The sequence below is a fragment of the Lolium perenne genome, chromosome 5, assembly GCF_019359855.2.
Source record: "Lolium perenne isolate Kyuss_39 chromosome 5, Kyuss_2.0, whole genome shotgun sequence".
In the NCBI taxonomy this organism is placed as follows: domain Eukaryota; kingdom Viridiplantae; phylum Streptophyta; class Magnoliopsida; order Poales; family Poaceae; genus Lolium; species Lolium perenne.
The window spans coordinates 84,991,779-85,063,867 of NC_067248.2; the positions used below are offsets into that span (position 1 = coordinate 84,991,779).

General features: G+C 42.0%; 1 protein-coding gene and 1 long non-coding RNA gene across 2 annotated transcripts; one reads left to right on the top strand and one right to left on the bottom strand.

The window, feature by feature from the left end:
- Window positions 1–13,913: 13,913 nt before the first annotated feature.
- On the top strand, window positions 13,914–33,506 carry LOC127300721 (uncharacterized). Its single transcript, XM_051330879.2, has 20 exons — window positions 13,914–14,137; window positions 14,343–15,004; window positions 15,382–15,607; window positions 15,728–15,785; window positions 15,904–16,052; window positions 17,679–17,851; window positions 17,933–18,081; window positions 18,187–18,474; window positions 21,661–21,801; window positions 22,336–22,587; window positions 22,754–22,894; window positions 22,967–23,287; window positions 23,408–23,581; window positions 27,044–28,022; window positions 28,102–28,190; window positions 28,481–28,585; window positions 28,687–29,811; window positions 30,480–31,202; window positions 31,302–31,497; window positions 32,392–33,506. Exons 2-20 carry the CDS (start codon window positions 14,380–14,382, stop codon window positions 33,204–33,206), a joined length of 6,729 nt encoding a protein of 2,242 aa, XP_051186839.1. The 5' UTR covers window positions 13,914–14,137; window positions 14,343–14,379; the 3' UTR covers window positions 33,207–33,506.
- On the bottom strand, window positions 23,468–24,215 carry LOC127300722 (uncharacterized). The gene is made up of 3 exons (XR_007851522.2): window positions 24,031–24,215; window positions 23,728–23,944; window positions 23,468–23,604 (listed from the first exon to the last, which is right to left on the bottom strand). It is a non-coding gene; the product is annotated as an uncharacterized lncRNA (long non-coding RNA).
- Window positions 33,507–72,089: the final 38,583 nt, after the last annotated feature.

A 72,089-nucleotide genomic window follows, 5' to 3' on the forward strand; every position in this document is an offset into this window, starting at 1 on the left:
TCTTCTCTTTTGTTTACACATGTACTTTAGTTTTATTTATTAGATGACACTCCCCCCAACCTTTTGCTTACACAAGCCATGGCTAACCGAATCCTCGGGTGCCTTCCAACATTCACATACCATGGAGGAGTGTCTATTTGCAAATTTAAGTTGCTTACTGATAGATCAGAGCAAAACATGTGAAGAGAATTATTAATGCAAGTTAATTAATTGGGGCTGGGAACCCCATTGCCAGCTCTTTTTGCAAAATTATTGGATAAGCGAATGAGCCACTAGTCCATTGTGAAAGTCTGTCAAAAGTAAATGACAAGATCGAAAGATAAAACACCACATACTTCCTCATGAGCTATAAAACATTGACACAAATAAGAGATAATAGCTTTTGAATTGTTTAAAGCTAGCACATGAAGTATTTACTTGGAATGGCAGGAAATACCACATAGTAGGTAGATATGGTGGACACAAATGGCATAGGTTTTGGCTCAAGGTTTTGGATGCACGAGAAGCATTTCCTCTCAGTACAAGGCTTTGGCTAGCAAGGTTATTTGAAGCAAACACAAGTATGAACCGGTACAGCAAAACTTACATAAGAACATATTGCAAGCATTATAAGACTCTACACTGTCTTCCTTGTTGCTCAAACACTTTTACCAGAAAATATCTAGACCTTAGAGAGACCAATCATGCAAACCAAATTTCAACAAGCTCTACAGTAGTTCTCCACTACTAAATTTAAACTACATGATGCAAGAGCTTAAACATGATTTATGAGAGCTCAAAACAATTGCCAAGTATCAAGTTATTCAAAACCATATGAAGCATTTTCTGATTCCAACAAAATAACAACAAGTGAAGCGATCAACTTTCGCCCTTGAACATTAAAAGTAAAGCTAAGAACACATGTGTTCATACGCAACAGCGGAGCGTGTCTCTCTCCCACACAAGCATGAATTTATTCAGAAAACTAAGATAACAAAACAAAAATAAAAGCACACAGACGCTCCAAGTAAAGTACATAAGATGTGACGGAATAAAAATATAGTTTCACTAGAAGTGACCTGATAAGTTGTCGATAAAGAAGGGGATGCCTTGGGCATCCCCAAGCTTAGATGCTTGAGTCTTCTTAAAATATGCAGGGCTGAACCACCGGGGCATCCCCAAGCTTAGGCTTTTCACTCTTCTTGATCATATATCATCCTCCTCTCTTGACCCTTGAAAACTTCCTCCACACCAAACTTCAAGCAAACTCATTAGAGGGTTAGTGCATAATAAAAAAATTCACATGTTCAGAGGTGAAACAATCATTCTTAACACTTTTGGACATTGCACAAAACTTCTGAAAGTTAATGGAACAAATAAACCCATTCAACATAGCAAAAGCGGCAATGCGAAATAAAAGGCAGAATCTGTCAAAAACAGAACAGTCCGTAAAGACGAATTTTGCAGGAGCACTTAACTTGCTTAAATGGAAAAACTCATAACTAATGAAAGTTGCGCACATATCTGAGGATCACACACGTAAATTTGCAGATTTTTCTGAGTTACCTACAGAGACTTCTACGCGAATTCGTGACAGACAGCAAATCTGTTTCTGCGCAGTAATCCAAATCTAGCATCAACTTTACCATAGAGACTTTACTTGGCACAAAAACATGATAAGGAGAGGTTGCTACAGTAGTAAACAACTTCCAAGACTCAAATATAAAACAAAAGTGCTGTAGTAAAATAAACACATGGGTTATCTCCCAAGAAGTTCTTTCTTTATAGCCATTAAGATGAGCTCAGCAGTTTTAATGATGCTCTCATGAAAATAGACAATGAAGCAAAATAGAACATCAAGAAGCAAATTCAAAACACATTTAAGCCTAACCCACTTCCTATGAAAAGGAATCTTGTACACAAATAGATTCATGAAGAACAAAGTGGTAAGCATAGAAAAGGAACACAAGCGCAATTTCAAGATTCTCAACATAAAGAGGGGAAACTTAATATTATTAAGATGCATATAACCATGTTTCCCTCTGTCATAATAACTTTCAGTAGCATCATGAACAAATTCAACAATATACCTATCACATAAAACATTCTTGTCATGAGCCACATGCATAAAATTATTACTCTCCACATAAGCATAATCAATTTTATTAGTTGTAGTGGGAGCAAATTCAACAAAGTAGCTATCATTATTATTCTCATCAAGTGTAGGAGACATAGTATAATCATAATAAAATTTACTCTCCATAGTAGGCGGCACCAAAAGACCACTATAATTATAATCATCATAAATAGGAGGCAAAGTATCATCAAAGAAAATTTTCTCCTCAATGCTTGGGGGACTAAAAATATCATGCTCATCAAAACCAGCTTCCCCAAGCTTAGAATTTTCCATATCATTAACAACAATGGTGTTCAAAGCGTTCATACTAATATCATTGCTACTAGCATGCAAATAAGATTCCATAGGTTTTTTAATTTTCGCAGCAAACAATCCATGTCTTAACTCAGGAAATAGAATAAGAAGCTCATTGTTACTTTCCATTATGCCTAACTAGTGAAAATAAAAACAAGAAACAAAAAGATGCAATTGCAGGATCTAAAGGAAATAGCTTCGAGCACTTACAACGGCAACAGAAAATAACTTAGTTACCTGGGACCGGAGTATGAGTGCCTTTTACCTTTCCTCCCCGGCAACGGCGCCAGAAAATAGCTTGATGTCTACGGGTGCTTTTATTCTTGTAGACAGTGTTGGGCCTCCAAGAGCAGATGTTTGTAGAACAGCAGCAAGTTTTCCCTTAAGTGGATCACCCAAGTTTTATCGAACTCAGGGAGGAAGAGGTCAAAGATATCCCTCTCAAGCAACCCTGCAATCACGATACAAGAAGTCTCTTGTGTCCCCAACACACCTAATACACTTGTCAGATGTATAGGTGCACTAGTTCGGCGAAGAGATAGTGAAATACAAGTAGTATGGATGTATATGAGTGGTAATAGTAATCTGAATAAAATATGACAGCGAGTAAACATGCAACAGACAATAAATAAACGAAGATTCGATGCTTAGAAACAAGGCCTAGGGATCATACTTTCACTAGTGGACACTCTCAACATTGATCGCACAATAAATAATAACTTCTCTCATTTGTGCTACATACACTCTTTGTTGGATGACAAACACCATTCGTTGTGTAGGGCTACAAGAGCTCCCTCAAGCCGGAGTTAACAAGCGCCACAACATTCAGCATTCATATTTAAGTAACCTTAGAGCATAATAGATCTTTGCAAAATAAATCGAGTACTAACATAGCATACACACTGTCACCATTACACTATGAAAGGGGGAATAGATCACATCAATACTATCATAGCGATAATCAACTCCATAACCTACAAGAGATTATGATCATAATCTACGACAAGAACCACACGATGCACACACTGTCACCATTACACCATGCAGGAGGAATAGACTACTTTAATAACATCACATGAGTAGCACATAGACTAGTAGCGATACAAAGCTCATCATATGGATCTCAATCATGCAAAGCAATTCATGAGATCATTGTATTGGAGTACAGAGAGAGAGATTAACCACATAGCTACGGTAGAGCCCTTAGCCTCGATGGAGAACTACTCCCTCCTCATGGGAGACAGCAGCGGTGATGAAGATGGCGGTGATGTCGATGGAGGAGCCTTCCGGGGGCACTTCCCCGTCCCGGCGGCGTGCCGGAACAGAGACTCCTGTCCCCCAGATCTTGGCTTCGCGATGGCGGCGGCTCTGGAACTTTTCTCGTACCGTGGCTTATGTTTTTAGGGTTTTCGACGCAGGGGCTTTATATAGGCGAAAGGGCAGCCTCGGAGGGGACCTGGGGCCACCAGACCATAGGGGGGCGCGCCCCAGCCCTAGGCCGCGCCGCCTTGTGGTGTGGCCCCCCTGGCTCGTCTCCGACTCTTCTTTGATGTTCTGGAAGCTCCCGGGAAAAATAAGATCTTGGGCATTGATTTCGTCCGATTCCGAGAATATTTCCTTACTAGGATTTCTGAAACCAAAAACTGCAGAAAACAGGAACTAGCACTTCGGCATCTTTTCAATAGGTTAGTTCCGGAAAATGCATCAAAACGATATAAAGTGTGAACAACACATGTAGGTATTGTCATAAAACAAGCATGGAACATCAGAAATTATAGATACGTTGGAGACGTATCAATGCCCTGCCTTGATTGTTACATGAATTCTCTCATCCATGCAACACCCGTTCATCCATCCCTGTGCGTACAGTATTTTAATCCTGCTGTTTACTAAAATCACTACTGCTGCATTTGTTACACTGTTGCTGTTATTTCACTACTCCTACTGCTATAAAACTGTTGCTACTGATAAACTCTTGCGAGCAAGTCTGTTTCCAGGTGCAGCTGAATTGACAACTCCGCTGTTAAGGCTTACAAATGTTCTTTGGCTCCCCTTGTGTCGAATCAATAAATTGGGTTTCACTTCCCTCGAAGACTGTTGCGATCCCCTATACTTGTGGGTTATCACATTGCTGCAACTCTCGTGTACTTCTTTTGAGGCCAACGCCCAGAACAAGACCGACTATTCGGAATCCCACCTTTTCAATAAAGCTTTCATCTATATCTGCAATAATTCTGAGTGCATCTTTAGTTCTTACTTGTTTTCGATTTCAGGTAGGAGTTAAGACCCTCGCTGGTCAGGCTGATCGTGCATCCGCAAGATCAGTAACTCCTGGAGATTGTCTAGCGATTGCATTGGCGCACGAGCTTTGCACGTGTAGTCGGATCATCAAGCACGAACTCCACCAACAAATCGATGTTATCACACTCTCATCGAAAGATCAGACACCTTTGCCCTATCAGGGGTGATTAGGTGCTAACCAATTTTTAATTCTTTTTCAATTTAGGCTTGACACAAAGGTAAATTCTCTAGATATGCAACTATGTGAATTTACCTATATGACAAGATATACAACTAAGCAAGATATAGCTAGACAAGATATAGTAGAGATAATAAGGATAGAGCTAACCGAGAGTGGAGCACGCGGAGACACATAGATGATTCCCATAGTTCCTTCCTTTTGAGGGGAAGTCGTCTACGTTTGGAGGAGTGTGGTCGCCACGAAGGCCAGACCAGCGCCACAAGGCCTCACTCAGGTCGCCTGTGAGCAACGCCACAAAGGCCTAGCCCACTTCCACTAAGGGAATTCCTCAAGGGGAAAAACGGGCATTTACAAGGTTCTTGGGGCACACATCCACAACCAAATTGGAGGTTCCCAATATCTGTAACAACACAACAACAACAAGAACAAATCAACCACAAACAACTAGGGTTTCCAAAGAGGAACACTAGCAAAGGCCCCTCAATATTATGAGGGGAAAATGCAAATCGATTCGGTGAAGATGTAGATCGGGGTCTTCTCCTTCGGTTCTCCAAAGATCAAGAGCTTTGGATGGTTGGAGGAGGAGATCTCGTGATTCTTGTGTTTCTTGAAGTGGCTCTAATGATGGATGAACTTGGGCAGGATTGAGCAGCTTGAGGTGGACGAAGAAGGGGGTATATATACCCCTTCCAAAATCGAGCCGTTGGAGGATTTTTGGGGGCGGATTATCCTGCCTAAGTAAGGGCCGGATTATCCGGCCTCCTGGAAATGTCCGGCCAAATATCCGGCCTGAATCCAGGGGCATATTGAGAGCTCCGCCAAAAAGTCCTTAGCCGTTTTTCAGGGCCCGGATATTTTACAAATATCCAGCCCCAGATTATCCGGCCTGTGAATTTTTCCTTGCTTCATTTTCTCTTGTTTCTCCACACAAATTCAACCACATATAAATTCTGCACTATCTCAACACACATTAGTGTATCACATATATTGTCATTAAACATTCAAAACTATAATCTGAGAGATGTTCTTTCAATCTCCCCCTTTTTGGTGTTTGATGACAATATACGGATTTGCAATAATACTACTAGAAAAAACTGTCATGTTGGCCAAGGATAGAGGCACTCCCCCTACATGTGTGCATATAAGTAATTTGCATTTGAATACAAATGCACTACACATAGGTACGAGGTGCCTCAACACAAAAGATATCCAACATGAACAAAACAAGAGACATAATCGCATATAGTTGAGATAAAGTGATAGAGGTCATACCAATATGGTGTTATAAAATACCGAATACCTTACATCACTCACCATATCATAAACTTTGGTCTCAACATATAGAATTCCCATAACGAATTCTGAAATCCTTAACAATATGTCTCGCAACCACACATAGAACATAGTTTTAACAACCAAATCAAGCCAAATAGTTCAACCAGATGATAAGAAAGAGGACACAAGCAATAAAGGAATGGTAAACGCATATGCTTGTGCCCTACCCATGCAAAGCCCGTAGAAGTACTAAATAGAACACTTCTCCCCCTTTGGCATTGAAACGCCAAAAAGGGGGAAAAGAGTGATGCTACTCGTCCCATGGAGATCACTCGGAGCCCATCTCCGACTCATACTCTTCAACACTGTCATCAGCTGGTGGAGAGTCGCGAGAGATGTTGCTCCTCTAAAGACCCTGCTCGATGTCAGACCACTGAACCTGAGAAGAGTGCCACCCACTGTAGGCGGGGTGAACAGGAGGCTGAGGAGGAGGCCCTTGCTCACCACTGAGCTTGTGTAGAATAACCGTCTGAGTATGATGTATATTTGCGCGCTGACGGCTAGCCTCAAAGTTCTCCTTGTGAAGCTTGATGTTCATGCACAAGACATTGCGTTGGAACTAGTTGAGTTTCTTCACTTCCCTATGAGAAACAGAGCGACCGGGTGCCTAGGCACTAGAATGATCATCTCCCATAAATGAACCGGCAACTGGGGCAGCAGACTTCCTCTTTGTAAGGGTATATTGCCCCTATGTGTGGTTTTGGTAATCAATGACAACCCCTATGGACTAATGTTTTCATTGAGTTTATATGAAGGAATATTCCATAGGTACTACTTGCTCTCCATGTGTTGGATTCAAGTATGGATGCCATGAAGATAAAGATATACCTTGTGTATTGGCATCAAGATCATCGGTATGAAGATATATATGTGATATGATCAAGAAGAAGAAATGAAGATGGAGTTCTTATGTGGAACTCAATATTAGCCATGCTCTATCTTAAGTGAGTATGAGAAGATACAAGGTTGAGTTGGGCAAGTTCAAGATGAGCATCTTGAGTGGATCACATGCTTGAAGCTTGCCGTCCATTTGGTGATAATGGACATGTGAAGATGTGCATCAATGAAGCTTTCCCATCATGGTGTATGGGGGAGCATTTGTGAGTATACACAAAGCGACAATGATCAAGTGATGCATTCCGGCTTGAGTGGAGCGTGAAGTGTTATCATCAAGATCAAGCGGGATGCGCAAGGCAAAGGTATGACCTTGATAGGTTTTCCTTTTACCGGTCTCAAGGTGGTTGTTGGGAGACCGGATTATAGGATAGATAGCCGCACTATTAAGAGGGGCTTTCGGTTGGGTAACTTGATCACATCGTCTTAGGGAGCTCAACCCTTTGCATACTTTGCATATCCTTATTGCTTCTTGGTGTTTCTCTGTGTGAGGTTCTTGAGCTTGTTGCTAGCTTTACAACAAGCCCAAGTTCATCGAAAACGGAATCCGCATGCATCTTCTATTGCGTTTTCGAGTTTGGACGTCTTCACCGTTTCTTGACGGTGGGAGACCTCCTCTCTAAAATCATCTAAAAATATCCTGTGAGGAGTCTCCATATTTCCAGTTTTTGTTGGGGTTCTATTCGTCGTTATCTTTCCAACAAAATTGGTTTCATGTCATTCGGGGTTCGGGAGCAAAAGTTATTAAAGAAAAAGATAAAAGGAAAAATGAGAAAAGAATAAAAAGAGAAAAAGAAAAAAAAGGGGGGAGGGGACCGGCCGGCCGACCGGCCCAGCAACCGGCCCACCCGGTCCGAAACCGGAGCCGGCACTGGTGCCATCCGGCCTGGTCCAGTGGCCTTTGGGCCCGTGGATCGCCGCAGCCCGGTGGCCAACCGCCCGCCGGCCACACCGGCCGGACGGACTCTGGCCGGATCGGGGCCACACCGCCCACGCGGCCCGCCCGCTCGCCCGCGGCTGTGTGACCGCCGCCCGTGCGCGCTCTGCTCCTTCCGGTCGGTGGCTTGGCTGGGCCGGATGGCTGACCGGCCTCCTCGGCCCGGCCTCCGTCAGTGCTGGGCCTGGGACGTTTTTCTAGCTTTTTTTTTGCCCGTTTTCTTGTCTTTTTCTCCCCCAACAGTTTTATTTGCTCCTAGCTATAAATAGACCCTTCTTCCACCTTGAGCAACAACTTCTTCCCCATTCTCTCACCTCCATTGTTGCATTTGAAGAAGTTGCTCTCTCTCTTGTTCCCCCCCATGATTCTTGCTCATATTTGAGGATTTGAGAGAGGAGATCTAGATCTACACTTCCACCAAACCAATTCTTCTCTAAGTGAGGGAATCTCTTGGGATCTAGATCTTGGAGTCGTTAGTTGACTTTCCCCCTTGTTCTTCCTCTCCAATCTCATCCTAGCATTCGTTGCTTTGGTGGGATTTGAGTGTGAAGGATTTGAACACCTCTAGTGTTCTTGCTTTGCATCATTGCATAGTGTTGAGCTCTCCACCACGATTAGTTCGAGTGAGAGACCGTGAGCTTGTTACTCTTGGAGGGAAACCTCCTAGTTGGCTTGGCGGTTGGTGCTCCGGTGATCTCTTCAAGAAGATTGTGAAGAGGCCCGGGCTTCTCCTTCGTGGAGCTTGTGAAGTGGTTGTGGAGCTTGCCATCTCCGGAGCGGAGGAAAAGCTAACCATAAGGAAAGGGCCATTATCCTTCGTGGGTGTGGTTCGGAGAATAGGGTGAGCCTTCGTGGCGCGGGGAATCCTTCGTGGGACCTCCACTCCTCCAAACGTGACGTACCTTGTTGCAAAGCAAGGGAACACGGGAATACATCCTCGTCTCCGCGTGCCTCGGTTATTTCTATACCCGAGCTCTCTTTCCTTGTGATAGCCATCGTGCTTGAAGTATATATATATATCTTGCTATCACTTGTGCTACATATATCTTGTGCCTATCTTGCTTAGCTCTAGTTGTTATTGTTATACCTAGTTGAGCTTAGCATATCTAGGGTTTGTGCTTGTAAACTAAACGATAGTTTAATTCCGCATTCTTACAAGACAAATCCGAAAGAGTTTGTAATTGCCTATTCACCCCCCCCCTCTAGGCGACATCTCGATCTTTCACTCTTGATGTAAGCCTTCTTGAACTTGTGATCCACAAAAGGAAACTGACTCATATCTTCCGCCACAGCAGTGCTATTGATAAGAAGTTGAATGTAAGGAGCATATGTCATAGAAGTCAGGGAAACCATGGCATCAAAGATCTCACGAATATGGTGGCACTTGCACTCGTTTTCTCTTCTCTCTTTTGCTTAAAAGCTTTTTACTCTTTTGTATATGGTGGCACTTGCACTCGTTTGCTCTTTTTGTGTTTTTCTGGCTTTTTCTCACACTATGATGGTGTTAGCCTCACTTTTGCTATGTTTCCGCACGAGTGTCTTGCTTATAAGCTTTACTCCAAACTACACACACAACCTCACAATCGGGGCCACGTGCAATGTCTCGCAACACTTGATACGCAATGCTCGATAGGATAGGTCGCAAAAGGAAGAGGGGCTACAAGGCAATGCAAGTTATACCTAGATGGTTTGTAGGCGGTGATGATCACTCAACTTGCGATGGTGGTGGTGGTGGTGGGTGTCAAAGTACGTTTGGAGATTCGGAGTACCGAGGTTGTCTTCGCTTTTGCTTCTTCTCTGCGGTGTTAGGGGATACAACTAACGCACTCAAAACCAGAAACCAAACAAAAGGTGAAATCGTGGTCGAATTTGAGCTGGAGGAGCAGTTCTTGGCTCCTAGCAGCAGTGCCGGCCTGGCAGGGGCGGCGGTGCCGGTCCCTGATGAATAACACGAATTCGTTCTTCACGAAACAGAGCCAAATCCGACCAAAACAATGAAAGCGATGGAATTGAAGGCTAGAAACGCAAGGGAAAGGTAGATCAACCCTAGGGACACGAAATCAATGGACCAAAACCACTCAAAACTCAACAAAATCGCATATCCGACCAAAGGCAATTTAGGGCTATTTTTGGGGAATTGTTTTGGAAATTTTTTAGAGGTGAAATTGGGTGGATGGAGGGTCAAATCCGTGGTAACCAAGAGCTGCTGATAGCATATGATGAGGCCTAAGGGCTAGGATGTGCCCAGATCTCACGAATTGACCCGAAATCAAAAGGGGGAAAGAGGGAGATGAAGAACAAGATGAACACGAAGAACAACATACGCACACAAACCCGATACAAATGAATTTCACTCCCGTGGCTCGATAAACCATGCCGATAGAATCACACGGGGAGAGACCGCGAAGTAGAATCCCGGTGTGAGAGATTGGTGAGGGAGATGAACAAAGGTATCGGAGAGAGAGTGGATCACACTAGAATCTCCAATAACATCATCCAAATCTCACAAGAGGTAGCCTTGAGGAACATAGGAGATCATCCCAGAGGTTTTGTGAGCAAAGATCTAAAGATAATCCAATCTATGCCTAACCCTAATTCGTGGCTGGAGGAGCCCTATATATAGTCCAGATCCAAAATAGGGGTAACTTAGTCATTTGCAAAATAAACACATCCATTAGATGCAAATCAACGATTCAGATGAAGTCAACGCGGGTGGGGCCGGCAGTGCCGGGGTGCTCCCAGCGGCACTGCCGGCCAAGGGTTGCTGCTGCGGTTTCAGGTGACTTTGGCGGCAGTGCCGGCGTGTAGAGGCCGGTAGTGCCGGGGTGCGTCGGCCGGCAGCGCCGGCGTGTCGAGGCCGGTAGTGCCGGGGTGCGTCGACCGATAGTGCTGGGGTGCTTCCACCGGCAGTGCCATGGTGTCTCCACCAGCAGTGCCGGCCTGTGGAGTGCGGCAGTGCCGACCCTAGGCTGTGGCCTCCGGCTGAAGTTCTTGTCCTCCTCATTCCTTGTCCGGTGTTGGTCCATCCTTGGCGTATTCTTCTCGAGGTTCATACCTGATCACACAAAGAGTTTCGGAATGAAGTAGCAAACCATTCAAGGGTGTGTCGAGGTTGAGTGTAGATATGATTGAGTTAACCTTGTCACGTAGAGCTTTCTCTCGGGCTCGAGTCATCGGTCCACTTGGGGGACTAGTTTGCCTTGGTGTACTGTCGTCCTTGGGCGGGGCTACATCATCTCCCCCCTTGGGAAAGAGTCGTCCTCGACTTTAGTTCTTCCTCATCTCCTTGATAGGGTGATAGGTCCGAGATATTGAATGTGTTGCTCACCAAATACTTGGATGCTGGTATGTAGATGACGTAGGCGTTGTTGTTGATGCGCTTGAGTACCTTGAAGGGACCATCTCCTCTTGGCTTGAGCTTGGAGTTGCATTCATGAGGGAACCTTTCCTTTCGTAGGTGTATCCAATGCCTATAAAATGGTTAGTTCTCCAAACAAATGATATGATAATTTCTACCAAGATGGAAATTATAGGAATCATTGAGAAACCATTTTATTCAATAAGCTAATATATATATAGAAAGGAAACACTCTTTTTTATTTTGTTTTAGTGTAGGAAGAGTTTTATTGATATAGACTTTGCAGTGGTTCCATTGGCACGAACAACAAATGCTCAAGGTCGACCCCAATTTCTTCATTGCTCATCCTTCTGATTTACACTTCCATAGTTTTTTTTATTAAAACTTATAAACTAATTAATATGTAATGAGAAATAAAGTTACTTAACAAGGACATAAAGGTGTGCTCAAATTTAAAGTTACTTGAAAGCATATGGAGCACACCACAAGCTTTGAAACCATTAACTTTTAAGTCTAACTCTCTTCCTATGCATTGGCATTTTGTATATGAATAAATAACAGAAAATTAATAGTAGCCAATGCATATAATAATCAGTAGCTTGCATTTTAAATAACATAGAAATATAAAGAGGTCTCTTGTTTCTTCCTCTCTTATAATATTTGCAAGCATCAAGAGTAAACTTAATAACATAATTGTGAATAGAATCACCACATAAAGACAAATCATCTAATGAGCTTGTGGTATCATCTATTTATTTTACATCATGATGATCCTCCCGTAAATTAGACAAACTTATATCACATAGGGGATCATCATTAATATTATAAGAGGGAGTGTTTTGTGTGTTACCATTGTTGAGAGTTAGAGATGGGTAGCTACTCCATTATTCCTCCTCTTGTTCTTCTTCATGCTCTCCTTGGGGTTGCATGGGCATCCCCAATCTTATGCTTTTATCATCCTCTTCCTCCTTCTTCTGTTCCTCTTTGTCTTCATCTTGGGGCTGTATGGACATCCCCAAGCTTATGCTTTCATCACCTTCTTCCTGCAAAATATTAGTGCTCTCTTAGGCAGCTTTGACTCCCTTATTATAGTCAACAACATAGATATTATCAATGTGGCTTTTCATACCATGATAAAATATACAAAAGATTAAATTTTCAAATTTAGAAACTACATGGCAAGCTTTACGTTTACAAACGAAGGTGTATAATTCAGAGGCCGCCATAGAAACAACAAATTGCTTGAATTATTCCATCCCTAAATGAGCATAATCACCCCTATGATAAGATGTAATAACATATTCTTCATGGGATATACATTGAAATTCAAAGTGTCTACAATGTTGTCTAGAGTTTTTACAATAATGATAGTCAAGCAATTCATTAGCAATAGAATTTAGAAGTCTCAAGAAATATTCTAATCTTTTCCCTTCTTCTGATTCTCTATGTTTGTTAGCAATCTCGGCAGCATTCAAGTACATGAACAAAGTGTCATTGATATTCATACTTGTGATCATAAAAGGAGTATTTTTTTTGGTATTTTCCATTTTCTAAAATAAAGATACTAAAAGTAAACTAGCAATGCAATCAAGAATAGAAGCCTAGCGCTACGCTCCCCGGCAACGATGCCAGAAAAGTATCTTGATGACCCCAAGTGAAGGGAATCGCCGCAGTACAATCCGATAAGTATTGAGTGTCGAACCCACGAGGAGATGAAGGTAAACTATCTATTCCCTAAAGCCCTATATCCCACTTATATGGCCTTCTATGCAAAGCTAGGCGATATGATGTGTGTGAAGAGGTTTTTACTATGAAACTACAAGTGCTGCAATTAAAATGCAATGAGTAAAATGCAAGACAAGTAAAGTGCAATAAAGTAAAGTAAGATGAAGGGAAGTGAAGTGGAGTAACTCAAAAGAGCAAGTGTTCAGAAAAATTTCTATTTCATTTGTGTTGTTGTCATAATTAGTGAAAAACTCATTATAGTCTTTTTAGTGTTTCTTTAAGAGAGGAGCCATAGATAGGTGTAGACATTTACATGTAAATACACCACTAGTGATTGATCCCAAGGCCAATTAAGCGCAAGCAAGGGGTAGCCAATCCCCGCTGAAAGTTTAAAGGTCCCCATAATTATACCCCGGTTGACCGGTCGCTGTTGGAAAGCGTCGTCGCGCATTTTGATCACGCGCATCGGACGGCCACGGAGCGAGTGCTCGTTTTGCCAAATTGCATTCGAGTACTTTTTAGCACATGAGTTTCAGCAATACAAGTTTTCATTAAAAAAGGACTAACTTTAACTAACGAAAACTTTGGTTCATTTTACTTTTCATTCAATATATTTATTATTTATTAAGGAATTTGCTAAGATTTCTTGTAGGGTTTCCAAAAATAAATAGAGTTGCTCCTGCCGGGCTGGAGTACATGTGAAACTTTAGGCAGGGACGATCAGATCCCCAACCCCAACCCCAACCCACCCTTCCTCTTCTTCTCCGCCCAACTCTCTCCGTGTACCACCCCTGTGCTGTGCCCTAGGGCTGCAGCGGTGCTTTTTAGCTTAGGGCATCACCGTTGGCGCCTCACCCGCCGGCCGCCGCACGTCGATCCCTCCGCTCCGCCTCTTGCGCCGCTACCGCCGTCCCGTTCTACCCCATCGTGGTCGTGGGGGTATCTCGTCCCTGCTGCTACCGCACCGTCCCCAATCTCGGACATAGGTTTTTTCAGGTATTATGAGGTTTTCTCCACCCAGTGATTAAACCCCACTATTCTTCACCTACCTTAGCAGCACGGCGCATCCTCAATGCGTGGTGTCGCCCCAAACCAAGTTACACTGCTTAAGCTTCGCGAAATTCAACTAATTCTCTGGTTTGGTACCATACCCACTGACCAATTTCTTACCTCCGTTTGCCCCCTGTTTGCGTTAATCCAGGTACCCTACCCTAATGCGTTGATTTCTACTGGAGCGGATGGCCCATACCCGGTCAGGAGGGGCGAACAACGATGGAGCAGGGGACACTGGTGCTGCTCCCAGCACAAGGAAAGCCGGTGCCGCTGACGCTGCCAAAGCAAAAGACTCCAATTCTGCCGCGACCTCTAGCTCATCTGCTGCCACTGCAAGGGAGTCCAGAAGCTCGTCTGCGCGCGAAACAAGTGATGCACAGCAGCCAAACCTCAGGAGGTCCAATCGAGAAACAAGGGGAAAGAATCCTAATTTACTAACCACACCCCAGAAATCTTCTACAAGGAGCAGGAGCAGCGGCAGCACACCTGAAACCCTAGAATCGTCACCAAAGAAGCTAAAAGGAGTAGCAGGGTCGACAGGGAAGGCTAGTACCACAAGAATGTCCGACAGAGTAAACAAGACAAGGGCTTCAGCTTCTACTGCTTCAAATGATTCAAATGGAATGTCTAGTCCAGTGGCTACCCCTCACAAGACCGCAAAAAGACAAACTGATGAACATAACTCAATGAACAATAAGCATGATGCTACCGAAAGCGGTACCAGGCCAGCGAAGAAGCAGAAAAGGCTAACCGCAAAGAGCTATACAAAGCTCTTCAGGCCATCTTCTGAAGAAAAGGAAAAATCCCCAGGTACCGGATTTCCCTGTGATTTTGAACTCATGTTTTGCTTGACAGTCGTTTCATTATAATACTTAGTCTGTCTGATGCAAACAGCCATCTCCGAGACTTTGCTGTTTGCCGTATGTGATGTAGGTTCATCTTAGATAGCTGATGCTGTAAAGCTTGACATGTTCTTGTGACATGCTTAGTTAAGATGAAGTGTTATTAGCCTTCTGCATGCTCTAAAAAATTTGCATCATGACATTTTAGTCAAAACACTCTTGTTCAAATAGTTACTTAACATTTCAACAGACTTATAGCTTGTTATCAGTTAAATTCTTTTGGTCCTAATGCATTCATCTGCTTATCTATCTTCGGCCATGTATTCCCTTCTACTACTCTCAAAGGCGATGAAGGAAATGCTTTTGAGGTGCACATGGAAGACAATGGTTCTCTTTTGGGGTATGAAGAAAGTGGCGGACATGAAAAAGATAACCAGGCAGGTTATACTTCTGGCCTGTGTGAAGCTTCCAATGTGATACTGGATACACATATGACTACTGATCTGTGCTCACAAAATAATGTGGCTGAAAGCAGTCCTGCAATGGAAGAGCCAACCGATGGTTATTCAAAGTAATTCTCTAAGCCTTGCAGAAATGATTATTTAACTTAGCTACATCAGTGCTACCTTTATGTCACTGGGCATGCATTTGGTAGCTCAAACTGATTCCGTGATCACCTCTTGCTTTGCAGCAAAAACTTTGTACCAGAACCACAAAGTAGTCCTAACTCTACTATCCATTCCAAAGAGGTAGACTTGTAATGTTATCACAGCAATTTTCTATGCCACTTGAGTGTCGGTTCATCTTTCTGTTTTGGGGGAATAGAATTAATAATTGGAACATAATGTTCGTGGCATCCTGCTCTAGGCCAAGAAGGCAATTGAAGAACATATTTCCATTGAGATTCAAGAGGCTTGTACTTCCAAGCAAGATGAAGTTACCCAATATGATGAAAGCGATTGCGACAAGCACATGTGTCATGTTTGCGGAAGTATGGAAACCCCAGAAATTCTTAAGTAAGTAAAGATACATTATAATATATATCTCACTCATCCTTTTTGTTTACCAGTTCCTTTTAGGCTGTGTTTGTTTGGGCTTCTACTTCTGCTTTTGGAGCTTTTGGGGCTGAAAAGCAGAAGCCCAAACAAACACCACAAAGTGGAAAAGCGCTGGCAAAAGGCTCTGTGGCAATGCACTGGATAATCCGTCGCGAGCAAAAGCAGCCTGGGAGGTGCTTCCCGAGCTTTCCCCCGCTTCCCGGGTTGAAAATGACCAAAATGACCTCTGCACTTCCTACAAATTACGGAAAAACTGCCATCCCAATCCCAGTCCCGGCCGACACCCCCTGCTCATTTCCCCCTCCTCGTTCTATTCCATGGCAGACAGTTAGGGTTAGCCACCGCCGCTGTCCCCCGCCCCCGCCGCCGTCCAAGGTCTCCTCCCCACGCTGTTTCCGCCTACGCCGCTTGCAAGCTCGTGGGAGCGTGCAGCGGCGGCGCTGCTGACCAGGAGGATGAGCACGCGGTGCAGGAGCGCCACGAGCGCACGGTGCAGGAGCTAGAGAGAGAGAGAGAGGAGCGTGACGCAGGGGAGCTGGAGGGAGGCAGGGTTGGCCGCCGGCAGGGCAGGCGGGTCTGGCCGGCGCGCTGGGTTCATGCGGCGAGAGCTGGCACAGCGTTTCTGGATGCAAGATTCCAGGCTTCCAGCTAGTCAACGAAGCAGAGCTTTTTTTTATTATTCCTTTTCTCTTTTACGCGTTAGCACGTGAGTATAACGGTACCATGATAGTATAATTAGCAGTATATTGTTTGGCTGTACCACAATAAATTCTAACCAAACACTTCAAATTTATTTTGATACAAAAACTGTGTTTCAAATTATTTTAGCGAAAATTGGTTAGTTGAGTCAATTTTGCTCTTAAACATTGTAATTATATTTAAAACAGTCAAAAATAGCTATTCTGTTTCAAATCAGCACTTAAACAACATCTTTAGCAATCAGGGTCATTGCAGACATTTCACACCTACATTCAACAGGAGCAGCTATAAAAAGCACTACTACCAAACATCAAATCTCTGATTCCAACAACTGCTTTTTCACAGCCCACCAGCTACAGCTGCTTCTCAAAAGCTGCAGCCCAAACAAACAGACCCTTAGTAGCGGAGATGGGACTCTAGCGTCAAATCAGAACATGATCATGCAACAATGTTTTAGCAGCTTTTGTGCTGATTCATTTCTCCAGGTTGCCAATTGATGGACCAATGCATCACTTTCATTTAGTTTAGGGGATCTTGTTCATTTAGACACCCTTGCTAAGGATTCTGCAATGATGTTCAGTTAAATTGTTTATTCTTCAGTGTAGAAAACATGTAGTGATTGTACTACTGTCGAAAGAGGAGGGAGGGGTCTTGAACAAGTATTAGGTGTAATAACATGATTTTTTTATATGTATACTCTATTTAATTGGCGCAGTTGGGAGCTGAATAGGGCTGTAGGGCATGAGAGGAGGGAGAGAGTGCACATGTGGCTGTTGGACTTGAGTAGAGAAGTGGCCCAGTGGGGCATCTTTCCCTTGGTTCCCCTTTTACTTAATTTGTAAGGTCTCAGTATCTAAGCCTGTTTTTATGCCAATTTTCTTACAGGTCTTGTGATAGAAATAGCTGTAAAAGAAAGTACCATGTTTCTTGTTTGGGTCTTCCCATGGAATGTGTCTCCCCAGGTATATGGTGGTGCAGTATATGCACTAAAGACAGACTTCTGTCTGGTGTATATTCAGTCAGTGAGGGAATTGAATCTTTGTGGGATGTCAAGGAGGGTATGCTTAACCTGAAACACCTACCATTCCATCTTGAATTATCTCCATTTTTCTGTTAACACCATTGTTTTTCCACTCTAGGAGTGCAGAACTGCAAACAATATTTTGTGAAGTACAAGAATTTAGCTCATGTACATAATCGGTGGATCCCAGAAAGTGATATAATTGATAGCACCGCAGGAGGTCATAATCTCGTCTCTAAATTTACTAAGAAAATTCAAAAAGAAAAGGTTGTTACTCTTGTGATATTTATGTTTGTAAGAGGGAGCTGCTAGCTCTGCATAAGTGCTAAAGTACGCCCGCTGATGTGTTCCTTTTTTAATGTGGTTTCTTAGACAATAATGTGGAGGCAGGAATGGGTGGAACCACACCGGTTGTTGAAGAAACGATCACTTATGCCTCAAAAAGAAGCTGAAGAATTTTTTCATTCAGTTGGTAATAAATTGGTATTTTGTAATGTCGAATGGCTAGTAAAATGGAAGGATCTTGGTTATGAGCATGTGACATGGGAACTCGAGACTTCATCATTTTTGTGTACGCCTGAGGCTGAGGAACTCAAAAGAAGCTATGAGATCCGCCGGGAGGCTGCAAGAAAAGCTTCTGACACTGCAAAAATAAACAAGGTATTCTTAAAGGGTAGTTATCCATATTAACTGACATACCATTACTTTATAGAACAAGGACTATGCTAGTAACCTGTACATTTTGACATTTTGGCTATATATGCACAACTAAATATAGCTCTGTCTTAATCTACTTGACATAACATTCATAAAATCTAACCCTGATAACATAAACAATATTTGTTGCATCTTCTATTCACTGGCTTTTACGTTACCAAGATGGCCATTCGTGACTAGTGACAATTCAAAAGTTAAAATTTTAACAATTTGTTTTTCTTTTGCGAAAATTCCACCGATCTATTAATAATGATCAACTGTAGTACAAATAGCCCAAAAAGTAATAAAAATTACAAATAGGTAGACACTAGCGTGAGCCAAAGGCGCGCCACTGTCCTCGACCCTCCATCACTGGAGCCGAGCAGAGCTTGTCGTGGTAGAGCTTGTTGTAATAGTTAGACAAGAAGTCGCCGTGCTAATGCCCCAAAAGACAAGTGCACCAGAGCAGCAGCCATCACCAATGATGACAACCATAGATCGAAAGAGACTGAGATGAAACCACGCCAACAAACACGAAAACCGACTGGATCCCAGGAGATTTGCCAGGCACACGACTCCACGCCCTCCGCCAGCACACTAGACGCACCACCAGAGCGAGGATACGGCGGGGAGGACCTTATTCTGACTTCAGGATGTAGCCTCCGCCTCACCATCCTGAAAAAGACACTAAAAAACAACCTAAAAAAGAACCGCTGGCGAGGGGCCGTGGTCCGCCACACCTCCAAGGTCCCAAGGCCACTGGAAACGGAGTTAACCGCCGGTGAGGAGAACGGAACCCTAGATGGCTAGAGCCTTACTTTCCTTCCGTTTTTCCAATCCTGATTCGAGGGTTGCTTTCCGGACCGCCTCTCCTGGCTGTGCTCATGTACCGGTTCGGTATTGTTTAACAATTTGTTTATTAACTGTTGAAATCCTTGGAATTTAATTTTCTATACAGTATCTGCATATTGACCTTATGTTTCTCCTTCTATGTTGCCACTTCTGTGCCTTCAATGTGTATAATCCATTCTTTCACTTTAAGCAACAAATGTAGTTCTGAATTGCGTTTTGTATTAGTTTACTCATAAGCCATACGTGTACGGCGACACAAATACAGAGATATAATATCTGACATAAACAAGAATGTATGGATATGTTTAGATGAAAATATTTAGAGAGCTTCTAGCCTTGTAGTTACCATGTCCTATACCTAAATATGAATAACCATATCAAATATAGCCACTGGACATGACATAATAAATCACTAGACTACAACTTATACTATGCACTAACCACAGAACATGTCACCAAGTTATGTGGATGAGGTAGATGCATTTGGAAGGGAAAGAGAGGAGATGTGGGAGAGCTGCACATGAATGAGGGACGAGGAGGCGACAACATTTGGAGGCAGATGAGTTCTAGGGTCAGTGGCATTGTATTTGCATTGGGCTCTTACCAGGTCTCACTTTTAGTTGCTTTGGGGCTTTGGGCTGTGCACTATTGGCGAAATATTGGGAATCAAGCTATTTTCTAGAATAACCCCCTCCCTCCGCCCCCGATGCTTCCAGATACCTGTATGGCCTGTGGGTGGAGTATTGGGTAACATAATTGCATTTAGTTTTTGAGTAAAATGCAACTGAAGGTCCTAAAACTATTTCCTGTGTGTCGAGCTAGCCCCAATAATATTGAAGTGCACACATGGGGGCTATAAGCGCAATGCACAATTAGTGAAGTCACTACAGGTCCTACCATATGCCAAAACAGGTCTGATGCATGCATGCTGGGCTGACCACTTACATGTAGGCTGAGCGTCCACGTTGGCTAACTGATGAGTGGGAAAACTAAGTAAAAAATGACCTTGAAAGTTCTGTCTCTCATTTCACGGTCCTTATTTAATTCCCAACCTGAGTTGTCTAGTGATTCGAAGGATCTCAGCTAATCGGTGATTCTAGGGCTAGAGTTCCTGTGAGCGGCGAGGGATGACATCAAGGGAGGGACATGACTGGACATGGTAGTACGGCTGCAGAAGAGCTTTGAGATTGAAACAATCGCAGACGTGAAGCAGTGGTGGATGTAACCCGGAAATTTGCCAATTCGGTGAATGTGAACAATGATGCCGACTGACATCATGCCCTAGAGAAGCAGCTCAGCTCATGCAGCTCCTTGGTGTTGTCAGGCGTGGCACTTCCAGACACCCGTGGCGACTGCGTTCGTCGAACTGGTCGGCGACGATGGTGGAGATGTTGGGCTTCATGCTGAGGGAGAATGAAGACCTAATGGGGTTGTTTCACAAATAATCCTGTCATCTGGTATTCTACGGGGGCTGCCATGCTGACTTGGTGGTTGGTCAAAGTGCCACAGGAGTGCCAGTCAGAGGCCAGTTGGGCTCAATAGAACCTCTTATGAATCGCTTATTGCACTTCTAGGATGTAGGTATGAAGTTTTTAAGTATTAGCACTAGCTGGAACCCTTCAAACTGAATTAGGACCTCCGATGCGGACATGGTGTTTGACTCCTGGGAGCGCATGCTCCCGGATGAACCATAAATTCGTAAGGATCAGAAAAAAATCAAAGAAATCTGATTTGTTGACGTTGTACACGATTTGTATCTTTCACATTTCTGCAGAGTTTCATGAAAAAAGACATTCGCTTTTGTCATAGAAAAACATTTTAAAAGCGGTGCTGCAAAAAAAGCATTTTTTGGAGCACCTATTTTTTTTTCACAGGTCGCAACAAATATTCCTTATTCCTGAAAATTTATGTGTGGGCATGGACATGGTGTACATGTTAAGTTTTTCAGAACTTTTTGACAATTGGAATACCCTTCTTATTTTGGTAGGAGCACGTTCTCCAGGAGATGTTCTGAATTACCACTCCGCTGCATTACTCTTAATTTTTATGCTTGTACCTTCTCTGTTATCATTCTGATTACTGGCATTGTGTGTTAATTTGGGTAGGATAAGGGTTCAAACTCCAAACTGTTAGGATAGGGCACTTGCCCTCATCTGGCTGCGGCAGGGCCCAAGCCTTGTCGTGGTGGTGAGGCTTTGAGAACTCACCTAAAAAATCTGAAATTCTGAACTAAAACCATGTGTTGCTTTAAATTCAAGAATTTCTAGTGAAATTAAACCATGTCTCTTGTCTTCACAGGTTAAGCAATGCCCATTTCAGAAACTTCTGAAGCTGCCAGATGGGTACCCTCCTGGTTCAGATAACCTTCATTTGAGTTCGCTTAATCAGCTCCGTGAGTTCTGGCACAATTGTCATGGCGCTATCTTAGTCGATGATAAGGTATATATCTATATTGTAATATATTAGAACCTGCCCCAAAAATATGTTTCTTGTGCATCTTCCACTTAAGTTCTCACTTACTACTAAAAAATAAGTAGAACTTAGGTCTTACTGAAAATGTGTTTTTTTTGCTTCAATTTATTTTTCCTACTTATTTCTTTTTGTTGAGGATGCTATTATATCCTTATTGTCTGACACTGGCATGACTGAATCTATCTTTTTTTTTGCGGTGGACTGAATTCTACCCCCTCCGGTCCACAATATAAGATGTTTTGGCAAGCTATAAAAATGCTTGCCAAAATGTCTTATATTGTGGGGCGGAGCCGCGGCGGGAGTTGTTAGTAGGGTAATTTGCCTTCACTTTCTGACCCTGAGTATATTGCGGAAGTAAATTTTTTATCCGTATACACAACAGTTTTAATTGCCAATTCTAACTATTTACTAGTCTACTTTTCAAGTGGTTTTAGAGTTAAGCCCAGTTCAAGATTGAAAAGTTTTCCCTCCCTTGAAGTTTAACAATCATCTATTATACAGGAGCGTGTAATTAAGACCATTCTTTTCGCTATGTCCATATTGCCTGATGTCTGCCGTCCACTTCTCATCGTGTCCACTTCCGCTTCTCTCGCATTGTGGGAGGCTAAGTTCAACCGTTTGGCACCATCCATCAATGTAGTTGTGTATAATGGGGAGAAAGGCGTGCGCAAAACAATTCAAGATTTGGAGTTCTATGAGAAGGATTCTGTGATGTTGCAAGTTCTCTTGTCCCACCCTGATGCTATCATAGAGGTAACAGTATTCTGTTACTCTCAGCTCATGTAGCTTACTGTAAAGGCACGATTAAGATAACTTTGTTTCTTACTTTCTTGAACATTATGTAGTCCTCAAATTTAGCTATCATCTTTCTGTATATATAAACCTTTTACTTTCCTGTATTTTTCCCGCTATAACACAGGACATCGAAACCATGAAATGCATTGGTTGGGAGGCGGTCATAGTTGATGATTGTCAAAGCTCAAGAGTTTTAAAATGCCTCGAACAACTTACCTGTCTTCACACTGATTTTAGGATGGTTCTCTTGAGTTCTCCACTTAAGGTGCTGTCAACATTTTCCCCTGTAAAATGTCTGTTCTATAAATAGCCTGTGTTAACTCTGGTTGTTTCGCAGGAAAATATTCTTGATTACATCAACCTACTATCTTTCCTCAACTCTGAAGGAAATGCTATTTCTAGCATTTCAAATGTTGATTTATCTATTGACACACCTGGTACCATAGAGATGCTGAAATCAAAACTCAAACTTCATGTTGCATTTGAGCGCAAAGCGGACTCGTCAAAATTTGTGGAGTATTGGGTTCCTGCTCGCCTTTCAAGGGTGCAGCTAGAAATTTACTGTCATATCTTACTATCAAACTCACCAGCGCTTCAATCACATTCAAGAACTGATAGTGTTGGCGCTCTTCGTGACATTCTTATATCCCTCCGAAAGGTTAGCTTTTGAGATTTCTGAGCATAGTACTTATTTATTTTCACAGTACGGCATCAGCTGAATCTGCAACGATACTCATTGTGCCATAGCGCTGTCTTACTAATCTTACCATGCAAACAGTGCTGTGACCACCCTTATCTAGTAGATGAAACGCTGCAAGTCTCACTTATCAAGGGCCATCCAGTAACTGATATCCTAGATATTGGAGTGCATGCAAGTGGGAAGCTACTGCTTCTTGACAAAATGATCCGAGAAATCAGGGAAAAAGGGCTGAGAGTTATTATTCTTTCCCAGGTGAGCTTTTTGTGGTGCCATGCCTGAAATAAGATGTTTTACTTTCAGCTTTTTTCTTGGCACAGTTTATGCATAATCTGTTATGGGTGAATCATTACTACTTTTATCCAAAGAGTTTGCAACCCTTAGTATTTTTAGTTTTTTACCTTTCTGAAGGTTCCATTGATTTATTTTTGGCAACTCAAGCATCCATTGATGATTTCCTTCACTTCCCAGTTTGTCACTGTTATGCACAATTATTATCAACTTGTCGTACGAGGAAAAGTTTCAAGCTGTCTGTGTTTTTTGCTGTGCACATCATGTCAAATCATGAAGCATATAACATTTGAGACATCTGACTTGCCTCAGTTGCAAAATCAATAGCTGCATAAAGAATTGAGCCATGGAGTTTTTAGACATTGTTTATATATAAACCATAGTTACGGAATTTGCTAGAATGAGCTTCAAACCTGATCCTCATAGATCGATCTAGATCAGCGTTCAAGATTGCTCAGATTGGTCAGAGTATGCACCCAGAGTCATCGATCTGCAAACAGAAAAATAAAACCATTCTCCCCAGGCGCTAGGACCAGGCACATGCGAACAACGACGGTGGCAATGGCCTGGTGGATGGCCCGTCTTTTTTTGCGCGGTAGCAGTTCCTCCTGCTCGCTGTGGATGCAAGCACAGAGGACAGGCTCCACTCTATCTACCGGGAGCATGAGCAGGAGGGCTTATACCTATTTCATACCGGAAATGGCGGGTTTGCGAACCCAATCTCCAGTTCGCGAACCGCAGATGTATACATATAGCGAACCCGATATGTAGGATGTAGCGAGTTGCAAACCGCGAGTTCAAATTGCAAATCGGGTGCCTATGGGATAAACACCAAGAAAACTCTCCAGTGGCAGCACAGTTGGCAGTTTGTGGTCTCCAATGTATACCCCATGTTCAAACCAGCGTCCATCTTTTCTTCTAGATGTCCCTTCAGTGTGAACTGTTGGAACTAATTTAGCATTCAGTTGGAGTCGGGCGATGGGTGTCAAAGACATGGTACTGCTGGTTTCTCAGGGTCTATATTCTTAGACATCTTCACCATGGCCTGCTGGCTTATCCTGAAACAATTGAACACACGAATTTTGACACTAGCCCCTATTGTTAGATCCTGGCTCATCCTGAAAGAAATCCATGTTCAATCCTTTAGATTCAAGGAGACGTCTCTGATCCTCTTTATCTGGCTCTTGCTACCGCCTAGGCTCTTGCCCGTTGTCTTTTCTTGCTTGAACTTATCCTGTCCCCTTACAGTTTTTCTCTAAAGAAGGCATCATTTTGCTTCCATTTCCTCCTTTTGACGTACAAGTCTATGAATGCATTGTTACCTGCAGAAAACTCACAACTTACTTCATTTTAGAAAATGCCCGTGCGTTGCAACAGGAGATACATTGTTAAAATTGTCATGACAGCAAAAGTGGGCAAGGAAGAAATCAGGAAAAGACTATGTGTCCTTTTACCCCCTTGCCACGTCCTAGTCAACGATGTGACGACGCATACGCCATTGCTAAGATCCACCGTTACCTCCATGCTCCATATGTTGATCCATCTCTATAATTAACTTTTTTTATATATTCTCCTCGGGTTGCTGTGGATTCTAAATTGCAAAATACATTCACTTTTATCATCGGAGAACTCATAGTTGAATCGACCACCAGTTAATCAGAAGAATTTCTTTTGTCTTAGCAAGTTGATTGATGAGCATCTATTGCATTTCTTGTCGTATACTATTATTCCATCGAGTATGTTAAGAAAGCAGGTCTGAAGATGAAGAAACATAACAGTACTATTTACCGAAAAGTTAGTAGCTTTTTTTTAGCAATGTGCATGTGCTACTTACAACAAAGACAGGAAAATGTCACGGTTAGCTTTTTAATGTGAATGTTAAACATTACTTATAAGATCACAAAATGATGATGTCACATATCTCTGTGAGCTCTAACAAATGATGATCCTGAAGTTGTTGATAGTTTGTGCCATCTGGTACACGGGATGTGTTGCCCACAATACTACAGTACTTGGAGAAAAATGTGCATTAGACTCGATGCTTCTCTGAATGGGCAACCTAGTAAATTTCGAGATTGCAACATGTACTTACTTGGGCGAAGACAGAAACAACCAATTGAAGACTTGGTTCGAAGGTCTCCGCGACAGCCTAGTAAGTTTCGAGATCAGAAGGCTTACGGCTATGAGTACAAGCTTGAGGCCGGGACCAGGATTAGATCGGCAGGCTGACCTGGACGCTAGCTCAGCTCCATCGCGGAGGCCATCTGCTTGTTTGCTGTGCGTGTTGGCCGTCTTCATCCTCAGTGATTCTTCACTGGTGGAGGAGCTGGCGGTGCTTCCTGATTCACAACATTGGTGGTTGCTTGCTGGCAAGCTTGACATCTCGTGAGTCAACTAATCCCCCTTTCAGTCAGTTTTGCGCCGGGATCTCGGGGCAGAGGCGATATCGGGGCGGAACCAAGAGGAGGCGCCAGGACGGGGATTGAAGGGGGCTGCGGGTGGGGACTCGGAATAGATTGAGGATGCTCCAGGGATTGCAAGCCAAGGGAACTGCGGGTCGCTGGCCTTGTCAGTGCACTGGCTTGATATCCTCTCTTCTGCGCCGGCATGGTCAGCATCACACTCTCAATCGCCGCCCTTCGCTCCCATGATCACATCTGACCAAACAATGGTGCTACTGCCTGTTGTTTCCTAGTTGGCTTGTCGATACCCGGTGAACTTGCCGTATATAAAGCGGCGAGATTCCATATAATGGAGCGAGGTGGGACTATTAAACCCAAATTGTACAAGCGTGGCCACATGCGGCGCGATGCAGCTAGCAAAGACGCGATGCTTAGCTCGGCTTTGATTTGATGCGTGCAGCCCATAAAATTCAGAGGGCCCAGTTCGGTAAGGCATTGGCTGGGCTGGGGGGCGTTATTTCTAGCGATTATTACATGGTTTGTCCCATGTCGGGTTGTTGATCGAGCAAACAACGTACGGGTGGAGCTAGCGATCGATCGATACCACGAAAATGCCTAGAAAAACAGATGAAAACATGAACTGAAGGACAAAGAGAGAAACCGTAGCTCCTTCATTATTAGGTATAGATATACAAACTGCACATACAAAAATTAATGTACAATGCACATATTTTATTGTACTAATATTGTACTGCAACATTATAATATTATTTCTTTTGTACAATGCACATATTTGATTTATGTTTTGGAACAAAGAGAACACATGTTCTAACATATTGTACATGTGATCCTTTTCAAGCATGCTTGTGTGAAACCATATTCCCTTTTTAATTGCTGACATGTGTATCCTTATTAAGCTCATTGTTAGGAGAATATTTGATGTATCATCATTAGAATTCAATATGATCTTCTGTGGTTTCCCAAGCTACCAGTCCAATATGATGTTACTTTCTTCATTGTGCAGTCTGGTGGTGGGGCTGGCAACCCAATGGGTGACATTTTGGATGATTTTTTCCGTCAAAGATTCGGTCTTGAGTCATATGAACGTGTGGAGCGTGGTTTGCATGAGCGAAAGAAACAGAGTGCAATGAGTATGTTCAATGACAAGACTAAGGGTCGTTTTATTTTCTTGATTGATAGTCGTGCATGTGTCCCAAGCATTAAACTATCATCGGTTGATGTCATCATCATATATTGTAGTGATTGGAATCCCACAAATGACTTGAGAGTCCTCAAGAAGATCAGCATAGAGTCACAATCTGAACATGTGCCCATTTTTCGTTTGTATTCTTCTTGTACGGTGGAGGAAAAGGCTCTTATACTTGCAAAGCATGATCATACTGTTGATAGCAATATCCAGAATATAACTCCTATCTCAAGGCATTCTCTTCTTAGTTGGGGTGCATCAGTTCTCTTCAGTAGACTCGAGGAGCTAAAAAACAATGAGTACTTAAGTAAAGATTCTGATGCCGAAAAACTGTTCATGGACAAAGTAATTTTGGAGTGCTTAACAAAGTTATCCACTGAAGTTGATGCCAGCAGTAAAATGAACAATGCAGCCATATCACAAGCTTATCTGCGTGGTCCTTCTTATTCTAGCGATATTGCTGTACTAGGTGAGAGAGAGGGCATATCTGCACCTGATGGTGATCTGCCAAAGTTCTGTACTTTCTGGGTAAATTTGCTAGATGGGAAGTCTCCTCGATGGCAATATATAACTGAGCCAGGACAACGATGCCGTAGAAAGATACAAAACATGGAAGAAGGGAAAATACCTGCCAGTGAAACTGATGAAGCCAGTATGAAACGTAGAAAAATTGCTGAAACCTTGGATTCATCTGCTAATGTTTTAGTTGGCAAAGACAAGGACTCCATGTTACCTGAAATCAAGACGATATCTAGTTCTCAGCAAATATCAGTTGATGACACATGGCAGGAACAAGGTATTACTACTGTAACAGTAATTAACAGATCTGTTTTCGGTGTGAATAATGCATTGGTCTAATTCTGTCCTTTTTGTAGGGGTGGAAAACCTTCAGGGCACACAAAAAGGTCTTCATGTCCAGTTGAAGCCAGAGCTGTCAAAACTATATAAACTGTTGGAACTACCGGTATGGCTAAACATAATAGCTTATTGTTCTCTTGATTTGTTCTCTTTTTTATTTACTAATTTTGGCAAAATATTCAAGGTGGCTACTAGTAGCAAATATTTCTTTGGCCTCAAGAAGCATTTGCTTTATTTCTTGCCATGTCACACGCACCTAGTTATAGTTTCCGCCGAGTTGGATCCAGTTTTAACTTTTTAAAGCTTGCTTTAGTTCTTGCTGTGTCATCTTCAATCCATTGATGGTTACATTGTGCAGTTGTATGCATTCTCTGATCGTATGGTCATATTATGCAGGGGTGTGTTATATGCTTATGTGAGGAACTTCTTGAGTATACATTGAAGAATCACCAAGTCAGTCAGGAGCCAAAGGGCATATTGCATGCGTTCAACATTGCACTGGTTAGAGAAGAACCTCGTGTAATTTTTTAGTTCATGTTCAGTGTTTAATGTTACCGTTCTTTTTCATGAATGTTTTCCTTCATTTCATGCTTTTACTTCAGTGCTGGCGTGCTGCTTCTCTCTTAAAGCACAAGGTTAGTCGTAGAGAATCACTGGCACTTGCTGCGAAACACCTGAACTATGAGTGCAATGAAGATCTTGCTGAGTTTGTTTATGAGAAGCTAAGGATCCTAAAGAAGAAGTTTTCACGTAGAGTAGGCGAAACGAGCAAGCATAATCGATCAACTTTAGTAAAGAGCATATCACCAAACCAGCAGGAGACCTCAATTAAATTGGCAAATGATGAATCAATCCCTAACCAGGTAACATATGTTGATGACAATTTACAAAACAGATCAAGTCAAGAGAATCCACATGATTCATTGATTGAGACAATTGTACCAAGAGAGAAGGAACTTCCGTCTGTTCCAGAATTTCATGAAAAACGACATTTATCGAAGGATGTACTTGTTAACAGAATCACAGAGAAAAAAATTAATTTAGTTAACATGGTTTTCTCCTTGAGGGAAAAGAGTATCCATGATAAACAAGCAAACGAGGTTGCAGCGTTCACCATGAAAAAGCATAAGGGAGTGTTGAAACTAAGGGAAGCATGTAAAATAGTTGTGGAGCATCTTCGTAGGTCTTACGCGGGCCCAGATGACAGAGATGCTAAAATAAAGCTAATAGTTGAATGGTTCACTATGCTCCTATATGCGTTTCTGGAGCACATCAGGTATCAGCGTGAGAAGCTTGACTTGCAACAATCAGCAGTGTGGGCAAAGGAGTTGCTCTTGAAGGGAAAATATCTTCAAGAGGCGAAACTTGGCCAACTAGACCATACTTTTGATCAAGACATTTCTTTACCAGATTCAGGTTTTGTTATGGAGGAGTTCAACCACTTCAGTTGCTGTGTTGATACCGCTACTTTGGCAAACTGTCAGCGGTCGATGGAAATTACATTGGTCCGAAGTGCGATTTCATCTGAAGTTATCAATGCAGGAGCTGCGAGAGATGAGTCTGCTGAAACTTTTATCCAGACTGAAAGAAGGCAGGAATCAGAAGATAATGGTTTGACAGAGAAGAGGGTCAACAATAGTTCTGATTACATTGACTCACAAGGGGCGTCTCTGGCTGTTCAACACACATCTAGTTCTAATCCTGCAATTGAGAGTTGCATCAATCAGGTATGGCATGGATAGTTGCACATACCTTGAAAATGTTGTTTTCTTGCTTGTACGATGTGTTAGCGTTCCCTCTCTGCTCTCTCTCTTCTCTTCTCTTCTCTGTTCTCTCTCTTGAGTAGAAGCAAAGAGTGAAGAACTAGAACTACAGAGGAGACCACACGGTAGTTTCATGCAACGAATGCCTTCTTCTTTTATTAGCTTTTGTAGCAACGGATGCTACACTACTACAGAACTTAGCAGTCCATGCTTTGTTCCTTTCTTACATGGGAGGGGTAGTACCCCTATGTTGTTGCCTTGTTCACACACAGAAAGCATACAACCTATGTGTGCTATTCACAGTACAGCCTGCACACAACCTATGTGCAGATCACACCATGACAAAATTACCTTCAGGCTAACACAATGTTCTTATTGTGATACTATGAGGTCATTTAGCATTGGAGTGGCATCACAATTAGCTTTAAGAACTCTATGCAGCATGTCACCTCTTGTACTGAACACTCGCTTGAGTCATGATGTGCTTGTCTACTTGAATGTTCTTCCAGATAGTCTGCATGTTTTAATACTTCATTACGTATGGTTGACTCAATATTCCTTTTGGCCATGTTTATTGTATCCATTATGGTATAGAATAACAACTAATCATATGTACTGGTAACATATACCAGGATTCTTCAACTGGTGATCATAGAGGCTCGGAACATGTCGAGGGAGAGACTGATGTGAGTTTGCAACCATTACTGGGAGGTATAGACCATCATTTAGGAGATGCTGAAATGGAAGTTAACACCTGTAATAGCGACAGTACTCTTGCAGATCCACCTGACTTAGAACCACAAACTGTGGCTCATGTGTCTAGCCAGGCTTCCGAACAAATGTCCAAAGAAGTTGAAACTTGGAAAAATCTTGTGATGCAGCCAGCCCAATCAAGCGTAGCGCCAGCACAACTTTTGCAAAGAGAGGCTGAACAAGTAGGTCTTTCTGGTGAAGCACCAGCTCAGATATTGCAACCTGAAATGCAACCATCAGTCTCTAGGGAGGTTGATACTCAGACAGATCTGACAATTCAGTCAGCCCAACCAAGTATGGTGCTAGCTCAACTTTCAGAAGAAGTAGAACAAGCAGCCCTTTCTCGTGTACCATCAGCTCAGCATTTGCTATCTGGAATGCAGCCATCAATTCCAGCATCCAGTATTCTGCTTGAAAGAACACACCCTGATCAGAGTCAGCAAAGTAATCAACCTGAGGGTGCACCGTGTTCTTCAGCACAACTCTTTTCGGTGGCATCAATGATGTTTAATTATCCACCAGTTGGTGATGAACCATTGAAAAATGAGTTGCACAGATTAAGGTTGTACATTGACTCGCTTAATAAAACCCACGAACTGAAGGTTTGCTATTTCTTCTAGCTCATGTATATCTCGGTTGTGATTTTCTTATAGGAGTTTGGGATTCATCATGTTTTCATTTTTTTTCTCAATTATGTGTAGCAATCACAACTTCGGACTGAGTGTAGCCAAGAAATAGAGAAGGTTAAACAAAAGTATGATTTGTTACTTCAAGAGCAAGATTCCACTCATCTTCAGCAAAGAAAGACACTAGATGGTTTGTGTGAGAAAGTTCTCCTCAACCAGTCACTAGCTGATGATTTTCGGGCGAAATTCATATCTTCTTCTGGAGCACAAGGTATACTGAATAAGCAATCACATCTGACGTCACCAAATCAATATTGCTGACATTATTAATGTTAAATTTGAAACATCCGTATGTGCCAATTTTCTATTTTAACTAATCTTTCCTTGTTGCATGAAATTTGCATTCAAGTTGTCCAGATTTTCCATAATATGCCATTTTTTTATTCCCCAGTGTTTGGAGTTAGGGCTAGTATTATGTGTATGCCCTTTTTGGTTGATTTCTATAATTACTGTTGCATATGATTTCTTAATTCCAATGTTGTTCGAATGGTTGTCATGCTATTCATAATGTTTTTTTTACGTGGAACACATTTATTCCATTAATTAGTAGGCACAGCCAAATCGCTGGCCACACCAGCACATTAACATCACACATGGGTAGATGCCTGAGCACTTTCCCCTATTGCTGCTAGAGCATGGGCCACTTTATTACAGACTCTAGGAATATAAGAAAAGCAAACTGACAAAAAGATCAAATTGACAAAACACCAAATGTCTCTGTAAACTACTCCCTCCGGACCAAGATCAAGAGTTGTCGATTGGACCTCTCGGACTAGGTTCTTGGCATCACTTTTGATGCCTATTCGCGTCATGCCCCAAGCCGCTGCTTGGTGGAGAGCAGCCACACATGCCTGCGCCTCTGCGCTCGCTGCACTGGCCACATGCTGCAACTTCCCGTGCCTGCACCACTGACGTGTCTGTACTGGTCCCTGGCGACAAGACCCCATCCGCCTGTCTTGTCTGCTGCTGAGAAGCTGGCGTCAACATTAATCTTAATTCATAATGTTGGATAGGCTTGTACTTGATAATAAAAAATAGTACTACAGCATTAATTAAATTGATTCTTAAAAAAAACATTGTCTCTAATACTCGTTTTTATCTGCAGGTAGAGCCCACAGCCCTACGAATCACCAGATACCACAGGTTTCTCATCAAGTTCCTATGAGGCCTTCAGCAGTTGTGCCGTCGTCAGTTGCTCGACCACCAGTGCCGATACATCATGTTCAACCATTACAGGCTGATCGACCATCATCGGCGCAGGTGTCTCGTTCCTCATCACCATCTTTACAAGTGCCCCGGCCTCGTCCCTCCATACCAGGCAACATTGTCAGATCAACATCAGTTCCTTTTAGTCACACACCAGTTCTGCCACGGGGAAGCTTTGGACTACAGAGTGAACTAGCACGTGCTCCTGCTCCTCATCTTCAGCGACGGTTGCTTCCACTGGTGCATTCTTTGGCCCCTGCAAATCAGCAGCAGCTTCCAACTAGGCTGGAGGGCAATACATCTGCAAGGACACAGTCAATCCCTGTGACCCCAGTACATATAAGACATCCATCACCATCAAGCTTGCACCCAGGTCCAAACCCAGTTGTACCGGCACCCTTGGGCCCATCAAGTTCACGACAGGTTCCGTCAAGTTCACATCCAACACGCCTGCCATCGCCGGTATCTTCAGTTCCGAATCCAGCTCTGCAATTAACATCACCACCAGGTTTCACTAGAGCATCTAGCGTGTCCCCAGCCACATCGGATGCGCCGCTGAGTAGGAGAGTTGGGCCTTCCGCATCAGGCACGCCGCAGTCAGATTCTGATTCCATATCGTTGGATGAATGGCTTACAGGAAGTCTTGGGTTGAGCAGTAACCCCCGAGGCTCGGCGGCTCCTAAAAATGTGGTATGCTTGTCTGATGATGAATGAAAGCAATGGAGGTAGGGACTAGACTAACAAGTAGAATTTGCCCCCTTGAACACCTAGGCAATCTGACCCGGGATGGCCAACCAATTGATATGGCTGTTTGGTCGATAGTATGTTCACGTGCTGTTTTGCCAAACCCTGTCCTGTACGTACGTGCATGGTAATGACGGTCAACAGACTGCTGCACGTTTAGTTTGTACGTGCATCGTGCACATGACTGGCTTCTTGGTATGGCTTTCTGTTCAAGCCTGGTAATGATGTACACATGTCATGTTAGTAATGTGATCGCAACTTTTGCTTTTCTGGTTTTGCTATTGGCACAAAGTCCCTATGGAATTGTGAAGCGATAGAGTTTTGTAGAACTTGGAGTAAACTGCGTTTCCTGAACAATCCATATGATATCGGGAAACACAGAATTTGGCCCTACGAACACTGTAGCATTTTGGTTTTGAAGATCTGGTCGATAAGGAAATGATGCATGATTCAAATCGAGCAACTTAGATGTATGAATTCCGGGATTGCAACTTGCATTCTTGTAAGTACCCATGGACCCTCTGGATCAATCAAATGAACTACTCCCTCCGGTTTAAAATAATTTGGTAAAATGGATGTATCTACACACTAAAACATATCAGATGGACATTCATTTTAAACCGGAGGGAGTAATGTTTCCAACGTGATTTTTTTTGGAGTTTTGGTTCAATCGATTGACCTAGAGAGGGTCATCCATCAGGATTTGGAGTCTGCCCCGGATTAAGGTGTCATGCGGAATTGAAGGACTGGTTGCTAGACTGGGATCGACAAAAGTAAAGATGACCAAAACGATGAGGGCTGTGTGGATATTTGGAGTAGTACTCACCGCGGCTGCCAGGCCATGGCTCGCACCACGCCACGACATGGACGTGTTTGGTAGCCTTGGCTTGCGTGTGGTGCAAAACTTTTGGCCCGTTCCTGAGTTACCTATGGCTAATTTTAATGAAGCAGTGAGGTAGGATAAGTTTACCGGTGTGCACCCTAAGAGGTGGCAGATTAAGGTCACGTTCCAGCTTACTTATCTGAAAGTGTTTAAAGTTAGTAAGGACATATCTGAAGGAACTATACCTGAAGAAACTATACCTGAAGAGGTCAAAAAGAGTTCAAGGAAGCTAATACTCTTTTTGTTGGATGCGTTCTGAGTGATCTTATTGATCGTCTGTGTGATGTGTACATCTATAAAATTATATTAGAATTGGTCGTAGGTCATACAACGTGTTTGGTGAAGGAGATTCGAAGCATCTGAACCGCTCAATCTACACAACCTCTTCAATCCACCGCTTGTGGAAACAAAAGCCTGCCCCCTCCCTCTTTTCTTGCCAAAATAATTTCATCGTTAGCTTCAAAAGAAAGGACTAAATCAATTATCATAATACCATTTCCTTTCTCTACATCCAATCAGCGATATTAAGGCTACCATATGAACGAAGGAATCAATCAAATATTAGTTGCCAAATAGCATTACGAAACAATCTACTACCTCCATACCGGATTAATGGGCATTTTGAGAAACAAGTTTGGTCAACGAAATATGAGATATATGCTACAAAAATCATACCGTTGAATTCATATTCAAAAAATGTTTCCAATAATATAATTTTTGCGATGTATATCTTATATTTGTTGACTAAATTAGTAGTCAAACTTGTTTCTCGAAGTGCGTAATTGCCCATTAATCCGGTATGGAGGGAGTAGCTAAGTGTAATGATGGTATTAACAATCACATGCTGCACCAGGTGAAGAACATCAACGTGCATGCCCGGTTGCACGTCGATGCCAACATGGCGCCAGAAGGTAGCCGCAAAACGGCACAGTGTAGAGCCATGTGGCTTGCAGCGGCCGGTTAGATGGGGCATCCTTCTTCAAAAGCAGGTCACCCGTGTGGACTCTGGCCTGCTGTTCGTGGACGCCCGGCTGTGCCAGAATGCCAGATGAAGTCAGCGTTTCTTTTCTTTTGTTGCCATAGTGATGCAGCGTTTCGTCTTTTGAGACTAAACTTTATAAAGGTACGCAATGGCCTCCTCCACGTCTCTTCATGACCATCTGCTCTCCTTCATCATGCACCACTTCCTTTCGGGCGTCCCGATGCCGACACCTTACTGGTCGACAACCATGTTCCACACCATGGCTGTATTCGTTCGTAACGTCCGCCTCCGGCATTGAGGTGGAGGAGCGATCCGCCTATACAAGCTCCACCCGGACCAATCCTACCACGGAATGTAGTTCAGGCAAGAGACCTGATGTTTACGCACGCTTCTATTCTTGTAGACAGTATTAGGTCTCCAAGTGCAGAGGTTTGTAGAACTGCAACAAGTTTCCCTTAAGTGGATCACCCAAGATTTATCGAACTCAGAGAGGTAAAGGTCAAAGATATCCCTCTCAAGCAACCTTGCAATTACGAGACAAGAAGTCTCTTGTGTCCCCAACACACCCAATACACTTGTCAGGTGTATAGGTGCACTAGTTCGGCGAAGAGATAGTGAAATACAAGTAATATGGATGATTATGAGTAGTAATTGCAATCTGAAATAAAAATGGTAGGATGCAAACATGTATCAAAACTGGTTGTAAACGGTATTTCAATGCTTGGAAACAGTGCCTAGGGATCATACTTTCACTAGTAGACACTCTCAACAATGATACCATAATTGAATACATAGATATTATCACTTCACTATGCTACTCTAAACCACTCTCCGGTTTGATAATAAACACAAATTCATTGCGTAGGTATGCATAAGCATTTTTTAAAGTTCGCATTCCCAATCTATGGACACCCCACGCTGTCACTTTGAGCATACAAAGATGGTACTAACTAGTCACCACAATTCATAAGTATTTTTATAAATTAAGCATAAGAAACAAACACGGCGTGCACACTGTCACCTTCACACCGTTGGACAAGGTGTCCCCGGAGATCACATAATAAAACCACTTGAGTAGCACAATAGTTGAACAATAACATCTACTTATTCAACTAGATTATAAAGCTCAAGATCACATAAAGATCATACATGGAGAGATATATAGACCACATAGCAAACGGTAAAACCCTCAACCTCGGGGGAGAACTACTCACTTCTCATCGTGGGAGTCAGCAATGACGATGAAGATGGCGGTGGAGTCGTTGGAGATGGCTCTGGTGTCGATTCCCCGTTACGGCAGGGTGCCGGAACAGAGATTTCTGTCCCCCGAATCTTGTCTTCGACGGCGATGGAGCTACGAAACTTTTCGTGGATGGAGGCCTATTGATTTAGGGTTCACGCGTCGGGAGGCTTCTTATATGAGGAAGGGCGAGGTCGGTGGAGGCCAGGGCCCCCCCATCGCCCCTAGGCGCGGGCCAGGGCCAGACCACGCCTAGGTGTGGTCTGGCCGCCCTGCTGCCTTTCTTCGACTCCCCTCTGGACTCTGTCTTCGTTACGGAAAAATATTGACTTCGGCTTTTGTTTCGTCCAACTCCGAGAATATTTCCTGTACAACTTTTCTGAAATACAAAACAACAGAAAACATGGAACTGGCACTGTGGCATCTTGTTAATAGGTTAGTGCCGGAAAATGTATAAAAGTGCAACGAAGTATGAGAAAAACATATACAAATTGGTGTAAAACAAGCATGGAGCATCAAAAATTATAGATATGCGACGTATCAAGCATCCCCAAGCTTAACTCCTGCTCGTCCTCAAGTATGTAAGTGATAAGAAAATAATTTTTGAGGTGACATGAAGCCAACATAATCTTGATCAAGCATTGTAAAGCATTGTGAGCTGGGATCAAAGTACTCTAAACATAGACATGATAGATATAATTCTAACAATAGAACTTAGTGTAAGGATATTTTACCCTTATCCATTATTTTGGTAACTATGACACCGTGCTAGAGTATTTGGTCTAATACATGTATACAAGATTATTCCCAGGTATTAGCCAAAGAGGTATAATGGTGTATCAATGGAACAAGAAGGCAATGGGAGACCCCCCCCCCCCACTTCGATGAAAAATTAACAATGGCGTTTCAGCACTTGGCCGGTCAGTGGCCCGATCAGAACGGCCCTGGCACCAGCCAGCCCGGCGACGACCGGCCCCTGGACTGGTGCCAACCGGGTGGAGTTCAGTAAGCTCGGAGGCTCACTCGGTCAGGGTCCGGTCGCTGGCCCGGTTTGGACCGGCCGGTCCGGTCCCAGGCCCGGTCGGACCGGGTTGTGGACCGGGCACCCCGGCGCCAACCGGCCACTGCCCTGACGACGTTCTGCGGGACATTTTCTAGCTCCGATCAAGATCACGCTCCAGCTCCAGTTTGGACCGACCGGTCCGGTCCCAGGCCCGGTCTGACCGGACCCTGCACCGAACGGCCCGGTCCCTGCCCCGGTTGACCGGGCTGCTCGAGAAAACTGCTGAGGTGGCAAGTCATCAACGACCATATTTCAAGTGACACTATATATAGAGAGAATTCCTTATTTTGGCCCTGGCTGAAGTTTGCCTTCCTTTCTTGGCCCTGGAAATTTTTTTGCTTCCTTTCTTGACACACAAAGTTTAGTTGGTTCCTTATTTGGCCCTCCCGTCAGATCTGTTAACTACTTCCGTCAAACATTTTTTTTCTGGACTTTCATACCCCCATCGGTAGGTCAGTAAAGGAACAGAGAAAATAATAGAGAAGAAAAAAAAGGCCCGACACCGATCCAGATGGCTTGACCAAACCGACCCCGACGGCGGGTGGACAAGGTGCGGGGCGAGCAGGTGGCGACGGAGGCCGCTCGCAGAGACGCCTCCAGCACCACCACCAACCCTTGCCGTACTCGCCGCCCCACGCCCAGGACTCGGCACCGTCGGCCATCCCCCACGGCCCAAGTCCAGGCGACACCGCCGCCCGCCCCTAGGCCTCTCCGCCGACCACGCCCACGGCTCGCCGCCGCCCTCCAGGCCAGCAGCAGCCCCTAACACCCAGGGATGCCGACGACTGAACCCTGCGAACGTCGAGCCCAAAGCCGCAGCCCCGCCCACCGTAGAGCTCGCGGATGGATGCTCCGCCGTCGCACCTTCTCCCTCCGCCGCACCTTCTACTCCCATGGCTGTCCCTGCCTCCGCGCCACCGCCGCTCCGCCGCGAGATGAGCCGCTGCCGCCGCTTCTACGGTCAGCCGCCGTCGGGGTCGGGGAGTCAGGGTCGAGGAGGGGGTGCGGTCGTGGTAGCGGTGGCGGGGTTTGGAAGGGGGCGGCGAGGTTGGGGATGGGGCGGCGCGGCGATGGGAGTGGCCGGCGTTTGGGAGGAGATCGCGAGGTGGTTTGGCCCGTCGGGGTCGGGCGGGTCGGGTTTGATGCAGCGTTGTTTTTTCTTTTTCCTTATTTTCTCTTTTCCCTATTTTTTAAATCTGATCAAATATTACAGCAGGGCAAAAGTGTAATCTTAGATATCTACTTAACACCGTTAGTGGTTAAATTGTACTAGAGGGCCAAATAAGGAACCAATCAAACTTTGTGTGTCAAAAAGGAAGACAAATTTTACCAGGGCCAAAAAAGGAAGGCAAACTTTAGGCAAGGTGAAATAAGGAATTCTCTCCTATATATACTCCTTCTCCTACCTCTGAAGGGGTAGGCACTACACAACAAGCTATTCTTGAGCTCTCTCTCTCTCTCTCTCTCCCTCTCTCTCTCTCTCTCTCTCTCATACTCCATTGTTAGAAACACCAAAAGCCTCAGATCTCCCTCCTCATCCACCCAAATTCAAATCCCCCCGGGGAAAACATAGAGGAGGGCCCGATCTACCGTTCTACCAAGCCAAATCGCATTCCCCCTTGTATTCATCAAGAAACTTGCTCTCTAGGGTTCCTTGGAAACCCTAGGCGGGCAAGAGTGGTCCGGAAGCATCCGGGCTGTGGATTTGCTCCTGACAAGATTGTGAAGGTTTGGAGGCTACCTCAAAGTTTACCACAAGTGAGAGAGCTATTCCTTCGTGGGATATGCTCCGGAGAATAGGGTGAGCCTTCGTGGCGTTGGGGAATCCTTCGTGTGATCTCCACCCCTCCAAACGTGACGTACCTTCTTGCAAAGGAAGGGAACACGGGAATAAACCCGCGTCTCCGCATGCTATCGGTTATCTCTAACCGAACTCCTTACTTGTGATATAATTGCCTGTGAGAGCCTTCGTGCTTGAGTTACTTGTATTGTCATATAGGTTGTCTCACCTAGTTTGCACTAGGCTCATCTCTATATTCCGCAAAGCCTAATATTGCAAAGAAAGAATTAAAATTTGTAGAAACCTATTCACCCCCTCTAGGTTTACCATCTCCGATCTTTCAATTGGTATTAGAGCCTGGACTCTTTTTAAGGGCTTCACAGCCTTAAGAGTGAGATGGATAAACTATTCGAGGGTTTGGATGAAGACTCTAACCTTTCGGTTAGGGAGATGAAATCCAGATTCTTGGCATATGATGCTGAGAAAAATAAGAAGGAGGATGAACTACAAAGCCAAATGGCACAAATGACTGCCATGCTTAAAAACATGACTAGTGGGACTCCTAGTGGGGCTTCGGCCTCTCAGGAAAGCTTCCATGAAGTCAACCATGACTATCCCAAAAACACTTCACCCATGCCTCATATAAACCATAGTGGGAATGTTCCCCATTTTGATGGAACTCACTTTCCTTTTTGGAAATCTTCTATGGAATCTCATATTCGCAGCTGCAGTGTGGATTTGTGGGAGATCATTGTTGATGGATACCGGAAGCCAAAAGATCCCGCTCGGTTGAACTCCACCGAATTCTACAACCGTCAACTCAATGCCTCCGCACGTGACAAGATTAGGAGTGGCATCAACCGCAAGCTCCTTGATCAAGTCAATGACATTGACTCCGCTAAAGAGTTGTGGGATCAGATCGTAGTACTCCGAGAGGGAACCGATCTAATCCAATCAGCTCTTTATGAGGCGACTATGTTCATGATTAGAGAAGGAGAGTCCGTGGCCGATGCCTATGGAAGGCTTGGTGCTCTTAGAGTGAAGGTAAAGGGCTCGGATGTGAAAGTACAACGATTGCAGTCAAGCAAAAAGACACCAACCTTGCATTGAACTTGCAAATAATTACCAAGAGTGCTGATCTGAACGCCGATGATCTAGTCTCCTATGTGGCAGCAAATGAGAACATGGCCAAGACAGGAGAAAGGCTCATGGCAATGGACCGTGTTGATGAAGGCTCACACAACCTTTCCCTAAAGGCTAGAGCTGACCATGAAAGAGACGAAGCCTATGAAATTGAAGAAGATGAAGAGATGACTTCAACAAGTGACATCGCTACAGATTTTGCTTTCTTTGCCAAGAAGTACAAGGCAAAGTTTCCAATGCTCCTCAATGAGAAGAAGAAGAGAACTTGCTAAAACTGTGATGAAGATGGTCACTTTGCAAATGAGTGCCCTTATGAGAAAAGGGTAGACAAGCCAAAGTTTGTCAAAGGGGTCAAGCCAAGATTGAAGCCAAACCCAATCAACGATCGATACAAGAAGAACAAGGGAAGAGCCTTTGTTGGAGCCGAGTACATTTCCGATGAAGAAGAGGAAGATGAGGAGAAGGAGGCCGGAGTGGCTGGTTTGGCTTTCTCCAAGCCCAGGTCACTTTTCACATATGACTACTCCAAGGATTACTCCACGGATAATGATGTTGGTTCTTCCTTCATGGCAAGAACGACTCAAGATGATGACTCCAATGATTCTCCCTCCTCTACGATCGTTGGCTCTTGTCTAATGGCAAGAGAAACAAAGGTAATGGAATCACCACCTTCTCTATCTAGTGTTCTTGATGATGAAACTAAAAATCAAGAAGAATTAGCTGTGCTTAAGGAACTTTACAAAGTTAGATGCACTCTTCGGGGTGAAGCTCTTGTCAAGTTTGATTTCTTGATGGACTCCCTCAAAGAAAAGGATGAGTCCATTGAGGAATTAGAATATCATTTGAATGATAAAGAACGAAGATTCAATCTCCTAAGACAAGAGCTGAAAACCGAAAGGTGCATATCTCAAGGCCTTAAGCAACAAATTGAAACTTTTGAACTAGATAAAGTTAAGGATCTTGAAACTATTGAAAGGGCTCATTCATTGGCCCAAGAGCTCGACGCTTCAAAGAAGGAACTTGAAGTTGCTCATGCTTCTCTCACTAAGGATCTTGACCATCTTGAAAGAGCTAACAAGCTTGCTAAGGATGAGCTCAAGAAACTTGGAGAGAGCCATGACCTACTCCAAGAAACCTACAAGAAGGCTCTTGGATCAATGAATGATCCCATTGTTGATAAAAATGTTGCTAGTTCCTCTACTTCATTCACTAGTGAGCATGCCAAACTTGTTGAGGAACATGTTCGTTTGCAAGAGGAACTATCTTTGCATGTTGAGACCAATACATATCTTGAATCTTTGGTAACCAAATATGGTCTCAACTATCATCCTAATGAATCGGCTTGTGAGCAAGCAACTATTCTTGAGGAAAATGTTAGGTTGAAGAAAGAACTTGCCAAGTTCACCACAACCAAGAATAAGATGGGAGTGGATGACCTCTTGAGTAAGGAAAGGTCAAACAATCAAAAGCATGAACTTGGGTATGTTCCCAAGCCCTACAAGAAGAACAACTATAAGAAGGAGAAGGCCGCTCAAGAAAAGAACAAGAAGGTCACTAATGACGGCAAAGCCTCAAAGGGCAAAGCCACTAGTGGTGACCGCACGGGGCCAAACAATCACTATGCTTTATTTATTGATTATTATGGTGATGTTTATGCTAACTATGTAGGACCTCGTAATGGCTATGCTTATAGAGGGTACTCGATTTGGGTACCAAAAGATCTTGTTTCCATGACTAGGGAACCCATTAATCGATGGGTTCCTAAATCCTCTACTTGATTTTGTAAGGGTATTCCTCCGGTGGTCCAAAATGGATGTTTGATAGTGGATGCACCAATCATATGACCGGAGGAAGAAGTGTGCTTGACCAATTCATTGAAGATATTAACAAGAAGTCAAGCATCACCTTTGGTGACAACTCAAAGGGAAAGGTACTTGGGTATGGCAAGGTGGCAATCTCTAAGGACTTATGCCTTGAGACGGTCATGCTTGTTGAATCCCTTGGTTATAACTTGCTTTCCATATATCATCTTGCGGATGCCGGCTACAATTCATATTTTACTAAATATTGTGTGAAAGTCTTTAGGAGTGACAATCTCAAATTGGTCCTTGTTGGATATGTGGAGAACAACCTTTACGTGGTTGACCTCTCGAAAGAGAGCCCCTCTCCCTCCACATGTCTAATGGCAGCCAAACATGACGAAGGTTGGTTGTGGCATCGCCGCCTTGGTCATGTTAACATGAGAAATCTCAAACAACTCCTAAAGGGTGAGCACATTGTTGGATTAACCGACATTTATTTTGAGAAAGATCGTCTATGCAGTGCATGTGTAGCCAGAAAGCAACTCAAGAAGAAACATCATATCAAGACCATTGTCACCACATCTAGGCCTTTGGAGATCCTTCATTTGGATCTCTTTGGGCCATCACATTATGATACTCTTGGTGGGAGAAAGTACGGATTTGTCATTGTAGATGATTACTCAAGATAATCTTGGGTCTTTCTCCTCAAGTCTAAGGATGAGACCCATAGAGAGTTCATCATCTTCACCAAGAAGGCTCAACGTATGTATGAATCTGAGATCAAGGCGATAAGGACCGACAATGGCACAGAGTTCAAGAACTACACTATGCAAGAGTTTGTTGATGATGAGGGCATCAAGCATGAGTTTTCAGCTCCATACACCCCTCAACAAAATGGTGTTGTTGAAAGGAAGAACCGGACTATTATTGAGATGGCAAGAACTATGTTGAGTGAATTCAATTCACCCCATAATTTCTGGGGAGAAGCCATCTCTACGGCTGTCTACTACTCCAATCGGCTCTTTCTTTGTCCTCTACCACTACAAGAAAAGTTGCCATGGCCGACGAAGTTGAAGTCGCGCCGTGGTTGCTGGTGTACCATGGCCGACGATTTTTGGTCCCTCCGTGGTGCATGTCAAAACTTTTTTTTTTCTCGTTTTTGAGGCCACCTAGCCCGACGAAAGCGGCCAAAACGTCGCGTATGGTGGCCCGGGACGTGGTGCATCTCGAAATCTCGGGTTCGCCGGCCGAGTCAACGCAAATCCGCACCGCCGAGGGATGTAGGGCCCAGATGGCAGCCTCTCTGGCATTGTTTTTTTCTAGATCGCGCCATCTCGTTCAACGTTCTCCGATCGAGCCGTTTACGATGCAGGATCATGGGTCCCGCATGTCATCCTCTATGAACCAAAATTCTTTCTATTCTTGGATTTTTGACCCCACGATTTACGGCTACTTCCTTTTTCTTTTGATCCCTTGCCGCCTTGGAAACGTTGAGACCGCTGCTGCTAAATGGGACCCGCATGTCATCCTCTATGTGCAATCAACTTTCTTTTCTTGGAGTTTTTTTTGGCACCTCAAATTTGGTCACTTGCCTTTTTCTTTCGATCCCCTGCCGCCTCTCAAACGGTGATACTGCTGCTGCTAACTGGGCCCGCATGTCATCCTCTATGTACTATAAAACTTTCTTTTCTTGAATTATTTTTGGCACCTCATATTTGGTCACTTACCTTTTTCTTTCGATCCCATGCCGCCTCTCAATCGGTGATACCGCTTTGCTAAATGGGACCCGCATGTCATCCTCTATGTACTATAAAACTTTCTTTTCTTGAATTATTTTTGGCTCCTCATATTTTTTCACTTGCCTTTTTCTTTCGATCCCCTGCCGCCTCTCAAACGGTGATACCGCTGCTGCTAAATGGGACCCGCATGTCATCCTCTATGTACTATAAAACTTTCTTTTCTTGAATTATTTTTGGCTCCTGATATTTTTTCACTTGCCTTTTTCTTTCGATCTCATGCCACGTTTGAAACGTTGAGGAACCTGCAGGCTCATGGGACCCGCATGTCATCCTCTATGTACTATAAAAGTTCATTTTCTTGGTTTTTTTCACCCTCTTTTTTTTGTCAATTTCCTTTTTCTTTTGATCCCCTGCCGCCTCTCAAACGGTGATACCGCTGCTGCTAAATGGGACCCGCATGTCATCCTCTATGTACTATAAAACTTTCTTTTCTTGAATTATTTTTGGCTCCTCATATTTGGTCACTTGCCTTTTTCTTTCGATCTCATGCCACGTTTGAAACGTTGAGGAACCTGCTGGAACATGGGACCCCCATGTCATCCTCTATGTACTACAAAAGTTCATTTTCTTGGTTTTTTCACCCTACGATTTTTGGCAATTTCTTTTTCTTTTGATCCCCTGCCTCTCAAACGGTGATACCGCTGCTGCTAAATGGGACCCGCATGTCATCCTCTATGTACTATAAAACTTTCTTTTCTTGAATTATTTTTGGCTCCTCATATTTGGTCACTTGCCTTTTTCTTTCGATCTCATGCCACGTTTGAAACGTTGAGGAACCCGCCTTGGCTCATGGGACCCGCATGTCATCCTCTATGAGCAATCAACTTTCTTTTCTTGGAGTTTTTTTTGGCACCTCATATTTGGGCACTTGCCTTTTTCTTTCGATCTCATGCCACGTTTGAAACGTTGAGGAACCTGCTGGCTCATGGGACCCGCATGTCATCCTCTATGAGCAATCAACTTTCTTTTCTTGGATTTTTTTGGCACCTCATATTTGTTCACTTGACTTTTTCTTTCGATCTCATGCCACGTTTGAAACGTTGAGGAACTTTCTTGGCTCATGGGACCCGCATGTCATCCTCTATGTGCTATAAAAGTTTCCTTTGTTGGATTTTTTCACCCTCTGATTTTTGGCTTGCCTTTTTCTTTTGATCCCTGCCCCTTTGAAACGTTGAGTAAGCTGTTGGCTCAAGGGACCCGCATGTCATCCTCTATGTCCATCAACTTTCTTTTCTTGGATTTTTTTTCACCCCCTAATTACTAGCTACTTTTTTTTTCTTTTGATCTCAAGCCGCATTACAAACATTGAGACCCGGCTCTTTGCAAAATGGGACCCACATGTCATCCTCTATGTACAATAAAGTTTCTTTTCTTGGATTATCTTTTGCTCTGATATTTTGTCACTTGCCTTTTTCTTTCGATCTCATGCCGCCTTTGAAACGTTGAGTAAGATCTTTGGCTCATGGGTCCCGCATGTCATCCTCTACGAACAATAAAAGTTTCCTTTCTTGGAGTTATTTTTGACCCTAATTTCTGGCTATTTGCCTTTTTCTTTGGATCTCCTACCCCTTTGAAACGATGAGGACGCTGTTGGCAGGTCGGTCCCACAAGTCATCCTCTATGAACAATAAAAGTTTCCTTTGATGGATTTTTTTTGAACCCCTAATTAATTTCTGGATATTTCCTTTTTTTTTATTTGATCCCCTGCCGCCTTGGAATCGTTGAGGATCTTTCTTGCCTCATGGGTCCCGCATGTCATCCTCTCGAACGGTAAATGTTTCTTTTCTTGGATATTGTTTACCAAATGATTTTTGGCTTATTTTTTCTTTCGATATCCTGCCGCCTTTAAAACGTTGAGGACGGCTGTGGCTCACGGGTCCCACATGTCGGCCTCTATGAACAATAAACGCCGAGGACGCTGCTTGCCTCATGGGTCCCGCATGTCATCCTCTCGAACGAAAATGTTTCTTTTCTTGGATTTTTTACCAACAGATTTTTGGTTTATTTTTTCTTTCCATCCCCTGCCGCTTTAAAACGACGCTGCTGGCTCATGGGTCCCCGATGTCAGCCTCCCCGTACAAGAAACATGTGATATCTTGATTATTTTGCAGACAATAAGCAGTGTATTGCGCTCTGAGCTATTTCAACGGATAAATTAAATATTTATTTTTACATAAACAAATTTATATGCTGAATCTCCTTGTTTTTTGTTTTTGCGAAGAATAGGACTTTCCTGTTTTTTTTAGAAAAATCCGAACTATCCTGCTTTGGAGTGGGCTGAAATTGTACGAGTCAAAAGGCCCAGCAGGATAGTTCGAATGCCCAGATGTCCACATGCAGCCCAATTGAAATCGTTCTTTTTTGGGATTTTTTCACCCCACGATTTCTCGGCTACTTCATTTTTCTTTTGGTCCTGTGCCGCCTTGGAAACGTTGAGACCGCTGCTGCAAAATGGGACCCGCATGTCATCCTCTATGTACAGTAAAATTTCTTTTCTTAGATTATTTTTGGCTCCTGATATTTGGTCACTTGCCTTTTTCTTTCGATCCCGTGCAGCCTCTCAAACGGTGATACCGCTGCTGCTAAATGGGACCCGCATGCCATCCTCTATGTACAATCAAGTTTCTTTTCTTGAATTATTTTTGGCTCCTGATATTTGGTCACTTGCCTTTTTCTTTCGATCTCATGCCACGTTTGAAACGTTGAAAAACCTGCTGGCTCATGGGACCCGCATGTCATCCTCTATGTACAATAAAACTTTCTTTTCTTCGATTTTTTTTGGCACCTCATATTTGGTCACTTGCCTTTTTCTTTCGATCCCTTGCCGCCTCTCAAACGGTGATACCGCTGCTGCTAAATGGGACCCGCATGTCATACTCTATGTACAATCAAGTTTCTTTTCTTGAATTATTTTTGGATCCTGATATTTGGTCACTTGCCTTTTTTCTTTCGATCTCATGCCACGTTTGAAACATTGAAAAACCTGCTGGCTCATGGGACCCGCATGTCATCCTCTATGTACTATAAAAGTTCATTTTCTTGGTTTTTTTTTCACCCTCTGATTTTAGGCTATTTCCTTTTTCTTTTGATCCCCTGCCGCCTTTGAAACATTGAGGACACTTCTGGCTCATAGATAAAACTTTCCTTTATTGGAGTTTTTTACCCCCGATTTACGGCTACTTTCTTTTTCTTTTGATCTCAAGCCGCATTTGAAACGTTGAGACCGCTTCTTGCTAAATGGGACCCGCATGTCATCCTCTATGTACAATAAAGTTTTCTTTTCTTGGATTATCTTTGTCTCCTGATATTTTGTCACTTGCCTTTTTCTTTCGATCTCATGCCGCCTTTGAAACGTTGAGTAAGCTGCTGGCTCATGGGTCCCGCATGTCATCCTCTACGAACAATAAAAGTTTCCTTTCTTGGAGTTATTTTTGAACCCTAATTTCTGGCTACTTCCTTTTTCTTTTGATCCCGTGCCGCCTTGGAAACGTTGAGACCGCTGCTGCTAAATGGGTCCCGCATGTCATCCTCTATGTACAATAAAATTTCTTTCTTCGATTATTTTCGGGTCCTGATATTTGGTCACTTGCCTTTTTCTTTCGATCTCATGCCGCCTTTGAAACGTTGAGGAAGCTGCTGGAGCATGGGTCCCGCATGTCATCCTCTATGAACAATAAAAGTTTCCTTTCTTGGAGTTATTTTTTACCCCTAATTTCTGGCTACTTCCTTTTTCTTTTGATCCTGCCGCCTTTGAAACGTTGAAGACTTTGCTGACTCATGGGTCCCACATGTCAGCCTCTATGAACAATAAACACTTCCTTTCTTGGAGTTATTTTGTACCCCTAATTTCTGGCTATTTGCCTTTTTTTCTTTCGATCCCCAGTCGCCTTCTAAACGTAGAGGACGCTGCTGGCTCGTGGGTCCCAGATGTCAGCCTCCATGGACAATAAACCTCTCCTTTGTTGGATTTATTTTTCACCCTATGATTTTGGCTATTTCCTTTTTCTTTTGATCCACTGCCGCCTTGGAAACATTGAGTAAGCTGCTGACACATGGGGCCCGCATGTCATCCTCTATGTACAATCAACTTGCAAGATCTTCGAGCGAAAGAGCTTGTATTAGTGGGACCCATATGTCAACCTCTATGTACAATAAAAGTTTCCTTTCTTGGATTATTTTTAGCTCCTGATATTCGGTCACTTTCCTTTTTCTTTCGATCTCAAGCCGCCTCTGAAACGTTGAGTAAGGTGCTGGCTCATGGGACCCACATGTCATCCTCTATGTACAATAAAGTTTCTTTTCTTGGATTTTTTTACCCCTGATTTTTGGTCACTTGCCTTGACGCTGCTGGCTCATGGGTCCCACATGTCAGCATCTATGAACAATAAACCTTTCCTTTGTTGGATTTATTGTTTACCCCTAATTTCTGGCTATTTGCCTTTTTCTTTTGATCCCCACCGGCCTTTGAAAACGTTGAGGAACCTGCTGGCTCATGGGACCCGCATGTCATCCTCTATGTACTATAAAATTTCTTTTCTTGGTTTTTTTTCACCTCTGATTTTTGGCTATTTCCTTTTTCTTTTGATCCCCTGCCGCCTTGGAAACGTTGAGTAAGCTGCTGACTCATGGGACCCGCATGTCATCCTCTATGTACAATCAACTTTCTTTTTTGGAGTTTTTTTCCCCCTAATTTCTGGCTACTTTCTTTTTCTTTTGATCTCAAACCGCATTTGAAGCATTTGAAACCATTTCTTTGCAAAATGGGACCCGCATGTCATCCTCTATGTACAATAAGTTTCATTTCTTGGATTATTTTTGGCACCTGATATTTGGTCACTTGCCTTTTTCTTCCGATCTCATGCCGCCTTTGAAACGTTGAGTAAGCTGCTGGCTCATGGGTCCCGCATGTCATCCTCTACGAACAATAAAAGTTTCATTTCTTGGAGTTATTTTTGACCCTAATTTCTGGCTACTTCCTTTTTCTTTTGATCCACCGCCGCCTTTGAAACGGTGCGGATTCTGAGACTAAAACAAGCTATGTCTCTCCAAGATCGTGCAAGTTGATAGATTAAATCATGGAATTATTAGGATATTTTTTAAATTTCAAATCCACTTTATGAATTATTAAAAATACCGTTATCCATGTGGGTATGGAGCGAACAAGGATTTTCATATTGGGCATGAGCAGTTTCAAAAATTGGAACCCAATAATTCAAAATAACTAAAAACAACTTTTATGTAGAATCTCCGCGTTTTTTTCTTTTGCCATTCATAGGATCTGTGTTTCATTAGAAAAGGGCCGAAATTGCATGAGCAGAAAGGCCCATTTGTAGTTATTGGGCTTCGACGGCCGGAGCAAGTAGGCCGAGAGCAATTACCATGTAGATGGCCGTTGGCAACCCAAAGTGAAATATTGGGCCCAACGGGGAAGGCTGAACAGTACTATTTTCTAATTGGAAGGTGGTACATGGCGTAATCCTGCCAAAAAAAAAGATGGACACGGGTTGCTGAAATTTGCCCATCTGCGCCTAATATCGCCGCCGCGGCTCCGCTTCCGCCGCCGCCTCCATGCCTCGTCTCGCGTCGAGCTCGCGGTACTGCCGCGTCTCGGGCACGGGGTACCGCGGCGTCCGCGCGCACCCCAAAGGTACGTATTACGCGGAGATACGTGACGGCGGCGAGCGCATCGGCCTCAGCACCTACGAGACCGCGCACGAGGCCGCGCGCGCGTACGACGCCGTGGCGTGGCGGCTCGGGCGCCCGCGATCGTTGATGAATTTCCATGACGTGTGGACGCGCCAGCAGGCCGAGGATCTCGCGCCGCCGCCGTACATCGTTAGACAGGAGGAACAGCACCGCCGCCGCGAGACGGAGCGCCGTTTGCGCATCGCCGACCGGGACGAGCGCGCGGCGCGCGAGTGGGCGGCCCGCTTCCCCGAGGATGTTGCCGCCGAGAACGAGCACTTCCGCAGACGGAGGGCGGAGAAGGCGACGAGGCGGGCAGCGAAGAAGGAGGACCGCGCACGACGGAGGGCGGAGAAGGCGACGAAGCGGGCCTTCATCGAAGCACAGCTCGCCGGGCCGACCACCATTGGCGAGGACGACCCCCGTTGGATTGACCTCTTCTCGTCGGATCCGGTGTCGGGCACGACACCGGACTCGTCAGATGTCGAGTTTTAGTTTAGTTTTATCGCACTACTTTGTAAAAATATGAACTACGGAGTATCTATCAAAGCTAATTTTATCCTATTTTATGTCTATTTCTAGTCTTTGTTTGATCTTCTGTTTTACTGCACTCTATTTTTCATTATATTCTGTTTTTGGCGCTGCATTTATAGCGCCTCTGAAAATACGCTGTTTCAGCCCTGCATTTGGCCGCCACAGTTTGCAGCTTCCGGTGAAGCTATTGCCGGCTCCATGCGCAGCATCAGCCATTCAGCCCACAGCGCCAAAATATAGAGCCACTGCTGGAGTTGCTGTAATATGTTTGTCAGCAGGAGCTTACCTAATTAGTTAAAAAAAAGATGTTCAGCGTGGGATTCGAAAAAAAGATCTTCATGTTTTTTTCCTAGCTATCCTAGTTCGGACTTTTTATTGTGTTGGCTAGTGCATGAAGCTTGACACCTGTATTATGTGATCCTGATATGAGGATAAGAACACCTTCAGCTTGCATTGCTAATGGTGTCTACTGCAGCAGTGGCTTACATTCAATGGAGACTGATGCAAGAGAGTTGGTACTGGTGAGCCTGCACTTGACATCATCGTGCCACCTGAAGTAGGTGGTGTATTGGGATTAGACTGATAAGCATAGCACCTTGCAAAGAACAAGATGATGCTAGTGTTGGTTAACGTGATTTTACGCCAAAAGTCATGTATGCTCAACATGTGCCGTACCTAGTTTGGATATTGTGTTGTTAACCTTTTGTGGTTTGGTGTTTGTCCAACAGAAAAAGCTACTCTTTTCCCGTGTAAGTGCCTGTTTGTTTGGGCTGCAGCTGAACAAGAAGCAGCTGGAGCTGGTAGGATCTGAGAAGCGGCTGGAGCTGGACATCTGGTGAAATGTAAAATTGCTGTTTGGCAACCTGCTTTTAGGACAGCTGGTGGACATATAGCTGGTGGTGATTGTCTGAAATACCCTGTATGCTGAAGATGATGTATAAGTACTAATTTGATCTAATAATCTGACTATGATTTGTGTGCTAGCTCAAATTATAGGTTTATCACTTTTTAGGTAAAATAATTTTGTAGTTGTTAATAAATGATTATAATCAATTAAACCATACAGAGGTACAAATAATATTTGGTTCCATATTATAGCGAGTTTCAACATTGTATCATCTGCACACTTTGTCAATTGAATCAAGATTCAGTCCTAAATCACTGTAATATAACACAATAATTAATCATCTACACATATACACACATAACAACAAAGATTTAGCCCCTAAATCAAGTTGGGGCGGGCGGCGACCGGGAGGAGAAGTGCAGCAGCGGGCCGCCGCGAGTTGAGGGCGGGCAGAGACGTGGAGGAGGCGGATGCGCGGCGAGCGGCCAAAGAGGCGGGAGAGGCGGGTGGGGCGGCGACGGGGAGAGGAAGGGCAGCGTCCGTCGGGAGGAGAAGTGCGGCGGGGGCGGAGGCGGACATGGACGTGCGGCGAGCGTGTGGAGGCGGACGCACGGCGAGCGCCGGCCGGCGTGGCGACCGGAGAGGCCGGCGACCTGGAAGAACCTTAGCCGCCTCTCCCTGCCTCCCTGGTTTGCATCTCGGGACAGGTCGGGGGGGATGAGGAAAACGGGTGAGATTTGGTGGAAGTTTTGTGAGGGGTTTCCGTATATATACCGGGTGGCATTCTAGCCGTAAATATGAAGATACAGAGTGGCATGAGTTAGCGGGAGGATTACCAGCTGCGGGAAGCTGCGGGAAGTTCCTCCAAAGGTGCTTCCGGGCTTGTAGTACAAAATGAACAAGCGCTTGTACAAGCCTGGATCCAAAAGTTAGGTGTTTGTTTGGGCTTGTGCTTATAGGGACCCAAAAGCAGCAGAAGCACAAGCTCTAGCCCAAACAAACAGGGCCTAGTGTTATTATGTGAACAAAAGTTGTGTGTACATATATATCGGTCAGAGAACCAAGATTGCATATTCTTGCCTGGTTATAACACATAAGTCATAATAACAATTAAAGAGAAAAGGAACATTTGCCTTTGCAATGTGATTGTGCCAAGTAGATTAGACAACCAACCACAAACATTACAGGTCAACAGCCAAACGCATGCGAAAGTCCTAAGGTAAGCTCCATAATACATGTTGAAACCAAAAGCCTAGAAACCATAAGAAAGGTAGCTCCACATCACAGTTCCACGACAGCAGATACCGATCATAAAACATATATCAAGTCGGGACAGCTGCACCACTTTGGGTAAGCATCCATGGGGTCCGGCTCAAGAGCGAAAAGCTGTGTGAATCTGCAAAATGTGGCTCTTGCCTCACCCCACCCATACATCTTATCATGGAACCTTACCAAATCAGCATGAATCATCTTGACATAAACATAGCTCCTCTCTCCATGCTGATGGGATTGAACAATGCGCCGATTGCGGTGCTTGACTTGTCAAACAGTATGCAGGAGATGACGAAGCATGCTGGCTGGTCTTTTGTAGTGACAATGGCTTGGAGTAGCTGGTCCTGTGAACCACCCAACTGGATCTTTAGAGCTTGAAGGATAGTCCGTGCTATATAAGCTACCGTTGCTGACTTCAGCTCAGAATCAGGTGAATGACAGCTGACATCTTGTCCTAGAGATGCAGATCCTTCCTGATCAGATTCAGCGGAATCATCACCACTACTTACAGGTGCGTCAGGTTCAACAGAAGGCACATCAGGTACATGCTCCGGTTCATAGGAGTCGGTAGCACGGTAGCACCTAAAGGGATAGTAGGACCAGATATGTTCTCGGACAGGACCGTTTGCTGAAATCTCTACAATACCATCTCCAGGTAGACCACTAGTCTCTACAGAGGGTAAACCACCAATATCCACTTCAGAGGATTCTCGTGGCACGACACCTTTCGCTAGAGGCTCTACCCTGCCAGCTCCAGGTCCACCACCACCAATCGATCTTGTGGGCATAGTCATGACGGGTTCTACCAATACAAAACCTCCTTCGTGTGCAGGATCATCGATAGCACCTCCAGCATCAGCACCAGTTATATCGGTCTTGACAATAGGTAAACCGTTTTGCTCCAGTTCAGAGAATTCCCGTGGCACGACACCGTTCACTAGAGGCTCTACACTAGCAGCTCCAGCTGCACCACCAGTTTCTACAGCAGGGGGTAAACCCAATCCACAACCTTCTTCATGTGACACGATGATGCCAGGTATAGACTCAGCAGTACCAGGTCCAGCTGCATCAGTCTCCATAGACAGTAAACAAGGTGGCGTCGGAGGTTTAAAAGACTGGCATGCCATTTCACCTTTGTCATCAGACAATATAGAGTTTTCTTCAACTCTATGTTTCTGCAATAATAAGCACATGAACAGAAATTAGACCAGAGCATGTAGCCATCTAACAGGGGCAGCGGCAAAACAAGCGTCGGTCCATATGTTTACCTTGTCATCTGGGATATCAGAACACACAGATTTAGAAGTCATTTCACATAGCATCCGCTTTTTCGTTCCTTCCCCTACGTCCATCTGGAATAAGTAATACTATTGATCACATAAAACTAATTAATCAAATATATGCATATGTTGAGAAGTTTGCACGGCAAATTGTGGATTCTGCTTTTATCACCTACGAATCGTCGTTCTATATATTTACCTTGTTATACGGGATATCAGAAGTCACAGAATGAGAAGTCATTCACTAAGTATCGGTTTTTTCGCTCTTTCCCCTCCATCCATCTGCAATAAGAAGTACTATTGATCACATAAAGCCAATTCATTGAATATATGCATATGTTGAGAAGTTTGCACAACAAATTGTGGATTCTACTTCCAATCACCAAGTAATCTCGTGAGAAATGCATGATCAAGATATGTTTCTCCCTCTTGATCGACATCTGCATCTCCATTAAGACTAATCATCGTGCGATGGTGCTAGCGCATACACTTCCAATCACCAGACAAGCAAAAAATTGTTGATTCTAGTAATGCTTAATCAGCAGTGGCCATGGAACGACCACAGATCGACCAAGCAAAAAAAAATCATCAGCCTACTGACCACCAGGCAAAACAAACTAGGCCCATACATGGCCTCACAAATCATCATCAAACGTCGATCAAACTAGCAAGTTTGAACATGGATTACTAATTTATTTTCTGATAAAGTGAGTATATTAATATCGAAAGATATTGATTACACTGAGCCTCTGCAACAACGCAATACCTTACTGGTAGTACGGATGCACATGGATTCCTAATACTCCCTCTGTTCGGTTTTAATTAGTCGACGCGAGGGAGAGAAGAAAATGAACTGTCGATGCTTTCAACTAGAGTCAATTAAATACGAACGGAAGAAGTACGTAGTAGTATTGACAAATATCCGGATCTAGTCTAAAAACAAATTGGCATGTAAATCCTAGTAGTCTACTAAACTAGGATCAATACCCTAGATTAGGGTTGCAAGCGGCGTCCGCGAATCGTCCCGCAAAGCAGAAAATTAGAGCAAATAGTGGTTGAGATTAGAGCAGATTTAAAGCACTCGCACTGAAACTAGCTAGCCCGCTACCCACCCCGCTTGACACCCTGCCCTAGATGTGAATCTACACCAAATATTCAAACAAGGATAAGCAACCGCCAATAAATTTTTATCCGCACATCATCATCTCTACCATACAAAAGGGTATGGTGATTTCACATACAGCCATTGTTGCCGCGGGACGAGGATGAGTGATGCGCCGCGGAGAAGGTGCCTCACGCCTCTGTCGCCGCCGCCGTCGAAGAGGAAGTCGAAGCCGCGCGATTGTGGTCCGTCGCCGATATGGAGGTGGAGCTACTAGGGAAGAGATGGAGGTGGAGGTGGAGAGGGAGTGATGGTTTGTACTAGTGGCGGCCGGTGAGGTAGTTATAAATACAGCCTCTCTCTCTTTTTTGGCAAGGAATGCAGCTTCTCTTGGAAGGCAACGAGGCAACGCACTCCAGATTTCGTATATTACTATAATAATATGGGCGGAGAAATTTGGACGCATCTGTGTTGTCTTGTCAAATGAATCACCTGGATTTGCTTTTTGTACTCCAGATTTGGGCGACCCAAGGAAGTAGAGATAGTAATGTACGCCATCTAGCTGCACGCTATCAAATCAAATAAATGGTTATGCCATTTACTTTTAAGATGGTGCAGCAGTTATTCTGACCAAAGAAACATGCACGTCTGCTGATTATTTCTGATGGGTTACATTTACCGTCCGCTAGCAAAGATTGTTTGGCACATTGTTCTTATGGCTTTCAACATCACACCCCTTAATAATATTATTAATCAATGTTTGGGCAATCAATTGAGTGTGTTAATAAAAAATTAAAACCCACAAATCCAACTGTACTATTTTTAGGGCCATATGAAGGACAAGGAATGATTTTAAATGCCATATGGAGTACCTCCAACCATGTGAAATATGGTTCTGTCATGCAGGTGATACCCATGGCTTCGCATTGGATCTGTATATTGTCCTACATACAGTCAACTATGAAGTACCACGATTTGGTTTTTGGGTGCAACCGGCTAGAGAATGATGCACGGGTTTGTACAGCCAGTACAATTCACATTATGATTTTCTGATAGGATGTTGATGTGTATATATAAGAATCATACACTAGAATGTCTTCTATGTTTAGATGGTTGATCTACGTTTATACTTTCTGTGAACCATGAGGTTAAGACCTTTGTACTGTAATAAAGATTGCTAAATAACAGTATATATGTATGCCTCTAGGGACACTGAAACAGCCAAACAACCATGCATGTGCATAGACCGTATTTGATCAAATTAAAAGATCTAGAGATAGCCAAACATAGTCTTCTTATGTCACATAGTAAGCATTCAATTAAGTTGATAAACAAGGTCTAGAGATATATTCAAACCAGAGAAATCATGTATCTACCCCTAACCCTAAACTCTATCTCATGAAGTCAAGCATGAAGATATGTGGTTTTTGGTTTCAAACATGGAAATTTCAAAAACCCTCCCAAGAGCTTCATTTTGGAGTGACTAAGAAGGATATATGCTTAACTTTTTATATTCATGTTTTCAACTTGTTTAAATCATGGTCAAACCTAGGATTTGGCCAAGATTCAAATGGGCATAATTTAAAAAAAATGGAAAATCAAGGCACATAGTCTTCTTATGTCACATAGTAAGCATTCAATTAAGTTGATAAACAAGGTCTAGACATATTCAAACCAGAGAAATCATGTATCTACCCCCTAACCCTAAACTCTGTCTCATGAAGTCAAGCATGAAGATATGTGGTTTTTGGTTTCAAACATGGAAATTTCAAAAACCCTCCCAAGAGCTTCATTTTGGAGTGACTAAGAAGGACATATGCTTAATTTTTCATATTCATGTTTTCAACTTGTTTAAATCATGGTCAAACTTAGGATTTGACCAAGATTCAAATGGGCATAAAATTAAAAAAAAACAATAAAATGAAAAACCAATGCACATAGTCGATCTTCTTATGGCATATATATAGTAAGCAGTCAATTAAGTTGATAACAAGGTCTAGACATATTCAAACCAGAAAAATCATGTATCTACCCCCTAACCCTAAACTTTATCTTATGAAGTCAAGCATGAAGAGAAGTGGTTTTTGGTTTCAAGCATGGAAATTTCAAAAACCTCCCCAAACTTCATTTTAGAGTGACTAAGAAGGATACAAGCTTCCCTTTTCATTTTCATGTTTTAAACTTGTTTAAATTATCTTGGTCAAATCTAGGATTTGACAAGATTCAAATGGGCAAACATATGATAAGTGATGCAAATATCATTTCTAAGTGCGGGCAAACCAGCTTTAGCTTAACATATTTCTAAGTACAAGGTTTCAGAAAATTGAGTGGGGGCGGCTGCCCCCCTTGGCTATAGTCTGGATCCGCCCATGCTATAGTTTGAGGTCATTTGGATGACGTCGAAAAAATTCTTTGATTAGAAATGGGGTTGTTCGAACCCAGTAGTTGGATTTTTTTGAACCTTGATCTGTAGTACTGGGCAAAACCCTAGTTTAACCTATTTAATTATAGATTGGTAGGTCGATTTTTCTACGTACCTTTTTATTATTACTCTACTATGCAACACATATGTGTTTGCCCGTCGAGTGAAACTCGGAGGAAGAGGGATCACTCGGAAGGAGAGAAGAAGGAGGGAGAGCATTATGGTGTCTCCCCTTTTTCGGGTGATGATGTTGACTTTTGTGCAGGGTTTGTCAGTGAGCAGGAGGAGCGAGCGAGTCGAGCGAGGCCGAGAATGAGAGAGATTTGTTTTTTTTTTGTGAGAGGGACAACCGAAGGATCCAGAAGGACCCACAGACTTCCAATACGCATCCTGATGCGTCTTCTCTTGACAAAGAAAATGGCTGGGAGTTTGCGTACCTATTGCACGTGACTTGTGCTCACTGAAGTGTGGGACCTCACGCATGGGCACCACACGTAAGTGACAGACCTGTTGGTGTAAAAACTCGGTTGATTATTATAGTGCATTAGAACAAAGTTTCCTATGGATTCAAGGGTAGGAAATCCAAGTTAACTCATTTACATGACATTATTTTTTCCATGAAGCAAAGTTAACACATCTATCAATTGGTACATTTTGGAGTGACTAAGAAGGATCCATGCTTACCTTTTCGTTTTCACGTGTTAAACTTGTTTAAATCTTGGTCAAACCTAGGATTTGACAGAGATTCAAATAGGCGGAAAATTCAAAAAAAAAACAGAAAAATGAAAAACCAAAGCACATACGTAGTTTTCTTATGTCATATAGTAAGCATTCAAGTTGATAAACAAGGTCTAGACATATTCAAAACATACAAATCATGTATGTACCCCTAACCCTAAACTATGTCTTATGAAGTCAAGCATGAAGAGAAGTGGTTTTGGGTTTCAAACATGGAAATTTCAAAAACCTCCCAAAAACTTCATTTAGAGTGACTAAGAAGGATAAATGCTTCCCTTTTCATTTTCATGTTTTAAACTTGTTTAAATCTTGGTAAAACCTAGGATCTGACCAAGATTCAAATGGGCATCAAAAATAGAAAAAATCAGAAAAATGAAAAACCAAAGCACATAGTCTTCTTATGTCATATAGTAAGCATTAAAGTTGATAAACAAGGTCTAGACGTATTCAAACCAGACAAATCATGTATCTACCCCTAACCCTAAACTCTGTCTTATGAAGTCAAGCATGAAGAGAAGTTGTTTTGGGTTTCAAACATGGAAATTTCAAAAACCCTCTCAAAGAGCTTCATTCTGGAGTGACTAAGAAGGATCCATAGGAAACTATGTACTAATACAGTATAATGATCACCCGAGTTATTAGAGCAACAAGTTTGTCACTTACGTGTGGTTCCCATGCGTGAGGTCCCACACTTCAGTGAGCACAAGTCACGTAGTCTTCTTATGTCATATAGTAAGCATTCCATTAAGTTGATAAACAAGGTCTAGACATATCAAACCAGAAAAATCATGTATCTACCCCCTATATCCCTAAATTAACCCTGACTTATGAAGTCAAGCATGAAGAGAAGAAGTGGTTTTTGGTTTCAAACATGGAAATTTCAAAAACCCTCCCAAGAGCTTCATTTTGGAGTGACTAGTTAAGACGCATACATGCTTACTTTTTCATATTCATGTTTTAAACTTGTTCAAATCTTGGTCAACAAACCTACGATTTGACGAAGATTCAAATGGGTATAAAAAAAATTAAAAGCAAGGTCTGCTCATGTCATATGGTAAGCATTCAATTAAATTGATAAACAAGGTCTAGACATATTCAAACTAGTAGGAAAATCATGTATCTACCCCCTAACCCTAAACTATGTCTTATGAAGTCAAGCATGCATGAAGAAAAGTGGTTTTTGGTTTTCAAGCATGGAAATTTCAAAAACCCTCCCAAGAGCTACATATTGGAGTGACTAAGAAGGATGGATGCTTAATTTTTCATATTCATGTTTTAAACTTGATTAAATCATGGTCAAACCTAGAATTTGACCAAGATTCAAATGGGCATAAAAATTCAAAAAAAATGAAAAACCAATGCACATAGTCATCTTATGTCTCATCTAGTAAGCATTCAATTAAGTTGATAAACAATGTCTAGACATATTCAAACCAGAAAATTCATGTATCAAGCTAACCCTAACCCCAAACTCTGTCTTATGAAGTCAAGCATGAAGAGAAGTACGTGGTTATTTGGTTTCAAACATGGAAATTTCAAAAACCCTCTCAAGAGCTTCATTTTGGAGTGACTACGAATGATACATGCTTAATTTTTCATATATATTCATGTTTTAAACTTGTTTAAATCATGGTCAAACCTAGGATTTGGCCAAGATTCAAATGGACAAAATTTAAAAAAAAATCAAGGCACATAGTCTTCTTATGTCTTTTTTTTTGAAATGGAGGCAAAAGCTTTGCCTCATCTATTAATTAAGAAGAAGTTGCTCAGTTTTTAGGAGAAAACCGAGCGAAAACCTACAACGGCAGGGCCAAGCCCATACCAACAGCACACCCACTAGAGAGAAAACATCGAAAGAATGCAACCTCTAAACCAACTAGAACCGACGCCCAAGAGCACAACGTCCCACTAAAAGAACATGACAACCAATAAGAGTCCAACAACTAATCAGCCGCCCCTCTTCCTTCTTATGCTCCTGATAGATACTTTCTTGAGAGACTTCTCCACCCTCCTAATCATATCCTCCGAGGCCTTTCCCGCCAAGACGCAGTCAATGTCCTTGCCATATCCAGGGCTAGCCGCCTCCAAACTAGCGAGCAAGCCGCAAAGCTCTTTTGCAAAAAGAGCCTCAGAACTAGGTGCCAACACTGCTCCACAGTCCAAAGAGGCGAGGGACTGGGAAGGCTCCAACTGTGGTGGCGGGGGTGTCATGGCCACCTCCAAGGTCTCAAAAGAGCATAACGCCAGCGGAAGCACCTACTTTTTCATGTCATATAGTAAGCATTCAATTAAGTTGATAAACAAGGTCTAGACATATTCAAACGAGAGAAATCATGTATCTACCCCCTAACACTAAACTCTATCTCATGAAGTCAAGCGCATGCATGAAGATATGTGGTTTTTGGTTTCAAACAAGGAAATTTCAAAAACCCTCCCAAGAGCTTCATTTCGAAGTGATTAATTAAGAAGCATACATGCATGCTTACTTTTTCATATTCATGTTTTAAACTTATTCAAATCTTGGTGAAACCTAGGATTTGACCAAGATTCAAATGGGTATAAAAATTAAAAAAAAACAAAAAAGGTCTTCTTATATATGTTATATAGTAGGCATTCAATTAAGTTGATAAACAAGGTCTAGACATATTCAAACAAGAAACATCAAGCATGTATCTACCCCTAACCCTAATATAAACTATGTTTCATGAAGTAAGCATGAAGATTTGTGGTTTTTGGTTTCGAACATGGAAATTCAAAAACCCTCCCAAGAGCTTCATTTTTGAAGTGACTAAGAAGCATACATGCTTACTTTTTCATATTCATGTTTTTAACTTATTCAAATCTTGGTGGAACCAAGGATTTGACCAAGATTCAAATGGGTATAAAAGTTCAAAAAAAACAAGGTCTTCTTATATGTTATATAGTAAGCATTCAATTAATTTGATAAACAAGGTCTACACATATTCAAACCAGGAAAATCATGTATCTACCCCCTAACCCTAAACTCTGTCTTATGAAGAAGTCAAGCATGCATGAAGAGAAGTGGTTTTTGGTTTCAAGCATGGAAATTTCAAAAACCCTCCCAAGAGCTACATATTGGAGTGACTAAATAGGATAGATGCTTAATTTTTCATATTCATGTTTTAAACTTGTTTAAATCATGGTCAAACCTAGGATTTGACCAAGATTCAAATGGGCATAAAAATTCAAAAAAAAAACAATAAAATGAAAAACCAATGCACATAGTCATCTTATGTCATCTAGTAAGCATTCAATTAAGTTGATAAACAAGGTCTAGACATATTCAAACCAGAAAATTCATGTATCAAGCTACCCCTATCCCCAAACTCTCTCTTATGAAGTCAAGCATGAAGAGAAGTACGCGGTTTTTTTGGTTTCAAACATGGAAATTTCAAAAACCCTCTCAAGAGCTTCATTTTGGAGTGACTATGAAGGATACATGCTTAATTTTTCATATTCATGTTTTAAACTTGTTTAAATCATGGTCAAACCTAGGATTTGACGAAGATTCAAATGGGCAAAATTTTAAAAAAATGAAAAATCAAGGCACATAGTCTTCTTATTTTTGGTTTCAAACATGGAAATTTCAAAAACCCTCCCAAAGAGCTTCATTTTGGAGTGACTAAGAAGGATCCATAGGAAACTATGTACTAATACAGTATAATGATCACCCGAGTTATTAGAGCAACAAGTCTGTCACTTACGTGTGGTTCCCATGCGTGAGGTCCCACACTTCAGTGAGCACAAGTCACGTACGCTAGGTAAGCAAACTCCCAGCCATCTTCTTTGTCAAGAGAGAGGCATCAACACTCTCTCTCTCTCTCTCTCTCTTCAATTATCCACCTCCGTTGGCTGCCGGTTTTGGCAGGTCGTTTCTAGCTCAGCTCGTAGGCCATGGTGTGCAGGCTCTGTAGCCATGGCGATTTGGTCGCGCCAAGTGGTTCGTCCCCGGCTCCGACGAGGATCAATCCGGACGGTGCCTATTAAGGACCCGATCGCATTTCTTGCTTTCAGCATGGGGTCTACCATGTAAATCTTAGGGATTTAGACGTAATTTCCTGTTTATTTTGTGTCCTGCTGTAAACTGCGCTCTGATGCGTATTGGAAATCTGGGTCCTTCTGGATCGTTCGGTTGTCCCTCTAAAAAACATCTCTCTCATTCTCGGCCTTTCTCGCTCGCTCGCACCCACGCACTGACAACCCTGCACAACAGTCAACATCACCAGAAAAAGGATAGACACCATAAATAAGTGGGGCCCCGTGACTGCTCTCCCTTCGTCTCCTCCCGTGTGATCCCTCTTCCTCCGACTCCCGACCTTGCGAAAAAGAAAAACGAAATGAAAGAGTTTCACTGGACGGGCAAACACATGTGCTGCCTAGTAATAATAATAATAACGTAAAAAATCGACCTACGAATCTATTATTAAATAAGCTAAACTAGGGTTTTGCCCAGTACTACGGATCAATTTCTGAAAATCCAACTACGGGGTTCGATTTTGGCCTGCTAATATAAAATTATATAATCCGAACTAGTATTCCTCTAAAAAATCATTTTGGTATGCATCGTTTGGTACTTTTCATAGCTAGAGTGCTTAATCCCTCCGTTAGCAAACAGTCTTCGTATGTCATATAGTAAGCATTCAAGTTGAAAAACAAGCTCTAGACATATTCAAACCAGAAAAATCATGTATCTACCCCCTATATATCCCTAAACCCTGACTTATGAATTCAAGCATGAAGAGAAGTGGTTTTTGGTTTCAATCATGGAAATTTCAAAAACCCTCCCAAGAGCTTCATTTTGGAGTGACTAATTAAGAAGCATACATGCTTACCTTTTCATATTAATGTTTTAAACTTGTTCAAATCTTGGTCAACAAACCTAGGATTTGACGAAGAATCAAATGGGTATAAAAAAATTAAAACCAAGGTCTGCTCATGTCATATAGTGAGCATTCAATTAAATTAATAAACAAGGTCTAGACATATTCAAACTAGCAGGAAAATCATGTATCTACCCCCTAACCCCAAACTCTATCTTATGAAGTCAAGCATGCATGAAGAGAAGTGGTTTTTGGTTTTCAAGCATGGAAATTTCAAAAACTCTTATATATGTCATCTAGTAAGCATTCAATTAAGTTGATAAACAATGTCTAGACATATTCAAACCAGAAAGTTTATGTATCAAGCTACCCCTAACCCCAAACTTTGTCTTATGAAGTCTAGCATGAAGAGAAGTACGTGGTTTTTTGGTTTCAAACATGGAAATTTCAAAAACCCTCTCAAGATCGAGCTTCATTTTGGAGTGACTACGAAGGATACATGCTTAATTTTTCATATTCATGTTTTAAATTGTTTAAATCATGGTCAAACCTAGGATTTGACCAAGATTCAAATGGGCATAAAAATTCAAAAAAAAACAATAAAATGAAAAACCAATGCACATAGTCATCTTATGTCATCTAGTAAGCATTCAATTAAGTTGATAAACAAGGTCTAGACATATTCAAACCAGAAAAATCATGTATCAAGCTACCCCTATCCCCAAACTTTGTCTTATGAAGTCAAGCATGAAGTGAAGTACGTGGTTTTTTTTGTTTCAAACATGGAAATTTCAAAAACCCTCTCAAGAGCTTCATTTCGAAGCGATTAATTAAGAAGCATACATGCATGCTTACCTTTTCATATTCATGTTTTAAACTTATTCAAATCTTGGTGAAACCTAGGATTTGACCAAGATTCAAATGGGTATAAAAATTTAAAAAAAACAAAAAAGGTCTTCTTATGTTATATAGTAGGCATTCAATTAAGTTGATAAACAAGGTCTAGACATATTCAAACAAGAAAAATCATGCATGTATCTACCCTTAACCCTAAACTCTGTTTCATGAAGTCAAGCATGCATGCATGAAGATATGTGGTTTTTAGTTTCGAACATGGAAATTCAAAAACCCTCCCAATAGCTTCATTTTGAAGTGACTAAGAAGCATACATGCTTACTTTCTCATATTCATGTTTTTAACTTATTCAAATCTTGGTGGAACCAAGGATTTGACCAAGATTCAAATGGGTATAAAAATTCAAAAAAAAACAAGGTCTTCTTATGTTATATAGTAAGCATTCAATTATTTTGATAAACAAGGTCTACACATATTCAAACCAGAAAATTAGGTATCTACCCCCTAACCCTAAACTCTGTCTTATGAAGTCAAGCATGCATGAAGAGAAGTGGTTTTTGGTTTCAAGCATGGAAATTTCAAAAACCCTCCCAAGAGCTTCATTTTGGAGTGACTAAGAAGCATACGTACGTGCTTACTTTTTCATATTCATGTTTTAAACTTGTTCAAATCTTGGTCAAACCTATGATTTGACCAAGATTCAAATGGGTATAAAAAATGAAAACCAAGGTCTTCTTATGTCATATAGTAAGCATTCAATTAAGTTGATAAATAAGGTCTAGACATATTCAAACCAGAAATATCATGTATCAAGCTACCCCTAACCCCTAATTAACTCTGTCTTATGAAGTCAAGCATGAAGATAGGTATGTGGTTTTTTGGTTTCAAACATGGAAATTTCAAAAACCCTCTCAAGATCGAGCTTCATTTTGGAGTGACTACGAAGGATACATGCTTACTTTTTCATATTCATGTTTTAAACTTGTTTAAATCATGGTCAAACCTAGGATTTGACAAAGATTCAAATGGGCATAATTTAAAAAAAACAAAAAATGAAAAACCAAGGCACATAGTCTTCTTATGTTATATTGTAAGCATTCAATTAAGTTGATAAACAAGGTCTCTAGACATATCCAAACCAGAGAAATCATGTACCTACCCCCTAACCTAAACTCTGTCTCATGAAGTCAAGCATGATGATATGTGGTTTTTTGGTTTCAAACATGTAAATTTCAAAAACCCTCCCAAGAGCTTCATTTTGAAGTGATTAATTATGAAGCATACATGCATGCTTACTTTTTCATATTCATGTTTTAAACTTATTCAAATCTTGGTGAAACCAAGGATTTGACCAAGATTCAAATCCGTATAAAAATTAAAAAACAAAATAAAAAAACAAGGTCTTCTTATGTTATATAGTAAGCATTCAATTAAGTTGATAAATAAGGTCTAGACATATATTCAAACCAGAAAAATCATGTATCTACCCCTAACCCTAAACTTTGTCTTATGAAGTCAAGCATGAAGAGAAGTGGTTTTTGGTTTCAAGCATGGAAATTTCAAAAACCTCCCCAAACTTCATTTTAGAGTGACTAAGAAGGATACAAGCTTCCCTTTTCATTTTCATGTTTTAAACTTGTTTAAATTATCTTGGTCAAATCTAGGATTTGACAAGATTCAAATGGGCAAACATATGGTAAGTGATGCAAATATCATTTCTAAGTGCGGGCAAACCAGCTTTAGCTTAACATATTTCTAAGTACAAGGTTTCAGAAAATTGAGTGGGGGCGGCTGCCCCCCTTGGCTATAGTCTGGATCCGCCCATGCTATAGTTTGAGGTCATTTGGATGACGTCGAAAAAATTCTTTGATTAGAAATGGGGTTGTTCGAACCCCGTAGTTGGATTTTTTTGAACCTTGATCTGTAGTACTGGGCAAAACCCTAGTTTAACCTATTTAATTATAGATTGGTAGGTCGATTTTTTACGTACCTTTTTATTATTACTCTACTATGCAGCACATATGTGTTTGCCCGTCGAGTGAAACTCGGAGGAAGAGGGATCACTCGGAAGGAGAGAAGAAGGAGGGAGAGCATTATGGTGTCTCCCCTTTTTCGGGTGATGATGTTGACTTTTGTGCAGGGTTTGTCAGTGAGCAGGAGGTGCGAGCGAGCGAGCGAGCAAGTCGAGCGAGGCCGAGAATGAGAGAGATTTGTTTTTTTTGTGAGAGGGACAACCGAAGGATCCAGAAGGACCCACAGACTTCCAATACGCATCCTGATGCGTCTTCTCTTGACAAAGAAAATGGCTGGGAGTTTGTGTACCTATTGCACGTGACTTGTGCTCACTGAAGTGTGGGACCTCACGCATGGGCACCACACGTAAGTGACAGACCTATTGGTGTAAAAACTCGGTTGATTATGATAGTGCATTAGAACAAAGTTTCCTATGGATTCAAGGGTAGGAAATCCAAGTTAACTCATTTACATGACATTATTTTTTCCATGAAGCAAAGTTAACACATCTATCAATTGGTACATTTTGGAGTGACTAAGAAGGATCCATGCTTACCTTTTCGTTTTCACGTGTTAAACTTGTTCAAATCTTGGTCAAACCTAGGATTTGACAGAGATTCAAATGGGCGGAAAATTCAAAAAAAACAGAAAAATGAAAAACCAAAGCACATACGTAGTTTTCTTATGTCATATAGTAAGCATTCAAGTTGATAAACAAGGTCTAGACATATTCAAAACATACAAATCATGTATGTACCCCTAACCCTAAACTATGTCTTATGAAGTCAAGCATGAAGAGAAGTGGTTTTGGGTTTCAAACATGGAAATTTCAAAAACCTCCCAAAAACTTCATTTAGAGTGACTAAGAAGGATAAATGCTTCCCTTTTCATTTTCATGTTTTAAACTTGTTTAAATCTTGGTAAAACCTAGGATCTGACCAAGATTCAAATGGGCATCAAAAATAGAAAAAATCAGAAAAATGAAAAACCGAAGCACATAGTCTTCTTATGTCATATAGTAAGCATTAAAGTTGATAAACAAGGTCTAGACGTATTCAAACCAGACAAATCATGTATCTACCCCTAACCCTAAACTCTGTCTTATGAAGTCAAGCATGAAGAGAAGTTGTTTTGGGTTTCAAACATGGAAATTTCAAAAACCCTCTCAAAGAGCTTCATTTTGGAGTGACTAAGAAGGATCCATAGGAAACTATGTACTAATACAGTATAATGATCACCCGAGTTATTAGAGCAACAAGTCTGTCACTTACGTACGTGTGGTTCCCATGCGTGAGGTCCCACACTTCAGTGAGCACAAGTCACATAGTCTTCTTATGTCATATAGTAAGCATTCAATTAAGTTGATAAACAAGGTCTAGACATATCAAACCAGAAAAATCATGTATCTACCCCCTATATCCCTAAATTAACCCTGACTTATGAAGTCAAGCATGAAGAGAAGAAGTGGTTTTTGGTTTCAAACATGGAAATTTCAAAAACCCTCCCAAGAGCTTCATTTTGGAGTGACTAGTTAAGACGCATACATGCTTACTTTTTCATATTCATGTTTTAAACTTGTTCAAATCTTGGTCAACAAACCTACGATTTGACGAAGATTCAAATGGGTATAAAAAATTAAAACCAAGGTCTGCTCATGTCATATAGTAAGCATTCAATTAAATTGATAAACAAGGTCTAGACATATTCAAACTAGTAGGAAAATCATGTATCTACCCCCTAACCCTAAACTATGTCTTATGAAGTCAAGCATGCATGAAGAAAAGTGGTTTTTGGTTTTCAAGCATGAAAATTTCAAAAACCCTCCCAAGAGCTACATATTGGAGTGACTAAGAAGGATAGATGCTTAATTTTTCATATTCATGTTTTAAACTTGATTAAATCATGGTCAAACCTAGAATTTGACCAAGATTCAAATGGGCATAAAAATTCAAAAAAAAATGAAAAACCAATGCACATAGTCATCTTATGTCATCTAGTAAGCATTCAATTAAGTTGATAAACAATGTCTAGACATATTCAAACCAGAAAATTCATGTATCAAGCTAACCCTAACCCCAAACTCTGTCTTATGAAGTCAAGCATGAAGAGAAGTACGTGGTTATTTGGTTTCAAACATGGAAATTTCAAAAACCCTCTCAAGAGCTTCATTTTGGAGTGACTACGAATGGTACATGCTTAATTTTTCATATTCATGTTTTAAACTTGTTTAAATCATGGTCAAACCTAGGATTTGGCCAAGATTCAAATGGACAAAATTTTAAAAAAAATCAAGGCACATAGTTTTCTTATGTCATATAGTAAGCATTCAATTAAGTTGATAAACAAGGTCTAGACATATTCAAACGAGAGAAATCATGTATCTACCCCCTAACACTAAACTCTGTCTCATGAAGTCAAGCGCATGCATGAAGATATGTGGTTTTTGGTTTCAAACATGGAAATTTCAAAAACCCTCCCAAGAGCTTCATTTCGAAGTGATTAATTAAGAAGCATACATGCATGCTTACTTTTTCATATTCATGTTTTAAACTTATTCAAATCTTGGTGAAACCTAGGATTTGACCAAGATTCAAATGGGTATAAAAATAAAAAAAAAACAAAAAAGGTCTTCTTATATATGTTATATAGTAGGCATTCAATTAAGTTGATAAACAAGGTCTAGACATATTCAAACAAGAAAAATCAAGCATGTATCTACCCCTAACCCTAATATAAACTATGTTTCATGAAGTAAGCATGAAGATTTGTGGTTTTTGGTTTCGAACATGGAAATTCAAAAACCCTCCCAAGAGCTTCATTTTTGAAGTGACTAAGAAGCATACATGCTTACTTTTTCATATTCATGTTTTTAACTTATTCAAATCTTGGTGGAACCAAGGATTTGACCAAGATTCAAATGGGTATAAAAGTTAAAAAAAAAAACAAGGTCTTCTTATATGTTATATAGTAAGCATTCAATTAATTTGATAAACAAGGTCTACACATATTCAAACCAGGAAAATCATGTATCTACCCCTAACCCTAAACTCTGTCTTATATGAAGAAGTCAAGCATGCATGAAGAGAAGTGGTTTTTGGTTTCAAGCATGGAAATTTCAAAAACCCTCCCAAGAGCTACATATTGGAGTGACTAAGAAGGATAGATGCTTAATTTTTCATATTCATGTTTTAAACTTGTTTAAATCATGGTCAAACCTAGGATTTGACCAAGATTCAAATGGGCATAAAAATTCAAAAAAAAAACAATAAAATGAAAAACCAATGCACATAGTCATCTTATGTCATCTAGTAAGCATTCAATTAAGTTGATAAACAAGGTCTAGACATATTCAAACCAGAAAATTCATGTATCAAGCTACCCCTATCCCCAAACTCTCTCTTATGAAGTCAAGCATGAAGAGAAGTACGCGGTTTTTTTGGTTTCAAACATGGAAATTTCAAAAACCCTCTCAAGAGCTTCATTTTGGAGTGACTATGAAGGATACATGCTTAATTTTTCATATTCATGTTTTAAACTTGTTTAAATCATGGTCAAACCTAGGATTTGACCAAGATTCAAATGGGCAAAATTTTAAAAAAATGAAAAATCAAGGCACATAGTCTTCTTATTTTTGGTTTCAAACATGGAAATTTCAAAAACCCTCCCAAAGAGCTTCATTTTGGAGTTACTAAGAAGGATCCATAGGAAACTATGTACTAATACAGTATAATGATCACCCGAGTTATTAGAGCAACAAGTCTGTCACTTACGTGTGGTTCCCATGCGTGAGGTCCCACACTTCAGTGAGCACAAGTCACGTACGCTAGGTAAGCAAACTCCCAGCCATCTTCTTTGTCAAGAGAGAGGCATCAACTCTCTCTCTCTCTCTCTCTCTCTCTCCAATTATCCACCTCCGTTGGCTGCCGGTTTTGGCAGGTCGTTTCTACCTCAGCTCGTAGGCCATGGTGTGCAGGCTCTGTAGCCATGGCGATTTGGTCGCGCCAAGTGGTTCGTCCCCGGCTCCGACGAGGATCAATCCGGACGGTGCCTATTAAGGACCCGATCGCATTTCTTGCTTTCAGCATGGGGTCTACCATGTAAATCTTAGGGATTTAGACGTAATTTCCTGTTTATTTTGTGTCCTGCTGTAAACTGCGCTCTGATGCGTATTGGAAATCTGGGTCCTTCAGGATCGTTCGGTTGTCCCTCTAAAAAAACATCTCTCTCATTCTCGGCCTTTCTCGCTCGCTCGCACCCCCCTGCGCACTGACAACCCTGCACAACAGTCAACATCACCAGAAAAAGGATAGAGACCATAAATAAGTGGGGACCCGTGACTGCTCTCCCTTCGTCTCCTCCCGTGTGATCCCTCTTCCTCCGACTCCCGACCTTGCGGAAAAGAAAAATGAAATGAAAGAGTTTCACTGGACGGGCAAACACATGTGCTGCCTAGTAATAATAATAATAACGTAAAAAGATCGACCTACGAATCTATTATTAAATAAGCTAAACTAGGGTTTTGCCCAGTACTACGGATCAATTTCTGAAAATCCAACTACGGGGTTCGATTTTGGCCTGCTAATATAAAATTATATAATCCGAACTAGTATTACTCTAAAAAATCATTTTGGTATGCATCGTTTGGTACTTTTCATAGCTAGAGTGCTTAATCCCTCCGTTAGCAAACAGTCTTCGTATGTCATATAGTAAGCATTCAAGTTGAAAAACAAGCTCTAGACATATTCAAACCAGAAAAATCATGTATCTACCCCCTATATATCCCTAAACCCTGACTTATGAATTCAAGCATGAAGAGAAGTGGTTTTTGGTTTCAATCATGGAAATTTCAAAAACCCTCTCAAGATCGAGCTTCATTTTGGAGTGACTACGAAGGATACATGCTTAATTTTTCATATTCATGTTTTTAATGGTTTAAATCATGGTCAAACCTAGGATTTGACCAAGATTCAAATGGGCATAAAAATTCAAAAAAAAACAATAAAATGAAAAACCAATGCACATAGTCATCTTATATATGTCATCTAGTAAGCATTCAATTAAGTTGATAAACAAGGTCTAGACATATTCAAACCAGAAAAATCATGTATCAAGCTACCCCTATCCCCAAACTCTGTCTTATGAAGTCAAGCATGAAGAGAAGTACGTGGTTTTTTTTGTTTCAAACATGGAAATTTCAAAAACCCTCTCAAGAGCTTCATTTCGAAGCGATTAATTAAGAAGCATACATGCATGCTTACCTTTTCATATTCATGTTTTAAACTTATTCAAATCTTGGTGAAACCTAGGATTTGACCAAGATTCAAATGGGTATAAAAATTAAGAAAAAACAAAAAGGTATTCTTATGTTATATAGTAGGCATTCAATTAAGTTGATAAACAAGGTCTAGACATATTCAAACAAGAAAAATCATGCATGTATCTACCCTTAACCCTAAACTCTATTTCATGAAGTCAAGCATGCATGCATGAAGATATGTGGTTTTTAGTTTCGAACATGGAAATTCAAAAACCCTCCCAATAGCTTCATTTTGAAGTGACTAAGAAGCATACATGCTTACTTTCTCATATTCATGTTTTTAACTTATTCAAATCTTGGTGGAACCAAGGATTTGACCAAGATTCAAATGGGTATAAAAATTCAAAAAAAAAACAAGGTCTTCTTATGTTATATATTAAGCATTCAATTATTTTGATAAACAAGGTCTACACATATTCAAACCAGAAAATTAGGTATCTACCCCTAACCCTAAACTCTGTCTTATGAAGTCAAGCATGCATGAAGAGAAGTGGTTTTTGGTTTCAAGCATGGAAATTTCAAAAACCCTCACAAGAGCTTCATTTTGGAGTGACTAAGAAGCATACGTACGTGCTTACTTTTTCATATTCATGTTTTAAACTTGTTCAAATCTTGGTCAAACCTATGATTTGACCAAGATTCAAATGGGTATAAAAAATGAAAACCAAGGTCTTCTTATGTCATATAGTAAGCATTCAATTAAGTTGATAAATAAGGTCTAGACATATTCAAACCAGAAATATCATGTATCAAGCTACCCCTAACCCCTAATTAACTCTGTCTTATGAAGTCAAGCATGAAGATAGGTATGTGGTTTTTTGGTTTCAAACATGGAAATTTCAAAAACCCTCTCAAGATCGAGCTTCATTTTGGAGTGACTACGAAGGATACATGCTTACTTTTTCATATTCATGTTTTAAACTTGTTTAAATCATGGTCAAACCTAGGATTTGACAAAGATTCAAATGGGCATAATTTAAAAAAAACAAAAAATGAAAAACCAAGGCACATAGTCTTCTTATGTTATATTGTAAGCATTCAATTAAGTTGATAAACAAGGTCTCTAGACATATTCAAACCAGAGAAATCATGTACCTACCCCCTAACCTAAACTCTGTCTCATGAAGTCAAGCATGATGATATGTGGTTTTTTGGTTTCAAACATGGAAATTTCAGAAACCCTCCCAAGAGCTTCATTTTGAAGTGATTAATTATGAAGCATACATGCATGCTTACTTTTTCATATTCATGTTTT

Bases quoted from the DNA above. Each gene is read 5' to 3' on its own strand.
- LOC127300721 (XM_051330879.2), top strand. From the start codon at position 14,380: ATGGCCCATACCCGGTCAGGAGGGGCGAACAACGATGGAGCAGGGGAC. The intron at 17,852-17,932 runs GTATGCTTAACC...TTTCCACTCTAG, and splicing joins TTTGTGGGATGTCAAGGAGG to GAGTGCAGAACTGCAAACAA. The intron at 22,895-22,966 runs GTGCTGTCAACA...GTTGTTTCGCAG, and splicing joins TCTTGAGTTCTCCACTTAAG to GAAAATATTCTTGATTACAT.